Source organism: Protopterus annectens, chromosome 11.part0 (genome assembly GCF_019279795.1).
Source record: "Protopterus annectens isolate FY-2018-M chromosome 11.part0, PAN1.0, whole genome shotgun sequence".
NCBI classification, from domain to species: Eukaryota; Metazoa; Chordata; order Ceratodontiformes; family Protopteridae; genus Protopterus; species Protopterus annectens.
In genome coordinates, this window is record NC_056745.1 from 722,494,930 (window position 1) to 722,567,018 (window position 72,089).

A 72,089-nucleotide genomic window follows, 5' to 3' on the forward strand; every position below is an offset into this window, starting at 1 on the left:
TGATATCAGAGTATAGGCAAGGAGAAATGGATAGGGGAATCATAAGTGAAAGACCTACTCTTATGGAGGTTTTAGTTGAACTAGAACAGAAGCTGTTTTTAAAAAAGGGATAATTAATAGTGTACGTAAAATATTGCACGATAAGTAAAAGAATCAATCAGAGGAGGTAAGAAAAGAGTGTGAAGAGACACTGGAAAAGTAATTTACCACACAACAATGGGAAGACATATGTATGTCTCTAAAGTATGCAACAATGTCTAGAAGCTTTAAGATCTTTACTTGGAACTGGTTGCATAGGTCTTTTAATACCCCAAGCAGACTTAGATTTTTTCCTCAGGTAGATAGCAGATGTTTGCAATGTGATGGGGAAGAAAAAGATAACTGGGAAAATGTGTAATGAGTTCGCAGACTTCAAAAATTACTTTTCAGAGTGCTCTGTCAGAAATATTGGATGAGCAAATGTCTGTAACTCAGGATATGATTTTTTAAACAAGAAGCATCTTTGTTGACATCACTTATGACATAGGCAATTATGAGTGCTTGTAACTCTGAGACTCTTCTGGCTAAAGTTAAGGCTACAAGAAGCACTGTTTTCCAAGCACACATCTTTAAGATGGCTGAAGCTGCTGGTTCAAATGGAGCAGTAGTGAGTTTTTCCAGAATGAAATTCAAATCCCAAGGAGGAGAGGTGAGTTTTCTCAGTAGTCTAATGTGAAGGAATTCTTGGAGAAAGAGCTTTACCTCTAATCTAGATAGTAATGGTGGACTGAAAGGTAAGCAGGCTGAGATAGCTGACAAATGGACTTTCATTGAGGAGTATGAAAGTTCAGATTTTAGGAGCTCACACAAATAAGACAAGACTAGAGGCATATCCACCTGAAAGGGGTCTAGCTGTCTGTGAAGACACCAAGTGGAGAATCTTGGTGTCTTCACAGACAACTAGACCCCTTTCAGGTGGATACTTGTCTGGTTGTCTAGTTGTCTGTGAACACACCAAGTGGAGAACATTTTCCATTTGGATAAATAGGATCTCCTGGTAGTGGGTTTCTTGGCCTCCTGCAGGACAGATAGCACATCCTCTGAGTAAAGGTGTCTAAATGGGATCAAAGGTTTATCACCCACAGGGTTAGTCTGAGAGTTTGCAGGTGTGAGTGGATAAGAGGTCCCTTCTGTTGTGTGATGAGGTCTACCTTGTGAGGCAACTTGTAGTGATTGCCTTTGGCTGATGACAAAAGAAGAGGGAACCAGTGCTGCCTTGGCCAAAAGGGAGTCACTAGCAAGATTTTTGGCTTGTTCTACTGAATCTTCAGCAGGATTTCTGTATAAGAATGAAGGGGGGAATACATACAGAAATATCCCCTTCCAGGAAATTGTTAAGGCGTCTCCAAGCTTGTGGAGAGGGGGACATTGAGCAGAATAGCTGTAGTTGTCTGTTCTGAGGGAAGCCAAACAGATCTAGCTGTGGAATTTGTTGACCACACTAACATTTTCCCTTACTAGATGACATGGATGGAATCAGCTACAGGAAGAAAATACAGCAACCTTACCTATCAGAGAAAAAAGACAAAAATTCCCAAACGGGGTAGCTATCATTTCAGGAGTTACCTGTGCAGAGCAGAACAAGTGAGGTGACATTCGACTGGTAGCAGAGAAGTTCTGAGCTCTGTGCATGCTGACATCACATTTATGACCCACGGTTTATGGACCCTGTGTGTGATGTCCCATGCACCATACAGCAGCCAGGCTAAGCTTTTGTATATGAGCCGGATGTTTGGGTCACCTCAGGTGGAGAACCCCTCATGTTAGAATACTGCAACATGAAAATAGAAGGACATCACCTCATTCCAATGGAAGGATCAACTTATCACAGTTGACTCTTGTTCTCTAATCCTCCCAGATAAAATCCTCCAACTCTTTATTAATTGCTATCCACAATTTATCCTCTGATAAAAATATGCCTGATCTATTTATAAAACTGAAGGGACTATAAGCGCTTTAACTGCTTGTATCTTGCTACCCATATCCATAAAACAGACCTTCCAGTTTTTCACTTTTTGTATTACATTTTCTTTAGTCTATTCCCTCATATCCTTAGCTGCCATAACAAAATCTTTTTTAATCCATATTCATAAATATTTCATTTTATCATGTCCAATAAATATGGATATTGTTGAACCAATTTGTGTGTGGGTGCATAGTTTACAGCTACTGCCTTTGTTTTATTTTCATTCATTTTGTATCCTGAAAAGATTTGAAAGAATGTTCCACAACACTGAAATGTACTTTTCTGGTTTTATCAGGTACAAAATAATATCATCGGCATGTAAACCAAAATATAATCAAGTAGCAATGCATACTTCCAAAACCAAAAATAAAAGCAATTGTGCTAGAAAATTACCGAAAAAGAAAACTAAGTAAAATTATGTGTATAAACATTTAATGGCCACATGTTAAAATCCCAGTTCTTGAATATATTGATCTTTAATACTACTTTTTTTGCATAAAAAGGGGTGACAACTTCTAAAATGTAAATATGTGTTGCTGAAAGTGGGTTTTCTATATATATTTCTGACACAAATTCCTCATCCCCCAAGCTAATAGTTAGAAGATAGTTATTGGCTTTTTCATTAAATTATTGTGTAAATTAAAAAAAAGTTGTGGAAACCCACAATAAATCAATAAAACCACTTATTTTATCTGCTGGGCCATCCCATAAAATAAAAATATCATCTAAAAATTGTAAATACAACTTACAATATACATAAAGTTGTGTGGTAAAAACACATTTTAGTTCCCAGCTCTTCAATACTAAATTGGCATAAGTGGGTGCACATACAACCCACATTGCTACCATATAATTTGTCTATAGATCTCAACCTCAAAATGGATAAAATTGTCTAATACTAAATCCATGAAATCTGTAATAAAATTAACATCAGAATTTGTAAGAAAATCACAATCCCAAAAAACTTTCACAGAACAGTTTCAACCCCTCAAAGTTAGCTATACTACTGAATAAATCAACTATATGAGCAGTAAGAAAAATTAGGACTTCCAAGATGGCTGCACACTGAGTAACAGCTTAATTCTAGCTCTCCCACTGTGAAAAAAGAAACTCAGCAGAGAAGGCCAGTGGAGTTTTGTGTCTTGGGATAAATTTCACTAACTGGCTAGTAAGTGCACTGCCTGAATGCCAGGAAAAATGAAATACAGAGGACCTGAAGGGAAAATCACTGAATGGGAAAAGTACTGCAGCTGTTCAGCGAAAAGTACTACAAGCTCCCGACATGACTTCCAGTAACCTAGAAGAAAGCATAAGACATGCACACAGATCTGGTTAAAATAAATAAAACACTGATGGAGTACATCAATTCAAACAACAAAAGTCTGGAAAAATGGAAGAAACATTTAAAAGAGACTCCGATGAGGTGATACAACAGCAGACTGTTTTTGGATAATGATTACTGATTGTACACCAGGCAGAAGAGGAGTACATTTATTCCACTATTCAGGGAATGTTGAAAAGCAGGCATGAGATTCAAACTGCTGTACTTAGCTGTCTTAAAAATATTCTTCCCCGGAGGGACAAAATAAGAAGTTATGTACCTACCATAACGTTCCATGTTAGTTGTCTTCTCTCGCCTTCTTTCTTGCTTGATGGGTTCGGAGCCGATCCCTCGGCTCCGACTCGGCACTTGCTTTAGCTCGAGAACTCCTTTTACCAGCTCGAGGCAGCCCCATATCCCATGATGCAAGGCAGGAAGTACCCAGATCTCGTTTGTTGACAAAAGGGCAATAACACCAAGCATAAACAATACTTCCCAAAGGAAGAAGAAACTTACAGATGGAAAAAGGACCAGGTCTAAATGGTCTTTAGCATTATAGTTTCTTATACAAGGTCTGTCCAGGCCAGGGGGAAGGAGGGAGGGTCGCAAGAAAGAAGGCGAGAAGACAACTAACATGGAACGTTATGGTAGGTACATAACTTTAATGTTAAGTTGTCAATCTCGCCTTCTTTCTTGCTTGATGGGACCGTCCCTAGCACCTCTATCCTGGGTGGCTCAATGGAACAAACTCTTGAGGACTGTAGAGCCAAAACTGGCTCTGTCCCTGGAGGCCAAGTCCAATTTGTAATGGGAAACAAAGTGTGAGGAGTGGCCCAAGTGGCCGCTGCACAAATAGTGTCTAAAGGTAGTCTAGCTTGAAAGGCTGTAGAAGTAGCTAAACTCCTAGTTGAATGTGCTTTAGGTTTTGAGCACAGCTGTTTTCCCCTGATCGTATAAATTTCAGTGATGACCGAAGAAAGCCATCTGGACAAAGTCACTTTAGAAACAGGAAGGCCTTTTTATTATCCGCATAGGAAACAAAAAGTTGATCAGATTTCCTAAATTTTTTGTTCTGTCCAAATAATATCTAAGCTGACGGTGGACATCAAGATAATGTAGCTTTTGTTCAGCTCTATCTGAATAGTTAGGAAAAATACAGGAGATCAATGGATTGATTCAGATTGTTTTTTTGAAGCGACCTTAGGTAAAAATGATGGATTAGTTCTCAAAGATACTCTGTCTTTGTGAAAAATCAAATAAGGGGGTCGAACCGAAAGAGCATGAAGTTCAGACACCCTCCTGGCAGATGTAATAGCCACTAGGAATAAAGTTTTCCAAGAAAGATATTTCAGGGAACAAGAGACAGCTGGCTCGAAGGGGGGAAGAATCAAGGATGTCAGCACTAAATTTAGATCCCACTGAGGAGGAGGATTCCTGATTGGAGGCTTTAGTAGGAAAATTCCTTTCAAGAAGGCCCTGCAGAGCCTATGGGACATAATATTATGATCTGCTATCCCAACATGAAAATTAGAAATAGCAGCCAACTGAACTCTGACTGTGGAAGAAGAGGAGCCTGCATGAAAAATTTTTGCTAAGAAGTCCAAAACTGCCTGAACAGGGGCAGTAAAAGGATCAATATTTTGGGCCTTAGCCCAATAAGAGAAACGTTTCCATTTGCTCGTAAATCCTCCTGGTAGAGGATTTTAGTGAAGCTACTATGATATCTCTAACTGGGTTAGAGATCAAAGGAAGCCTGGCTAGGGAAGGAAGTGGAGCAACCATGCTGTGAGGTTGAGAGAAGGTATTGACCGGTGCAGCTGACCGGATTGGTGAATCAGTAGATCTGGCACTGGGTCCAGATGCCACGGCTGCACCAAAAGGTGGCGATGGAGGAACGGGAACCAAACTTGTCGAGGCCAGTAAGGGGCAATGAGAATCAATTTGGCTCTCAAAACGGTAGCTTTCTGGATCACCTGAGGGATCAGAGGAAATGGAGGGAAAGCATAAAGAAGTCCCTGGGGCCAATCCTGGGTCAGAGCGTCTCTGGGGATGGCCTGATAGAGGAAGAGGCTGAAGAAGTCTGGACATTTGCTGTTTTGGGGAGTAGCAAAAGATCGCAACATGGACGACCCCATTCCAGAAAAATCTCTTCCGCTATGGATTGCTTGAGAGACCACTCGTGAGGCATGAGAATAGCTCTGCTCAATCTGTCCGCTATAATGTTGGTTTTCCCAGGGATATGCGTTGCTACCAGAAACTGATGAGAGGAGATCGCCCATTGCCATAGTCTGAGCTTCTCGACACAAGGGGTAGGACTTGGTTCCGCCCTGTTTGTTGATATACCAAACTACAGACATGTTGTCTGTGTGGACTGCAATTGTCCCTACGGGAAGAAAGTCGTTGAGGGCTTGCAACGTTAAAAGCACTGCTCTCATCTCCAGGACATTTATGTGCAGATGGTACTCGAGCGGTTGCCACGCCCCATGAACCATCCCGCCCTGATAATCACCCCAGCACCCGATCAGGGAGGCATCCGTGGTGACAGTGGCTATCGGGGACGGCGGTACAAAGCACCTGCCTTGGTGAACCTGAGACGATGTGATCCACCAAGCAAGATGTTCTTTGCATGTTTGTGTCACCAGAATCTGATGACGCATTGGGAGTTGCTGGTATGACCACTGTGTGAACAGCATCCACTGAAGGAGGCGCATGTAGAATCGAGCCAGGCGAAGAAGAGTGATGGCCGCAGCCATAAGACCTAATACCTTTAGAACCATTCTGGCCTGTACCTTTTAGCTGGCCAGAATGATCCTGACATGAGTCTGAATGTCTGAAACTCTTTGTTCTGTAAGGGTAGCTGACATCCGAACAGTGTTTAAGTTTGCGCCTATGAAGGTAATAGACTGGCAGGGCGATAAGGATGACTTTTCGTAGTTGACTGAGATGCCCAAATGAGAACAAAGGTCTATTGTGTAATCCCTGGCTTGTATAAGCTGATGCCTGGTGGTGGCTGATAGGAGCCAGTCGTCGAGATACGGAAACACCTGGAATCCTTGACGTCTCAGGTGAGCCGTGACCACTGCCATGCATTTGGTGAACACTCTGGGGGCTGTAGTGAGACCAAAGGGCAGGGCTCTGAACTGGAAATGACTGGACCCCAGCCGAAAGCGGAGAAATCTCCTGGAGCGTCTGTGAATTTTGATGTGATAGTACGCATCCTGAAGATCTATTGAGCACATCCAGTTGTCCTTCTGTAAGAAGGGCAGAATTGACTGAAGAGTGACCATTCGAATCTTGTCTTCTTGACAGACTTGTTGAGTCTGCTGAGATCCAATATTGGTCTCCAGTCTCCCGTCTTTTGGGGACCAAAAGAACCTTGAGTAGATTCCGGGCTCTGAATGGTCTATTGTGACTGGCTGAATGGCTCTTTTTTGCAGTAGTTTTGCGATCTCTAACTCTGCAATGTCCCTTAGACCGGGTGGTACATCTGGAAGGGAACTTGAGGGGAAGGGACTTTCCTCGAAAGGAATTATGTAACCCTTGGATATGATCGACTGTACCCATCTGTCTTGAGTGAGGGAATGCCAGGCTTCTGGGTACAGTGATAATCTTCCCCCGACTGCCTCCAAGGAGGGACAGCCGGGCAACACCTCAGGGATGCTGAAAGGGCTTTTCAGGAAGAGACTCCCTGTTGCCCTGGTTCTTCGGACCCCCTCTGCCTCTAGAGCGGCGTCTGTTATTGTTACCCCCTCTGCCTCTAGGGGTAAACTGACCGCGTGAATCCGGCGTGACTCCTTGGGATTTACGGAACCACATCTTCCCACCCTTCTGTCCTTTGGGATAAGGCCTAGAAGGGGTGGAAAAACGGACTCCAACAGCAGAAAGAGTCTTGCCGTCCTGCTCACACCTGGTCAAGGTTTCCTTCACCTGAGGGCCAAACAAAGCTGACCCGTCAAAGGGAGAATTTGTGAAGGACGCCTTAAAGGGATCCGCAAAATCACATAGCCGCATCCAGGCTTGGCGTCTAAGAGCCACACCTGTGCCTGCGGCTCTACTCGCTCCATCAGCAGCATAAGATATTAGCCGCATGGAGGAGTTGGCAATGGAATTGAGGGTTCCTAGCTGCGAAGCAATCTTTTCTTGGGCCCCTGCAGCTGTAGGATCCTGAACTACTTCTCCCAGCTCCTTTAGGATATCTCTCTGGAGTCTGGTGAAGTGACAAAGATAATTCAGCGAACGCATAGCAAAGGTCGCTGAGGAAAACATCCGCTTGCATACCTATCCATGGTCCTAGAGTCCTTATTAGGAGGATGGACGGCACGGAAGGATCTGCAAGTTCCTTTTGGTGGCCGCAGCCACCACCATGGCATCAGCGGGGACACCCTTTGTAAGGAATTGTTTGTCACCCGGGGCAGTTATAAATTTAGAAGGCCGCCTAGGGACTGGCACTACAGAGTCAGGAGCTGTCCACGCCTTCGTGCTATAACCTGCATAAGGGGTCGAAGGCGGAGACACCCAGGAGGTGGAGGGCCGAGATCCAAAGCCTCCAGGTATACTGACTCATCCTCAGAGGGATTGTTGGAGGCCAGTTTCCCTCTGTTTCAGAAGTTCTAGGATGTCTGAGAAGGAGACATCCTCAGAGGGGATCTAGGGGATCCCTCTGACTCATCAAAGTCAGTATCCGCAGTGACAGACTCAGGGGAGTCTACATGCTTCCTCTTACAAGTCCTCTTCCTAGGAGGATCTCCCGAAACATCAGGAGAATCCTCGGAAGAGGGGAAATTCCCAATGGGGAAACCTGAGGCGGAGGATCTCTGGGTCCTGTAGCAAGAGAAGTGGCAGAGATGTCAACAGGTACAATAGAGGGAGGAGCTACGGGAAGAGACTGCTGACTGATACCAGTGGCCAGTACACTCTTCATCACCTCGAATGCTCCCTCCCAGGCAGGTCCGAGAGACCCGCCCAAGAGCTAGGAACTCCAGGGCCACCGAAGGGAAGTCTCGAGGCAGATGTCGGAGCCGAGCTCACCAAGGCCGAGGCTCCAAGGGGAAGAGCGGGTTCGGACAAGGGTCCGATGCCACTCACCCCTCGGAGGAGACCATGGAAGCCCGACCACCGAATCCCTCCAAGGAAGAGGAGATAAGAGTAGGGGCTGAAGGAACAGAAGGGGTATCCGTCCTCCAGCCGTAGCAGTAACCTTACCGAAGACTCCAACTCCAAACTCTGGGGTAGAGTTGAAGGAGGAACTGTAACGGGTGTGGACCAACAGTCGTCTGCTGAGACGGACTGTGTAGCATTTGGGCCAGTACCTGTGACTTGAGCAATCTACTGACCACTCTCTCTAGGTCATGGTCTGACAACCTGGATGACCTTGAAGATCGCCTCCGATGGCTCACTCCGATAGAAGCGGGGAGGCCGGAGCCGAAAGTATCGGCTCCAAGGAAGGAGACCTCGACCTCTTCCTGGAATGGGTCATCGGAGCCGATATTATTGATCCTGTCGGCACCGATTTCGGAGCCGGCAGAACGCTGATGTATCGGCTCCAGCCGGAGCCGATACAGCCACCAGAGTAACGGTGTGGGAGCCGGGGGGAGCCGACACCGATGCCTGTGCCACATGGGTGTCGGAGCCGGTCGGAGCCGACACCGATGCCGTGCACGCGGGTGTCGGAGCCGATCGAACCGACCCCACAGTGGTCAGCAGATTCGGCGCCGATAGCCATCGGCGCCGGCTTAGCAGATCCAGAATCGGCTCCAGCCGAGCCGATCTCGACTCTACGAGTCGGAGCTGAGGCCACAGGCTTAGAAACAGAAGCCTGGGTCTTGGCAGATTTTGTTGATTTTTGTGGGGCCGACTTAGCCGGAGAGCCCTCCGGCTTAAGAAGACCCCTTAGAATCAACTTATTCCTTCTCTCCTGCAGGACTCTCTGGCTGAAGGAGTGACAAATAGCACAGGAGTCCTGCAGGTGAAGAGGGCCTAAACAGTACAGGCAAGAAGTGTGACCGTCTGTCAGAGACATCTTCTGACAGCACGAGTCACACTTCTTAAAACCTGAAACCCTCTCTTTAGACATGGTGCCCAAAAAACACACACACACCAGTCCAATTAAATTAAATTGATCCCAAAAGGGGATATAGTAAATAAAACCAACACACACACCCTAACAGGGGGGGGGATGGGAAAGGGAAATTAACTGACTAAAAAAAATTTAAAAGAGACAGGGATTTCTGTCAGAAAATATAAGTTTAAAGTTAAACTATCAAATATAAAAGGTTTTTAAGTAAAAGGGGCTTAAAAGTCACAAAAGTGAATTACTTACCAGGAGCTGGTAAAGAGAAGACCTCCCAAGCGAAGCGGCAAACGAGATCTGGGTACTTCCTGCCTTGCATCATGGGATATGGGGCTGCCTCGAGCTGGTAAAAGGAGTTCTCGAGCTAAAGCAAGTGCCGAGTCGGAGCCGAGGGATCGGCTCCGAACCCATCAAGCAAGAATGAAGGCGAGATTGACAACTTAACATTCATTTTTTTGATGAACTACATACTAAGGAGGAAATACAAAACTTTGTCCAACAAAAGTATGTTCTGTGAAACAGACGGAGATTCTGATTCTTGTTCTTCTGGTAATTAAGACTACAGAGAGACCATGCCAGTGAAACTTTTGCCAATATTTCAATGGAAAATGCTGGTGAGAAGGAAGGGAGCACAAGAGTTGACTAGAAGAATCAAGAGTACTTTGGAAATGAAGCAGAGACAGGTTTGGGAGATGGAGATAAATATAAATAAGACCAGTAACTTGGAAATTGACAAATATGGGATTACAAAGCAATAATTATATTTGTAAAATATGACACAACAAGAAAATCTGGAAATATTGGACTTTTTTTGAATTTGTAGTACTTGTGGGGGGCTCAAAAGTATATGCCCTACTTCATGTCATTAATGTTTGGAAAAATACTTAGTGGAGGGAAAGAGGAGGAGAAAGTTAACTGTAAGTAAAACATTTTTTTCTTAATTGTACTATTTTTATAATGTGTACTATTCTTTGTATGCTAAAGCATTCTCAGTTGTTTTTAAGTCTAATGGGGATGCTATTGTAAACAGGTGCTCCTGTGTTTTTCTTTTTCTCCCTTCTTCTCTCTTTCTCCTTCTTCAGTTTTAAGAAATGTAGGCACTGCAATGTAAAAATAAAGTCTGGTTAAAAGAGCATGATAAAACAAAAATTAAAGTGCTTTTTATCATTCTTGCATGGGGGAATGACTGGATTAAGGTCCTTTGCTTGACCTAGTAACAAGTTTTAAAAGAAAGCAAGTAAATGAAAAAGAATACTGAATATTGTAAGGCTTTTTTCTAGCAAATAAATGCATGCTTAGTAGCAATTCTGTATCTGGTCCTCACGGATTCATGGGGACAATCTGATAAAGAGAAATTGTCTAGAAAAAAATAGAGAAATTGGCTAGGAGATAATGTTCTCTGAAAGCATTCAGGTATTTACACAGATGGCAGAGCTATAATGATAAGACAAAAAAAAAGACATAAAATAAGTGGCAAACATTGCAGAGGGCCAAATATATAACACCAACTGTATTACAATCACACCTTTTTTAAAAGTAATTTTTGTCTGAAAACAGTTGTTCAAAGTAACATCTCCCTTGTCAATAATACATTGACAATAATTGCACCTGCCACATTTAGTGGTCCCTATCTTGTGAACCTCTGCACCTTTTCCAAATACTTCCTTAACATTCCTGTTCAACTTGTGGATGAAAACAGGGGAACTCCCTCCATGTTGAAACGATTCCTCATCGTATGGAAAACAGAAAAAAAATTATGTAAAATAATTTATGAACACTTGTATGACATAAAAAGAGCCAATCACAAGAATGCGCTATTTATACACTCCTGTGTATGTGAAGGGTTCAAAAAAATAGTTTTTGATATTTTAGAAACAATTCCACTAGATACCAGAAGGGGAGCCTGGGAAAACAGTATTGCATACAAGGAACTCCTCTGGCAGCTTAGGTTAGGTGCTATGCAAAAGCCAGGTCTAAATGACCACATTTCCATCAACACTGTGTTAAAAATGAGGGCAGTCAAATTGTGAATGGCTTTGTGTTATAAGACCTTGTATGGGAGAAATACGCACACTCTTTTATGTGTATGTTTTTATGCATTATATGTACCTTGAATATGCAACTATGTTTTTATTACAAAATTTATTAACAAATATGCTTGATGAAAGAGTTAAAAATGTGACTGTGTTAGTTTATTAGTTAATTGGATAATTGATATAGCTCAGGAGTATAAGAAGGTGGTGATCTTACTATTTTGTCAGTTCTGAGGAAGTCCTGCAGTTGGAGGAAAGCACTCAACTTGTATTTTAATAAATGGATTGTATGCCATTCTTTGCCTGAACACCATGGAGTTTTTTTAATTACTTGTCTTCTGTCTACATGGATAGCACACCAGATTTGGTTCTTTTATATACAGGTCAGGCAAATTTTTATCAACCAGAGGAGAAGTTGTGGATAGCAATTAATAAAGAGCTGAAGGATTTTCTCTGGGAGGGGAAAACGACAAGAGTCAAGTGAAACAAGCTGATTATTCCAATAGAACAAGCTGAATTGGGGTTACCCAATTTAAGGTGGTATTTCAGAGCTACACAGTTAAGTTTCCTTTACACAACACAAGCAGAAACCTGTAATTCAAAATGGAAAGGAGTGATGACAAAACAGGGGGGAAATGCAAGAAATAAGGGGAGACTGGGAATTTGAATGCAGACCTTTAAGGAGAATAACAATAATCATACATAATATTATATTCATAAAGTAGCTGAAAGTATTCTAAGAACTAAGCCAACACAAGAATGGAGAAAGGAGATTCTCCCAATATGGATGACTGCAATTAGGGATACAGACAATAGGCAAGAGGTAGCTGTAATTCATTTGAGAAAACTGGCAGAGGATGCAAGGTATAGGGAGAAAATAACTTGAGAGGGAAAAGGATTAAAATGGGAAGATGCCAAGAATTTATTTTGACTGCAGTTTAGAGACTGTCTTCCCTATCAAGGATTGGTATCAGAAAGTATATGCAAAGAAAAGGGAATGGGGATCTTAAGTAAAATAGTACCAGTAGAGGTTTTAATAGAATCTAGAACATAAGCTGCTGCTAAAAATGAGGTAATTAATAAGGCATATAAAATATTTCATGATGACTATAGGAATCACTCAGAGGAGGTTACAAAGGATTGGGAAGAGAGATTTAATATGGAACCAAATATGGAACAAAATCTAAAAGATTTAGGATTTTTGCTTGCAAGTGTTTGCATAGGTATTTTTATACACTAATCAGACTTCAACAAATTTTTCCTCAGGTAGACAACAAATGTTGGAAGTGTGATGGGGTAAAAGAAGTAACTGGGAATGTATTTTCTGGGAGTGTAATGAGTTGGCAGACTTTAAAGATTCTCTGCAGGTTACTCTGTTGGAAATACTGGGTGAGAAATTTGGAGTAACTTGGAAAATGATTTTTCTGAGCTGTGATACAGAATAAGAATTGGCTAGACATAGTAAGGCCTTCCTGAGTCTAATTATAGTGGCTGCCAAAAAAAGCAATTACTAGAAAATGGAAATCAAACTCTTAACCATATATACTAGAAGTATTGAATATAATAACAGAGAAAAAACAACTGGAATTGGGATCTTTATGAAATGGTAGGAGCAAATTACATAGGAAAAATGTGAATTGTGGAACCAATACATACAGGGTGAGGTTAGAAAGAAGGCAGGACTTGAATAAGCTATGCAATGGTTGACTGACAATGACTGGGTAGATTATAAGTGATGTGTAATATCTGCAACTAGGATTATGTCAATATAGTTTGTGATGTAAAATGCTTGCAGCTGAGATTATGTCAGTATGGTTTGTTTTCATTTACATAAATATATGATTGCCAATGTCATACGTGATAATTTAATAAAGATGTTTCTTGTTTAAAAAATAGCAAGAAAAATTAGATTTTCTGTCCATAGTTCACATCTCAACCACCCTTAAAAGTTTCAAGAATCCTTTAAAATGTGTGAAGGTTTAGAAAAAAATGGTTTTAAATGTCTATAAATATATGTAAGCAAAGGATATGTTTTAGACCCTTGGGTTGCTACAATTGGCCTAAAAGGTGGAGCTTGGATATTTTTATGAACTTTAGGGATCCCAAAGATGGTTGGAATTCTAGGGGGTGCTAAATTCAGAAAGTCAATGGGGGATATATGTGTGTTCCCACTTATGACAATTTAGTATTGAAGAGCTAGGAACTAAAATATGTTTTTACCACAGAATTGTTTACATATTTTAAGCTGTATTTAAGATATTTAGATGACATTTTTGTTTTATGGGTTGACTGAATGGATAAAATAAGTTATTTTATTGACTTCTTAGGGGCTTCCACAACTTTATTTAAAAAATTCACACATCAATTTAGTAAAGAAGTCATCAATTATCTGGATACAATGATCAGTTTGGGGGACAAGGAATTTGTGTCAAATATACATAGAAAGCCCACTTTCAGAAACACATGTTTACATTTTAGCAGTTGTCACCCCTTTTCATGCAAAAAAGTATTATTAAATGGCAATTTATTACAGAAATTGGATTTTAACACATGGCTAGTAAACATTTATACACATCATTTTACTTAGTTTCATTTTTCCAGTATATCTGCAAATATAGCCAACTGTTCTTCATTACCATACCAATTATATCCTTGAATTTCTGAGTCCCTTATTTTCTTTGCCTATGGTTCTAAATATAGCACAAATAACAAAGGGGAAAGAGCACACACCTATCTGTTTACTCTGCTCAAATAGAACCATCAGAGAGGAACCCCCCCCTACACACTTTAATTTCCACCACTTATCCCTCATATATCCTAATTAACCCCATTATTTATCAGAAAATGCAAGTGCTTCCATTGCCCTACTCTTAAAATCCCAGATTACTCTGTCAAAGGTTTTCTCCGCATCAAGATTAATCAACAATAGTGGTACTTTCTTTCCTTCTGCTTCCCTCTGGATCATTATTTTTCTATTAATATTGACAAATGTTTGCTCCCTCCACAAAACCACATTGATCTATACCTATCAATTGTTGTTATCACCTTTGCCATTCACTTGGCCATTAAAGATGTAAACACTTTAGTGTTATGGTTTAGAATTGAACTTTGCTGATTTGAAGCTGGATCTGATGAGTCTTTACCACCCTTAGGTACTACAGCCACCACAGCTTTCTTACAAGATGTTGGTACTTCTTATCCTTTTAAAATATTGTTAAACAAAATCTTCCAGATCTTTATCACTTTCTTCCCTCCTAGCTTTCAAACTTCCATAGGAATACCATCTATTCCTGGAGACTTTCCTGTAGATTGGTTATACATCAGCATTTTTATCTCCTATCCTGTTAGTAATTGGGCCTTGTGTACCTCTAATGTTGTCATATTTTATTCTTCCATTAAATCTCCATTTCTACTTGTTCTTGCTTTCTGTATTTCTCCACTTTATTCAGATTTCCATAAAATTTCCAAAATATTTCTAATACTTCCACAGGATCACTGGTCATTTGCCTTGTTACAGGCTCCCTAAGCTTCATAACAACCCTTTCTACTTTCTGATGCCTGAGTCGTTGTGCTAAAAGCTTTTGTATTCTGGAATTATTATCAAAAAATAGTTGCTTAACAGCAATCTTTCTAAACTCATGCAAATTATCAAAGTAGTCCCTTATTTTTCCTTTAGCACTGCCCCGTTGTAACTACTCTTGTTTAATGAGATTCCCCCTAATCTGCAATATATTAACATTTGTCAATCCCTGTAAATAATTCTTGTTACTTCTTAACCATAGCTCTTTTTATTTTATTTCTACACTATTTTTAAACTCAACCTTAATTTTATCCCACTCCCTAGTTATATTTTCAGAAGAAATGTCTGTGTTCCCTCATGAATCCTAAATAATTTCCACTAGTCATTCATTCAGTTCTTCTCTGTTTATTTGTTAGGTGGGGAAGTGCCAGTGTCTCATTTTTATTTCATTATCCTGCATTTTTACTTTAGTTATTATTGGTGCATGATCTGAAATAGTACCTGAATATGTATCAAACCTTTCAATTAAATTTACATGTTCCTGTGAAATATAATTTCTGTCCAGCCTAGCCCAGTTTTTGTACCTTGAGGAATAATATTAAATTCTCTCATAGCTTCTACTACTGAATTCACATAATCCATACCAAATATTTTCATGTATAATTTTTCAAAACATAGCAAAACACTATTTTGTTTTATTTTCCACATCTAGGTCCCCCATATTCATCCTCATTGTTGAAAATCAAATTCCAGTCTCCACAAATAAATAATATTCCCTGCTGAAAGCTGACTATTTTCTCCCAGGATTTTTCTCAAGCTCCATTGCAGTAGTTTTAAGTAGAATATAAATACATGCCAGAGTAATCTTCCTCCCTTGCCAGTAGCCCCTTACTAGTACAAATTTACCATTATTATTTTTCCCCTTTTATGTCACTATTGGAGTTTGTCTAGCAATTAGTATAAGTACTGTCCTTTTCCTTTGTCCCAGATATTTCACTGAATAACCATCCTAAAATCCTTTCTTTATCAAATTCACATTATCAGTTATTTCCAAATATGTCTACTGTACCATAGCCATTTGCACTCTGAATTTTGTAATATACTTCACTACTCTTTCTTTTTTGTATATTCTTGTGAGGCCATTCACATTCAAATATAATATGGAAAGTGTTGCCATTACTAAAATAAGCTATTCCCACCTGTTACGTATAACAGCTTTTTAAAATGTCTAGTTTCAGCTTTTGTGTTACATGAATACACTAATGTTTGGCTGATCTTCTTTTACACAGTTGTTTCTTGTTATATCCATTTGAACCTATGTCACACCTTACAAGACCTTTTGTTTTAAAGAAAACACTCAAAAAAAAATCCTACCGCCCAGAACCTATTCACTTAATAGACACACACAACCATGTATATCTTCAAATAATAAAGTTTAACCTTCCTAACTGGAACAATTGTCCCAGATTGACAGCTACATTGACAGGCTTGAATTGACCTATAATGAAGGTTATCCATGCTAAGGCACATGTTACAGCCTGTGGTTCTATTTACACAGTGTTGTCTGTTTTGTCTTATCTTTATTCCTCTCCCAGATATAGAAAACAACCTGAATGCTTTCAGAAAATGTTATCTTTTAGCCACTGAAAGAAAAGAATATTTTGTTTTCATTGCCTTATCCTTTTGACTCCCTGGAAACATGAAACCATATATATAGTTGCCTTCAGTCACAAGCTTTCCATGTTGCACTGTGAACATTTGTTTGCTAAGGAAACTTTTCATTTCATTCTATGTCCTCCTACTTGCTTCTAATTAAAACTTGTTGGCAGATCAAGCTAAAGGCCTTAATTCAGTCATTCCCTATGCAAAAGTAAGAAAAAGTATATCAGTTTTAATTATATAATGCTCTTTTGTCCAGGCCTTCCTTGTCTTTTTACATTGTAGTGCCTACATTTCTTAAAATCGAACAAGAAGAAAGACAGAAGAAGGAAACAAATGGCACCTGCTTGCTTTAGTATCCCTATTACACACAAAAATAACTGAAAAAGCTTTACTTTATAACATACAGTATATGTTATGTTTTAAAAAAATATTGTTAAGAACAAAAACTGTTTTATTTACAGTACCTCTTTCCTTCCTCTTCTCTTCCCCTTAATGTTCTTCCAAGTATTAATGACATGAAGAAGGGCATATGCTTTGGAGTCCTCTACAAGTTTATCAAAGGCAAAACAGTCCAATATTTACAAGTTTTCTTATTCCACTGTATTTCACAAATGTAACTGATGCTTTCTAATCCCATATTTATTAATTAATTTCCATGTTGCTGGTTTTCTTCCTGTTGCTCTCCATCTTCCAACTCCAGTTTCTGGTTCCTCGCCAACACACTCCTGGATCTGCTAGTCACTTCCTGTGCTTTTTTCTGTCTCTCAATCATTTTCCTTTGGAACATTGGAAAGGGTTTCACTGGCATAGTCTCTATATGAGCTTTATTGTTAGAAGAATAAGAAGCAGAATCCCCATCTGTTTGATAGCTCAATTTTTGTTGGACAGATTTTTGTATTTCCTCCTTAGCATGTTCTGCATCAAAAAATTACTTTGACCCTCCATGAAAGATATTCTGGATATAGTTGGATACAGCAGCTTGAATCTCACACCTGCTTCTCTACATTCCCTGGTTGCTAGAATAAATGTTCTCCTCTTCTGCCTGGTGTACAGTGAGTAATCATTTTTCACAAACACTCTGCTGTCTCCAACTTTTAGTACTCTGCCCTTCTTCCACAGCTTTATCAGAATCAACTCTTTCTGCTGGTAGGATTGCATCTTTACTGTTAGAAGTCTTGGCTACTTTCTCATGGCCAGGTGTGGGGAGCATAGATATGATTTGCCTTTCAATTAACAGCCCCTGCTGGAGAATGCCATTCCAGTTGCTTATTTGTGCTTTCATAAAATTAATACAGTCTGTTCCTTCCGGTTTCTCTGGTACAACAGAAAATCTCAGGATATCCCTACATCCTCTATCCTCTAATTCTACCATTTTTTTAAACATGTCTTCTTGAGCAGTCTCTTACTCAGCCAGCCTCTGATTTTTGCACTTTTATTAGCTCATCTGAATATCTGTTTTAAGCTTCTTCCATTTTTACCAGCATTTTTTTATTTGAATTGATACACTCCTTCAGTGTTGTATTTATTTTATTCAGCTGTTAGCACATTTGACATATTTTTTCCTCTAGATTTTTTTGTGGTTAATTTTCTTTTACGTTCTCTAAACTTCTTCTTCACTGACATCCAGACAGCACATTTACTAGCCAGTAACTGAAGTTTACCCAAAAAGACAAATTCACTGGCTCTGTTTTCTGGGTTTCTGTTTTCACACTTGGAGAGTTGAAATTAACCTGTTACTCAATGTGCATCCATATTGGAAGTCTAAAGACATTATTTTTTGATCTGGGATGCAGGATCTGAATTGCCTAGACATAGTAAGGCCTTATTACGTTTAATTCTGGAGGCTGCCAGAAAAGCAGTTACTAGAAAATGGAAATCAAAGTCTAAACTAACTGTATTTGAAATATACTGAATATTATAAAAGAGATAAAAGAACTGAAAGATGGATCTTTTGAAAAGGGAAGGAGCAAATTACATAGAAATAAACAGAAATTGTGGGAAAATACATGCAGAATAATGTTCAGGGAGGGGTAAAGTTTATAAGAAAGAAGGAATTCAGCAATTTATGTAATGTTGGACTGATAATAATTTCAAAAAAGAAAATATACGTGATGTATAATGCATCTAAATGGAAATAAATGTTAGTATGGTATGATTTCTCTTCTGTTAATGTATGTTTGCCTATGCCTTAAGTGATATACAGCCGAGTGCGCCTCCAGGCATTTCTAAACTCACCTCTTACTGTCCCTCTAGGCGTCAAATATTGCTTGTTCATATTTGCTTTAATAATTACAAAACTATGCAACATAGAACGTGTCAGAACATTTTATCTTGAAGCTTACACAATGGCAAACACAATTATATTGCTATTTGACCTCTGTCAATCAGTATTTGTTAGAACTGTAAGGTGATAACTTCATTTTTTAAAGGCTCAAGTCACACTCACTGGGAGTTACAGGTACACACTGAAAAGAGCTGTACTAGGGGGAATAAGTTAATAAAGTTATTAAGTTGAAAAACAAAGTAATAATCATCATCATCTCAGGGCTGTCCTTAGAAATGGCATTGTTCACATGTAACCCCAAATGCAAGTATTTATGAAAATAATATTTAATTTATTAAACTAGGTAAGCAAATGAATTCTTGCAAATAATTTCCAGCCATATCCAAGGCCACAAGCCCAATGGTAAAGATTACATACAGGGATAATATAGAACAGCCACTAACCAACATGTTTTGGTATATGAGAAGAAACATAGGCACCGGAACCATAGAGCGAGGGGGAGGGAGCACCCCCCCACACTTTTACAACTGCAAGACCTGTAACGACACAGAGGATGCATGCATGCTAACATGCATTTAAACACAAAAGTGCATGGTTCCAATTCACATCATTGCTGCCAGAACACCCACAGTACGCTTACGGCTGCTGGTGCTCCGTTTAGTGTGTGTGTGTGTGTGTGTGTGTGTGTGTGTGTGTGTGTGTGTGTGTGTGTGTGTGTGTGTGTGTGTGTGTGTGTGTATTCCCTCTCTGCTGAACAGCAGGTCAAATGGTTTCCCATTTGCTGTAGTAGCACATTGTTTCATCACAGTTTTTGTCTAAAGTTGTTTGGACACTGGTGGCCCATTTGCCATATATTACAGCAGTCATTTGACTGCAATGTGAATCTTCAGAAAGTGAGTAACAGTGAAGTTGTAGAAATTTAAGATCAAATCCTGAGGGTACACAGCCAATTAAAAGCATGTGGATGTCATTCATAAAATGCATAAATATTAAATGCTATCCAGTAGAGATATGAAACTAGCCCATATGCAGGTCTTTTATTTTTGGCTGTTATGATTAGAGTTTGACTAGCAGCAAGTCTTAGAGGGCTAGTAGGGCTGAAAGAGTTGAAGTGGTAATGAACAGCTCTTGTATCGTGGAGAGAGTGATGTGGGGACCTTCTGTTACAGCATTGTCACCTGGCAGAACTTAGATGAACTGTGTCATGGATAGAATCATATTTCTTTATTGGACTTAAAGGGTACATAAATCCAGCATGGCACATGCACCATTATGTCTTGAAAGGATGGCCTGCATATTTATTTTATTTTATTTTATTTCACATTTGTTAACCGGGTTAGTCCAAATGAGTTTGCAAACAAACCTCTTTTCAGTGGAGACCTGAGGGGAAAAGCCTCTACAATCAATATTGTATGTATTGATGAGCTGATACAGTTGTGAGGAACCATAGCTTTAAGTAATAAAACAAAATAAATTAGTGTTACCAGATAACCTTACAGTTCAGAATGGGTCCACACTCCTAGTGCATTTGGAGCCTGTGGTGATTGGGCTGTGACAGGGTTGTAGCATGTAGGAGGGAGTGAAAGGGGAGTATCTAAGTACCACACTTGAGGGTATGAATGAAAATTACATTGACAGAAAAAAAGAATTAGCATAAATTTGCTGGTTTTAAATCACTGATATTTAATTTTAGATATGTTGCAATTGTCAAGCAATTATCTGTCTTTTCTTGATATGAGATATTGCACATATTTAAAACCACATTATTTAATTATATTTACACTGGTTCTGCAGTGACTAATTTTAATATGTATAGTTTTTAGAAATGTCACATTTTACATTGTTTTGTGTATTGACATGGTATCATGAAAAAGTTATGCTGTGAAATTGAGAGATTTAGCTGTGTCAAGTGGATGGTGGAGTGGTAGTGTTGTTGCCTTGATTCTTGGCTGGGGTGCCTCATGTGTAGAGTCTGTATGTCCTTTCTGTGTTTGTGTGGGTTTCCTCCCATGTTACAAAGACATGCATATGGAGGATTTCTCCCTGGGCCTCTGCTGAAAACTGGCTTTGTTCCAAGTCAGACGTTCCTGGTAAACAAATGTTAAATAAAAAAAATTTACAAGGAGCTGAGAGCTTCAGGGGAAGAGAAGTTTAATGCTGCTTATTCCAAGTCTGTTTGCTGGTAGCACAACAGGTAGTAGCCTTACTTTTGATGCATAAGGCTGTGGGTTCTACTCCCACCATATGCAGATGGACCGCTGATACTGTACTGTGTTGTACTTTACAGGGAGTGGATGCTGCAGTCCTGTAAATGCCCTCCTTTGGAGGAGTTACCTACTAACTATGAACCTGTCATCAGTTTGCCATCCATTCTTTATTGCAATATTACTAGCTTATCATTTTTAATACACCATAGGCATTTTATTCTTCAAAGGCAACAGACACTTTATTTGCAGATGAAACCAACAGGGAATTGGCTAAGCTTAAAATATCCTCCAATACACCGAACCCACAGACATTGCCAACATCCTAGCTGACAGGTTCAGCCCCACCAAAAGGGCTAATATCTATCCCAGCAGAGTGCTGCCTCCCTGACATCTCAGATGCTCAGGTAAGAGCTGCCCTCTCCAAAGCAAGAAACACAGCATCAATGGGACCAGACGGTGTCCCGGGCTGCGTCCTACATGAACTCCAAGAAGAGCTAAACCCAAACCTAAAACTACTGTTCAATCTCAGCCTTACTACAGGATATGTACCCAAAGAGTGGCGTACAGCAACAGTGGTCCCTCTCCACAAAGGTGGTGCCTCAACGCATCCTGGAAACTATCGCCCCATAAGTCTCACTAGCTTGGTCTGCAAAGCTATGGAAAGGATCATCATGGACCTTATAAATAAAGATATTGGGGACCTGCAGTCACTGGATCCTACCCAGTTCGGCTTTGTTAAGGGCAGATCCTGCCTCTTGAACCTGGTTGATTTCTTTGAAACAGTCACCAAGGCCATTGACAATGGGAAGGTGGTCCACACAGCCTACCTGGACCTCGCAAAAGCCTTTGATACAATACCCCACTCGGGCATTATAAATAAGCTCACCAGCTTAAATATAAACCCCTATGTCACTAGATGGGTTGCAAACAGGCTCAAGGACAGAACCCACATGGTTAGAATAGCTGGAGCCATGTCAGACTCCAAACCAGTTACAAGTGGCATCCCACAAGGCTCAGTCCTGGGACGGTACAGGCCAACATGGAAGGACTGTGGCTGACCATGACTGCAAACTCTCGAGCTGACACAAACACCCTCCAAATGGGCCTCATAGAAACATACAACTGGTGCCAGAGCCATGGCCTCAAGCTAAATGCCAAAAGTGTATAGTCATCCCTTTGGCAAAACAAAGAGCCACAAATTACCACTTAGGTGGTAATCCATTAAGTACAGAAGAAGTAATTAGGGACCTGGGGACCCAAGTTGATAGCAATCTCTCATTTGACAACCACGTGGCCAAAGTGGTTAGAAAAACATTTTATATAGCCCACCTAATCATGAAGGGATTCACATCTAGATCAGGGGAGGTCATCGTGCCTCTTTACTCATCCCTCATCAGGCCCATAATTGAGTACAATGCCCTTTTGGGATGTACCTTACCAGACACCTGCAGCAACTGGAAAGACCCCAAAAGTACCTCACCAAGAGGATCAAGGGGCTCAAACAGATGCAGTATGCTGCCTGGTTAAAGAAACTCCAGCTCTACTCAGTGGCATACCGCCTGCTCAGAGGCGATCTGTGCCTGGCGTATAAAGCCATGTCCAACCCAGAATTAATGGACATGCTGCACCTCAGAAAATCCAAATCCCATCAAGCGGGACTTGAACCTCAGCACTGAAATAAATAGGACATGCTGGAGGGACAGATTCATAACCCAGAGGCTCCCTTCACTCTGGAATAAAATCCCAGTCCAGGTTAGGCAGAGTCCCTCATTGACTCTCTTCAAGAGGAATCTTGATGAGTGGATGGGAGATCGTAGGTTTAGTATCACTTCTGTGTCACTGTTAGACAGAGGCACAGTATACTAACCTTGAAAAAGGGCATAGCAAAATTAATTTAATATGGGTGGCGAAAGGCATACACACTCTGGCTAGGCTTATAAATGCCCTAGGGCAGATAGCCTAGTATGAACCTATGGACCTAAACAGTGAAATATAAAGTTGTTTCCTAGCAGCAACATCTTCATTAGTTGGATATCCCTTTAATGTGGAATTATTTAGATGACTTACTTCTGCAGAGATTTTGTATATTTACTGATATTTCTGGATTGTAATGAGAGAAGTTTGAGTAGCCTTTTATGGTTGAAATTTTCCAAAATGAGTAGTTTTGTTATTATCAGTTCATACATTTTGTTTCATTGCTTACTAGAAGACTGTTCTAAACTACAAATTTAAAACACATGCTAACAACTGGTGCTGTATTATACAAGGAATATAATTTAAAGCAATCAGAAAGGTGAATCAAAGAATGCATAGATGTATGCATGGCCCTAAAATTGTGTTTGAAAACAGCCTAGAGGAAAGTGTGAAAGGCTCAGAATCATGGGCAAATTTTAAGCTTTACTCTTGTTACCAAAGCAATGGATGAAGGTAAAACAGTTCACACCACATTACCTTGACCTGGCCAAGCCTTTTGGCACAATCCCCTATTCAGGTGTAGTACAAAAGATGAATGATGTAGGACAATTGCATCACTAGCTGGATTGCCAACTTGCTCAGAGGATGCAGGAGATCAAAATAGGGGAAGAGACCAGTCACGAATGGAGTCCCCCAGGGTTCGGTGCTGAGACTTTTTCTGTTTGGTATATACATCTCAGAAGTAAAAGAAAATACCAAAGGGCTTTGGCTGACTAAGTTTGAGATGACTGCAAGCTAGGAGCAGTTATTGAATCCCCAAATGACTTAACCATCATGCAGGAAGGTTTGTCCCAAATAACTGGTGTCAAAATCATGACAATGCCCTCTAAGAACTGACCCAATTGTTTGGCATTTGGGAACTTGTGTGTACAGTGACCTAACTTTTGACCAACAAAGCCTTTCTATATTGCACAACTTATAAACAAATTGATTGTGACTAGCTCTAGAGATGTTGTTGTCCCCCTTTACAAAGCTCTCATTAGGCCAATCATTTTGTATAATGCCCATTTTGGCATGGATTTGTCCATCCCCATGCAACAACTGGAATACCTTCAGAGATACCTTACTAAAAGAATACAAGTCCTAAACAACAGGTCTTGCATGGACCACCTCAAAGATTTATTACTATACTCAGTATCCTACAGAGTGCTTAGAGGTGACATGTCTGGCATACAAGGCATCCTCTGACCTAATACAGATGGACCTACTCAACATCAGCAAGTCAAATGGCTGAATGTTGTGGAGAGATGGATATATATCACAGAGACTACCACTGTTCCAGAACAGACTATCCATAAAAATAAAACAAAGCTCATCCATCCATATTCAAATGGAAATTGGATCTAAGGATGGGTAACAGAAAATGAACTCCAGGATTGCCCCTCATGCCACTAATGGATAGAGTCAGTTCCTAAATGCTGCATCCCTTACATGGGCTCCCTCAGATTATCGATGGTATGATCGCAGTTATTCTCACTAGGGCTAATATACAATTATCAGCCATGGGATAGGTAAGACCAATCAGAAAATGTTAATTCAAGCACCAAAAGGGAATTGGCTAAGCTTAAAATATCCTCCAAGTGAACCTATGTTGTGGTAGTAAATGTGTGTGAAGCACTCGAAACGAACCCAAAACCAGTAAGAGTAGTGCCTCCAGCCAAAAACACCTCGTCAAGTTGTTTAAAAGACTTTTTTATTGTTCACACAAAAACACCATAAACGTCACTTCTTCTATTACGTTTTCGTCCTGTCAGGACTTCATCAGACAATATTCTGTTTCAAACAACCCTGTTTAAGTACTTTCACATACCAATTTAATTAAAATGAACCAATGAAAACACTTCCTACAATTTCAAAATCATCAAATCATGTTGAATATATTCATTCATGAATATTAATTAATTCAAAGTTGTATAAAGTGCTTTAGTGCTTATGAAATACATTGCCTACCTCAAAACTCCTTTTAAATACATTATTAATACATTTTATTCTCATAAATTATTTAAAATAGTTAAAAAACTTAGTTAAAAACCTTATTGTCCATATTTTTATAAATTGTTAAAAATGTTTCATTTGAATCTATACCAGGGAATCCATCCTTTTTCCCATCATTAGTGTTTAATTAAATATGTTTTGAATATGTGGTAGTAAATAGTTATAAAAATATGCCCTTTTTAGATCACTAAGTGCCCTTCTCACCCTCCCCCCCCCCAGTCTTCAACATCTTCTGGAACCTATGGGAAGAAATCAGAAAGCCTTAAGGAAACCAGCATGAATGTAGGAAGAACATGTGAAACACGCATTTTTTTCTTCCAACTTTCTATAATACAATTCCGTTGAAAATCTCACATGATTGCAGCCCAACCTTTTCTATTTTTATGTTTCTGTTTGTCAACCCCCTATTTTTATGTGACTTGAAACTATGGTATACCTGCAGAACATTTATGAATCATACTGTTTCTGTTGCTTATTTTTCTCTGTAAGCCACGTGGAATAATTTTTCTTTCAGACTCTGGCTCTTCCACTCTCACACACACACACACACACACACACACACACACACACACACACACACACACACACCTTGGGTTTGATTTCATAAGGTTTGTGGAATCCAACAGAGCACACTGAGTTTTGCATAAGAATTGCTGCTCACCAGGTAATATGTAATATGCCCAACTCTTTGAAGTATACTTCAGCACAAAGCAGACATAACAAGCGATATCAGCGCACCCACAATCAGTCATGTCAAATCTCTACTCCAGGAAAATTAATTCATAAAACAAGACATATATGTACTTTACCAGTGCCAAAGCACCTCTTCTACAGTGGCGCCCTAGGCGGCCGCCTAGTTGACCTATGCCTAAGGCCGGCTATGACCAGTGCACATCTACAGAAAGTATACAAGCTCAATGGAACTTTTAAATTATAAGTGGAAAATACTAAAGGAAGATAAATGTGCATCAGTCATTATATCCAAAAAGTGACAAATATCAGGAAGCAATTCTGGGTATTGTCATAATTCATAGGCAGACATATAAAAATACATAAATACACCTATCACTAATTGTGGAATCTGATGTAATATGGAAAATTTCTAACAAAAAATTAATTAAGTAAGGCAAAGGGCAATCAAGACCACTTCATCACGGCTAACATTAGCTAACAATTTGGAATGGGAAATATGTGGTGAACACAGGTAATGCACACACCCAAGAAAATAGAGTGATAGAAAAGCAGATGTGGAGCGAGGGTGAAAAAGAGGGACACACAAGAGGTGTGATGAAATACGAAGGTCAGAGGTAGAGGCAAAGGGGCATGGGCATTATTTATTTATGTATTTACTTACTTACTTACTTACTTACTTACTGATTTTTGTGGGAAAAGGCCCCATTTTTTGTTTTTGGTGAATAGAAGGAATGGAAAATAAACAGGAAATAGAGGACTGGAAAAGAGCAGGCATAAACATATAACAAATATAATAAGACATGGCAGACCAAGGTTGAAAATACACAAAAAGGAGAGGTAAGGCACACAGGCAGCACACATACAGAATATACAACACTGGTGAAGGAAAATTGACAAACAGGGTAGGGATGCATACCAACCATGGTGCAACACAAAAATACATATGTATCAATGCAGAAATAATTACTGAGATGCTGCATACTGTATGACTGTCATATCAGAATGAGTATGACTGATGGTAGGTGTGTATTGGAGAATTCCAGTACACGATGGATATTGAATACAATCATCCGCTAGGCTGTCACCAGTGCAAGTGTTAGCCAAGCAACAGCAAAGATGAGCAAATGTAGGGAAGGAAATGCAGGAGCAGACAAATGGAGGGCAGACTTGTGCCTCCAACCCTGCATGTAAAAGGCAGGCAATCAAGCACACTGCCAAACAGCAGTACCGCAGCAAAATATTAATGAGGGTGTGTAATAAACAAATAAGTATACACACCAAAAACACAGGAGAAATGGGATCCATTTGCCAAAGACATATGTCATGTCAGAGGCAAGAGAGATGGGTTGTAAGGTATACAACATATATGTACAATATGCAATACCTTAACATAATCCAAATAAAAACAAGGATCATCACACGTAGCCACACCAATGATATGGAATATGAAGTAAATGGTGATACATATACAATTAATGACTGTTAAGGAATACAATCTTGTGAATAGGCAGGAAGCATATAAATCCCTGGGTAATTCAGAAAAAAAGTACAACATAAACATTGATCGAATCTATGCAATTGCCACCACCTTGTGTGCATGTGCCTTGCATGTGTATGATACACAACATGGTGGCACAAGGTAATATTTTACCAGTACACCCACATTGCAATGATGATACTCTACATGAAGATAAATATGCACATTACACATGCCATGTTTATATGAAACGTGTAGGCCAAAGCTGTAAGGCAGAAGGGAGATGGACAGCACAGACCCACATCAGTGAAGAAATGATAGCAAGAGAAAGTAGCTAGAGAATAAAGCAGGACAACCCTAGATAAGGAGGTACAGTGCACATGCATGTGTCCACAACACAAGATGGACTGCAGCATCTAATACATTAGCATAGTGCATTGGTGATGGCTATAAACATGTCTAGTACATTTAATCCCCCTTTACACCCGTACATTTTACTATTTGAAATAATGTGCGAAATGTACTTTAGGGCTTTTATTAACCGTCAACACAAGTCTGAATTAAGGACCAACTTGAACAAGAACGAAAGAGAAGCTCTAAGCAACTTTAGACTTTTACCAGTCCGCCTAATGAAACCTGACAAACAGGGTGGACTGGTCATTATGCACAAAATGGACTATAAGGAAAGAATGGGGAAGATACTTGAAAGTAACGCATATATTAAAGTGAGCCTGAACGAACTGAACATAGCATACAACCGTATCAGAATGTTCCTGAATGATATGTTCATTTACTCACTCATCGACCTTGACATGTTTAACTATTTGTCAGTACTATCACCTAGACTATCTGTACTTTTTGGAATACCTGAAATCCACAAGAATCAAGGAGATCCACCTATGCGCCCCTTAGTGGACGCTCAACAATCAATCACCTGTTCTTGTGCTAAAGTGATAGATGACATTCTGAAGACATTTGTGGCCCTGGAACCTCAGATTTGCAAAGAATCTTGGACATTTTTGACGAGTATTAACTCTTTAGCTTATAATGAGCACTTTTGTTTTTTAACAGTGGATGTTTGCAATCTATACACGGTGATCCCACAAACCTTGGGAACAGAATGGGTTATTGACCATATGAGATTTAAAGGGACAGAACATTCAGAACTGAGATTGGTGGAGGAATTGCTAGGTATAACACTGTCCAATAACTATATTACCTTTGAAAAATAATTTTTCAGACAGCAGATTGGTGTAGCTATGGGCTCCCCTTGTGGAGCTAGTTTCGCCAATTTAGTCATGGCCAAATGGGAAAAAGATACCATTTTTGATAACCCTTTTTAGACAGCATTTTTATGACTATTAAAGGGGGTGTTGAACTAGCTGCTGAAATTCTGGAGCAGTTTAATAGGTCCACCACCTTTCTCAGGTTTACTAGTAACTTCCACATAGATTCTATGAGCTTCTTGGATGTTGAACTATCTAAAGATAGAACCCAGAAAAAATATCTAGCAAGGATTTTCCGAAAGAGTACTTACTCTAACTCATTCTTACATTACACTAGTTTTCACCCGCTGCACCAGAAGTGTAGTGAAGGGCCAACTGATACAAGCAGCCAGGATGACTACGGAGGATGACCACTTCTTTGAGGAATGTGAACTCTTGAAATCCATGTTCCTCAAGAGGGGGTACCCCATTGAGTTGATTGCTGACCTTATAAGGGAGGTGAGTAGTAAAAAGGCCTATGGCTACTTCAGACCCATCCTCTCCCAAGCATGGACAGCAGCTCACACTTTGGAAACCAACGTCTCAGTAGAGATAGAATTGAGTAACCCCGTAGTTAGGAACAGTATTGGACCACAAAGGGAGCAAAATTATTTGAGATTTGTGACTACATTCTCTTTAGATTATGAAGCCCTGATCACAATACTGGGCAAAAACTGGCAGTTGTTACTGTCTGATAGGGATATACAAGGAAAGTTGGGAGACAAACTGCTGGTCACCTGGAAAAAAGGAAGGAACCTAAAAAAACTTACTGAAAGTAGTAACAGCACTTTTAGAGGCACCCCAGGGACATTTAAATGTGAGCCATGTAACCAGGGTCGACACATTGCTACAGGGTCAAAATTCGTTATTAGGGAGCGAGACTATTTCCTGAAGAACAAATTTAACTGTAGACTCCAAAGCCTTAGTCTATGTAGCATTATGTCATTGCTGCCCTAGTTTTTATGTAGGCAAGACTGATCGTAAGTTTGAGAGGATTTACGAACATGTTTATTACATTAACAAAAGGAAAATGAAGAGTCCTCTAGCTAGACACTACATTGTAAACCCTAACCACAGTTTCAAATTTAAGGCCATCGACTCAATTGAGATGAATAGTAGAACTTATGTTGGAGAAATTGGAACTTTTGTGGCAGCTTAGACTCAATGCATGCACTGGGCTTGAATGAAATGACTTCTATTCTATGTGTGGTAAAACTAAAGAGCCTTAAGAGATAGTAGCTGCACACACATTATTTTTGTTGGATGGTTAAATAATAGATGCTCATTAGCCCTAGGGAGGTTACAATTGCTAAGTTACACCCACCTTTTATAGGTTAAAAGAAACATTACACAACACAGTTTTTTATGAAAAGATTACTACTTCCATGGGTCCCTGAACATTAGTTATAAGTAAAGTGAACTAACTACGATTTTAATTAATTTACTATATGTTCCGTTATAAGACAACAGAACTTTGTTTTTTTATAAAACTAAGGCACTCATTTTACCTAATGCCTTAACAAAAAACAAACTGTTTGACTTCAGTATTTTAGGATTACACCTTTAAATTATGTGACTGTGCTTAATTGGCTTAATTGTATTAACAAGTATGAGTCACTAGGATAGTACTTAAACTTGTTTTTTCTTTCTGAGCACTACTGTCTGAAGAAGTTAGGAGAAGTGTTTCCTAACGAAAAGCACTTTACACTTTGTGACTTGGATTCTGTGCAGCCAGATCGTTTTTAACTTTTTATAACTTTTTATAACTTTTTATTGCTTGGCAGTTACACCAGACTACTGACTGCTGTAAGCTTGTTTTACTCAGCTATTAAACCTTGTTGGACTTTGCAGTGCACGCTCATCTTGTCTTGTGCCTATTAGTTTTTGGACGTTTTTAGTATACATTATGACATATCTCAGAAACACATGACAGCAATATGGGATGTCTGCACAATTGTGCCTAGACTGTAAATATTTGAATATGGAATACACCGTGGTGGCAATATTACAAAAGTGGATAACACAGACAATACTTAAGGTCCTGAGGGACCACCCTGATGAGGGCAAACATCACAAAAGCTCTCTGTAGCAATCTCCAGGCAGGATGTGCACATGGCTCATGCCATGTCCTGAAAGAAGTTACCCATCAGGTCCCTCATCTGTGTCTGGAAGATATCTGTCTCTACATCCCAGAACTGATCCCAAAAATCATCTACCTGGCATGGTGGTGGACATCCTCTACAATGAGCTGCATGAACAATGGCATGTGCAGGTCCCATGGGTCATCATCTTGGTCCTTGGAGTCCAACTCAGCTGGAAGGGGTCTGGCATGTTGTTGTTGTCCTATTTTGCGAGCCAACACAGGTCTCAAGTTCTATTAAATTTCATTACAGGAAAAAAAGTTTATACATATATGATAGGTATTAACCTAAAATTGATGAATAAATAAAACTTCATACAAATCTACTCAGTCTACATGTTGTAACTATTAAGTATAGGATGTTCCAGTACTGTATTACCTTATACATCTCTAACATTGTATGTGACATAAGGCATAAATCCAGTTCATACTAATTTACAAAATGGTATGTAATGAGACAGGACATGTGAAATGTTTGCTCAAGTTATATCACAGTACAGCACATTCATTTTGACTCCGTAATGGTCAACAGATCTGGCCCATAAAGTTTATTTAAAAGTTGTATAACAAAAGACACAAAGGTGTAATAATAACAAGGGTACTCTCATGATTATGCAACATTCTAAATGTCTTAATATTCATATCTTGATTTAATGAATAGAAGGCCAGGTATGGGCCAGTGTACACATCATACATTGTCATTATGTTACTCTGGTACATTACATGACATGCAATGCTTAGTTATTACTTGTACATTTATTGACATATCAACCTTCCGTATGCATGCAAAATATATTATGCAGGGCACACAGACATATATATCAGTAAATCTCAAGACAAGTATGCCATGCCACTATGGCATGCAACACTGATTTGGAGATTCATTCCAAAAGACTTGGTCTAGTGTGAGTTAACTTTGACAGATAGATTCAACATACAACTGTCACCTATGCTTGCACTACAGTTCAGAACCCTACCTGCCTATCTCATTGATCTCGGCCTGTGGCCACATGAATTGATGGGAGTCAAAAACTTACATCTATGAATACACAGGCAAGCATAACACAAACAGGTGTGCCAATCTAAGATGACATTGTGTATGCATACAGATATACCTTACCATGTGACAAAGACCTATAAATGTGCACAGTTATTGTATGCTGAACTTATTGTGTTTTTATGTCATAATAAATCTGTGTACACATGTATATGATGTATGATACCTCAATATTGCAATCTTCCTGTCTTTACATATGCATGAATATTTATTTATTTAGCTATTTATTTATTTATTTATTTATTTGACATTTGTTGACTGGGAAAGTCCAACTGAGCTTGTGCCCTTTTTCAACTGAGGCCCAAGGAGAAAAGCTCCACAGTACAAAATACAATAAGAAATTTCACAGTACAGATTAAATTACACAATACAAATTAAACAAATGATATATTCACAGTACAAGTTATATAAGTAACAAGAAAGTAACTAGTAAGTAATTAATTTGCCATTTGGTTGTGTGAGTAAAATTATAATACATACAAGAAAAGGGGAACTAAAATAAAGGTTAATAAAAATAAGGTCAAATAGGTGAGCATAGCTGTACAAAAAAGGGGGACAGTTTGTCAGATGAGGCAATTCAAGTATGAGGTGAATAATAGGAAGGTGGGAGACATTAGAGTGAAGAATTCTGTACAGTGCCTAATACAGGTCGAGGGAGGTTGTAGTAGCAGTAAGTTTTATGAGTCAGGCTGTGAGGGGAAATGAGAGAAGGGGGTGAAGTAAAGAGAGTCTGTTAACTAGGGGTGAGAAATTAGTAGGGTAATAAAGAGAAGTAGTTGATAGTCAAAGCTGAGAACATGAAGTGAGAAATGGGTAGAGAATTAATGTTGTGGAGGAAGAGGTGGGAAGGAGAAGGGGGGAGAGGAATAAAGAAAGAAGGAGGAGGGTTTCAAGTGGGATGATTGCAGAGACATCACCAAGTGCTATTTAGGTAATTTCTAAGAGATGTTTTGAAGTGTTGAGAATGGTTAATATTTCTGAGGGCCAAAGGAAGCTTGTTCCATGAAATAGACGGAAGGTAGCTGTAGAGGTTCTGTCCTAAAGACTGTTTAGGTTTATGAATCTGTAGGAGGGGTCTATATTACGTAATCGAAGAGACCCTTCTTTGAATATGTAATAATCAACACCAAAAGACCGAAATCCGAAAACCGTGAACGGCCACGTCCGCAAATTTTTTCCTAGGGAAAAAAATTCAGTTGGCCGTTCCCAGGGTTTACCCTTTTCCTCAATGTAGAGCGATCACAGAGTTGGTATATTTAGTTAGGGGGGGTGAAACCCCCCAGTTAAATTAAATTTGAAGTGTGTGTGTTGTGTTTACGGCCCCGCAAATTTTTCCCCTAGGAAAAAAATTTGCGGACGTGGCCATTTGTGGTTTTGAGATTTCGGTATTTTGGTGTCTATTATTACGTATTCAAAGAAGTGTCTCTTCAATTACGTAATATAGGAGATATTGTTCTGAGCTTCTGAGGGAGCGAGATGGGTTATAAAGGGAGACAATGGAGGAAATTTGGGGGCAGGCGGAGGACTTGTGTAAGATGCAGTGGATGATAAGAAGTTGAGAATAAAGAGTTGGTTGGGAAACTCTAAAAAGCGGAGTATAAGGAGTGCAAGATAGTGTTGGGATTTAGGTGGTAGGTTGGCTGCAAATCAGGTAACTTTGTTGTATGTGGTTTCAAGTTTGGATAAAAGAGAGGACTGTAAGTTATTTAGGATTTGAGAACAGTAGAAGAGATTAGGGAGCAGATAAGCCTTGGCAAATGAGATTCTGGAGTTGGGAGTCTTTTTGTTTCTATATAGTAGGCCAGGTTTTTGATGAGTTTTCTTTATACTGTGGTGTATGTGAAGATTGAATTTAAGTTGGTCATCAATAATTACTCCAAGGAGCTTTGTGTGGGTGTTTGGGAGAGATAGTAGTGCTATTCAGGGAGGAGATGGTGAAAGAGGATTTGAGATAATGGAGGAATTTGAGTAGAAAAAGGAGGAGTTTTGTCTTCTTTGGATTTAGGATGAGTTGGTTGCTAGTAAGCCAGCTTTCAGTGAGTTTAAAGGAGGTTTGTGTAAGGGAGAGCAGGTCAGAGAGGTTGTCAGCAGTGGTGGTGATGATAGTGGAGTCATCTGCGTACTGTATGAGGGTTGACTGCGGGCAGGATGTGTGGACTTGATTAGTAAAAATGTTGAAAAGAAGGGGGCCAGGAATTGAGCCTTGTGGAACTCCCATTTTTATTGGGATGAAGGGAGAAAGAGTAGAGAGCCATTTAACAGCTTCCTGCCTGTTAGTGAGATAGCTAGAAAACCAAGAGATGGTAGTTGGGAAGAGGTTGAATTGAGAAAGTTTGGAGAGATCTAAGAAAAGGCAGGACACTAGTTTATTATTGTCTCTGGCTAGAGAAATAGAGTTAGTAAATGAGATGAAAGCAGTTGTGGTACTGTGGTGGGGTGGAAACCATGCTGGGTAAGGGTGATAAAGTTTTCTTGAGTGAGATAAGACATGAGTTGCTTATGTACACAGTGCTCAAGAATTTTGGAGAGGGGAGAGAGTATGGCAATAGGGCAATAGTTTGAAAGTTCTACTGAAGTTCCACCTTTGTAAATTGATACGGTGTGGAATTTCTTTCAGAGAGTAGGGACAATAGATTCACTGATTGAATGGTTAATAAGTATAGAGACTGGGAAAGCTATGGAATTAACAGCAGCTTTTAGAAAGAGAGATGGCAAATTGTCTGCAGATGGGGAACAAAGTTTGAGGAGATGACTTTTAATGTAGCTGGTAGGTATGGGTTGTAGTGACAGAGGGCATTTATATGGTTCGGGGGGTGGCTGGAGGCGAGGGATTTTTTGGATTGGATGTAGGCATACGTTTGCTGATGGTATCTATGAAATAGGTAGTAAAAATGGAGGCAGTTTCCAGGGGTGAATTGTTTGGACAGAGGCAATTTAATATATACATATGTGTACATAGGCTTATAAATACAGATTGATAGCTCTATATGTGTAGGGGTATATCTGATTGTCATTTTGTATTGACATGTACATACATGTGAAGTAGTTTGTATATATTACATGACAAGAAAAGTACAAGTGCTGCCATGTTCCTCGCATAGGCTGCTATACACATTTAACATCACATTGCGTGTAATATATACAAAAAAAGAAGTTATGTACTCACCATAATGTTCCATCTGAGTAGTTAGACTTCATTCTTCTGCACATATGGGTATTCAGATCCGATTCGGATCCAAGCCAGCAAAACTTTTACAAGCATCAGCTCCGAGCTCCAAGCTCCTCCCCTACCTATAATACATCACTTCCTCCTGACTAACCCCAGATCGAGTTTGCTGTCACTAACTAGCCATGTAACCTACAATCCAAACAGTATAAGACCTGAACAGTGAGGGCGATGGAGGGAGGGAAGGTGCAGAAGAATGAAGTCTAACTACTCAGATGGAACGTTATGGGGAGTACATAACTTCTTTATCTGAAGTAGTTAACTTCATTCTTTCTGCACATATGGGACAGAGTCCCCAGCTACTAGTATTCCTGGGAGGCCCTTATGGAAGGATATTTCTGAGCACTGCAGAGCCAAAGGATGCTCTCCCTCTAGAAATCAAATCTAATTTATAATGAGAGATAAATGTATGCAAATTGGCCCACGTGGCTGCTGCACATATATCATCTAAAGGTACTTTTGACCAGAAAGCTGCAGAAGTGGCCATTGATCTAGTGGAATGAGCCTTCAATAAGCCAGGAGGAGATAAGCCTTTGTCCTTGTATACTTGTGCAATACAAAGAGTGACCCACCTTGCTAAGGACACTTTCAAAACTGCTTTGCCCAAACATGGTTTTGAAAACGAGACAAACAGTTGATCCGACTTTCGGTAGGGTTTAGTCCTATGAAGGTAAAAATGAAGCTGTCTATGGACGTCCAATAAATGGAGTCTATATTCGCCTTTATTTTGGAAATTTGGGAAGAAGACTGGCAAATTTATAGATTGGTTAATATTGGCTGCTAAGTACACCTTGGGAAGGAAGGAGGGGTTTGTACGCAGCAAAACCCTGTCCTTGTGAAAAATCAAATAGGGTGGCATGGAGGATAAGGCCTGTAACTCTGAAACCCTTTTAGCTGAGGTGATGGCAACCAGGAATGCCGTCTTCCAAGACAAGAATTTCATAGGGGCTGAACTGGTAGGTTCGAAAGGCAGAGAGGTAAATGCTTGAAGGACTAAAGTCAAATCCCAGGGAGGAACTGTCTCTTTAACTGGAGGTTGCAAGAGAAAGGTGCCCTTCAGGAATGATTTACACAATTTAGCAGAGGCCAAAGCAACCTTATTTTCACCTACATGGAAATTAGAGATGGCAGCCAGTTGAACCTTGATGGTGGAAGAACTTGCGCCCGATTGAAAGAGACCAGCCAAAAAATCTAAAACAGCTGGAATGGAGGCTGTAAAAGGGTTCTGATTGCGCTGAGAGGCCCAAATGGAAAAATATCTCCACTTGCTACTGTAGAGTTTCCTAGTGGAGGCTTTGAGAGATGCTACCAGAATTTCTTAACAGGGGATGAAACTCCGGGAGTCCTGATGATCATGGGAACTGGAGCAGCCACGCCGTCAGCTTGAGACTGTCCAGGTTGGGCAGGGGCAAGCCCGACGGATGAGCAAGTAGATCCGGGCATGGATCTAGAGTCCATGGAGGAGCCAAAAGGTGAGACCATAGGAAGGGAAACCACACTTGGTGAGGCCAGAAGGGAGCTATGAGAATGAATCTGCACTGCAACTGGCAAGCTTTCTGAAGGAACTTCGGTATCAGAGGTAGCGGAGGATAAGCATAAAGTAACCTGGGAGGCCAAGCATGGACTAGAGCATCCCTTGGGACATCCCCTGGAGGGGGGATCAGAGCAAAGAAGTTGCTGCACTTCGTGTTGGAAGGAGACACGAAGAGGTCGCAGCAATGTTGACCCCATACGAGGAAGATTCTCTTCGCCACCGATGGATTTAGAGACCACTCATAAGGCAGAAGGATTGCCCAGCTTAGACTGTCCACTAAAATGTTGGAGCATCCCGGGATATGCGTTGCTATCAGAAACCGGTTGGTGGATATGGCCCACTCCCAAACTCTCATGGCCTCGCAACAAAGAGGGTTGGATCGGGTCCCTCCCTGCTTGTTGATATGCCAGACTACTGACATGTTGTCTGATTGAATGGCCACTTTCCCTGGAGGTAGGACAGGATGGAAGACTTTCAACGCTAAAAGCACTGCCCTCATCTCCAGGACATTGATGTGTAGCTTGGTCTCTAGTAGGACCACATGCCCACTGGAGTGACATTCTGCATGTCCAGTTGATTCGGGGTCTAGCCAGGACCATTGAACTGCTAGATCTTCCACTATAAATCCACAAAAAATGTGCAAGAGGGAGAATGGAAATGGAGGCTGCCATCGAATCCAAAGCCCTGAAAACATCGCCTGCTGTGACTACAGAGTGAGATTTTCTATCCTTTCCAGGGTGAGAAAGATCTTTGACTGAATAGTATCCAACTGTCCCCCGAGGAAGTCTATGACCTGAACTGGAACCAGGTGGTGGATGCAGTGAAGAGCCAGTCTAGGTGAATACCTGAATGCACTGAACTGTGGTGAGACTAGCTGAAAGCGCAGAAACCTCTTGGAGCTTCTGTGGACCTTGATATGATAGTAAGCGTCCTTGAGGTCTAACGAGCACATCAAGTCGCATTCTCTTAGAAATGGTAGAATGGACTGTAGAGTGACCATCTGGACAGGTTGATAAAAGAACCTTGAGTAGATTCCTTTTGTAACAGTTTCGAAACCTGTAAAGCTGCGGCCTCCCTGTGATTGGGTGGAACATCTGGGAGGCGTGCTGGAGTTATGGGAGATGATATGAAAGGGACAGAATAGCCTCTGGATATGATGTTAACACCCAGTCGTCTGTAATAATGGACTCCCATGCCGCTGGATGTAAGGAGAATCTTCCCCCGACTTTCTCCAGTGCACAGCAGTCAGGCAACCCCTCAGGGTTGCTGTGCAGGCCTGTCAGAAAAGGGTTCCCTAGACCCAAAGTTTCTAGGACCCCCTCTGCCTCTGGGACGGCATCGGTCTTGTCCCCCTCTGCCTCTGGGGGATGAATAGTCCTGAGTGTCCCAGAAAGACTGTGATTTCTGGAACTACATCTTCTTTTGCCCCTTTTCGTTCCTGGAATAGGATCTCTGGGGGTTAGAGAAATGGATTCCGACAGCAGACAAAGTCTTTCCATCCTTCTCACTCTGGGTGAGCGTGTCGCATACTGTCTTCCCAAAGAGGGATGATCCATCGAAAGGGGCATTAATAAAAGACACCTTAAAGGGGTCCACAAATTGACACAGTCTGATCCAGGCGTGTCGCCTCAAGGCAATGCCTGTACCAGCAGCTCTAGCGGTTCCCTCCGTAACATGGGAGAGGAGATGCATAGATGTATTTGTCACTGATTTCAGTGTAGTCATCTTCGCAGCAAAGGACTGCTTGTCCTGCTGAGACACAGACTCCGGGGGTGACTCAGTTAGTTCCGTTATAAGATCACGCTGCAGTGGGGTAACATGTGCCAGGTAATTCAGCACACGGATAGAAAAGTCGCTGACGAGTACATTCGCTTCCCGAAACAATCCATCGACCTGGACTCCTTGTCTGGTGGATGGACCGAGGAACTCTCCTTTGCCAGTTCCTTCTTTGTGGCAGCTACAAACACAAAAGCATCCACCGGGGCTCCATTGGACCATGCCTGCCTATCTGACTGCGGGGAAAGAATTTTGTCCGGTCTTTTGGGTATAGGCTCCACGATGTCAGGAGCCTTCCATGCCCTAGTGGTGATGAGGTCCACCAAAGGGTCGGCTGGTGGGGAAACCCAGGAAGTAGATGGGCCCATGCCAAAGGCCTCCAGAAACACGGACTCATCCGTAGAGGGTTTGGGGGCTGACCAACCTCCTCTTTGGTGGAGGATCTCCATAATGTCTCCGAAGGAGACATCCTCGGGAGGTGATCTGGGGGAACCCTCTCCTTCATCTAAGTCCAAATCAGTGGTAATGGACTCAGGGGAGTCCAAGTGCCTCCTTTTACACTTGTGTTTATGAGGTTCCTCTCCAGTGGGACTTTCTGCAGAGGACTCGTAAGCCTCCGGGGGTTCCCTGAGGGGAACAACCTGGGGTTGCTTTGGCACGGGCTGTCCCTGAGACAGGGTGAGGGGAGCAGAATCCGAAAACAGGGAGGTCTGGGTAGGATCCGAGTAGGTGATCTGTTGTCTCAACCCCTGGGATAGAACCCTTTCCACTGTCCCGAATGCCGATGGAGAGCCCACCTCAGTAACCCATAAGGATGAGGCTCTCCCCGGGTCTGTAGCAGGGATCCGAGTTGAAGGCAGGGTAGTCTGGGCACCAAAGATAGGATCCGAAAGAGAATGACCCCGACCCGACTCCCTGACCATGGCCCCAAGAGTCTCCTGGATCCGAAATTGGATCTGAGGAACTCAAGGTGACAGCCAGCATCGAGGAAACGAGAACTGTCAGTGCCGAACCAACAGCTTCAAAGGGCCTCAAATCCGAGTACCCCGAAGCATCGGGTCGGATTGGGGAAGAAGAGATTGGGTGAAATAGAGTTGTAGAAGGACCCTCTTCGATGGGAGAGGGACCTGGTAAGACCCCCATCTGAATCTGATTCTGGATGAACCTCCTCATCAGCCTGTCCATGTCAAGGTCGGAGACACTCCGAGTCGACCTTGAAGAAGAAGCGACCGAAACGGGTCTTGGCTGGATCTGAGGGGAGTGCCTTGACTCTGAGGGCTCCATCGGCTCTGGTGAGAAACAGGGAGAGAGGAGCCAAGGAGAATGGGACCTGGAGACTTTAGAAGAGGGGCTGGAGAAAGACCCCCTGTTGGGGGATCTTTTTCTGGGCCTGTCCCTCTCTTTGTGGTGCTTCTCCCTCTCTCTCTCTCTTGTCCCTACCTTTCTGGGACAAAACTGAGGCTGCAGGATGAGTGGGAGGTTGAATCCCTGCCTGCAAGAAGTCACTGGCTGGAGAGGAGACCGAGGCAGACTCTAGGGCAGAAGATGGCAGCAGACCCTTGACCACGAACTTAGCCTGATGGTCTTTCAAGGGCCTGGGGTTAAAACCTGCACAAATGTCACAGGAGGCTGACAAATGGGAGACCCCTAAACAAAGAACACACAGAGTGTGGCCATCGGTTGGTGAGAGCTTGTGACCACACTCTGTGCATTTTTTAAAAAGAACTTTAGGCTGTTCAGCCATAAGGGCTGCATAGTAACTAAACCCTAAGGCCCACACACACACACACACACACACACACACACACACACACACACACACACACACACACACACACACACACACACACACACACACACAAAACAAGAGATGAGGCCTACACAGGAACTAAAACTACCAACAACTACACAGAAAAAAACTTTTTTTTTTTTTAAAACATGACGACCACGCATGGGGGGGAGGAAAGGGAGAACAGGTACACACACACCAACTGTACTGAAAAGAGAAAAACAAGAGAAACCTTACCACCTTCGTTTAGAGCTCAGAGACCACGATGCTAACTCTAAGAGTGGCAAACGAGATCTGAAGTTAGTCAGGAGGAAGTGATGTATTATAGGTAGGGGAGGAGCTTGGAACTTGGAGCTGATGCTTGTAAAAGTTTTGCCGGCTCGGATCCGAATCGGATCCGAATACCCATATGTACAAAAAGAATGAAGTTAACTACTTCAGATTGTATTTTGCAGCTTGAACTTGTGATATCCATAATATATATGACTAACAAAGAGGAACAAAAGCACTACCATTTATAACACATATGCAAGTCAAGTCTGGCCAATGATGTATGTAATGTCTACAGTGGGATTCAGACAACAAAACTATGCAGTCATGACTGCATATCATCACATTGTTTACAGCAGTACCCCCACAAATATAACAGTTGAGATTTCCAACTATCATAATTTGGAAGAAAACATTTGTCTGCACTTGACACACATAAATAGCCACTAAAGGAATTACTGTTCAAGTGCAGGATTTAAACCTACACATTTAATTTAGGTAGGAGGGCAGACAATGAAAAGAAGGAATGGATTGTAACACAATGATGTGTAATTTAAACTGTAGAGGTAACATATGTATGTATTACCCATAATTTAAACATACATCATTATTAACAGAAGTATGATGTTTCTAGAAACTTTACCACATAATAGAGATATGAGTAGTCATCCTCGGCCTAAGTTCTATGCGCTTCAACGCACCATAGCCATGCTAGATGTATAAAATCTCTAATGTATAACTTACCAGTCAAGTATAAATCTCCCATATGTGTTGTTCAGTAGGAAATGCATAATTGATAAGATATCATCCAAAATAGAAGACACTGACATGTGAACCCCAACCCACACATCGGCCAAGAAAAATTACATTGACCTAGTACTTAACCATTTGAGCTAATGGACATCACACTTCCTTTGATGTTGCAAAACTCTATGGAATAATGATGGAGTATGCATTTAACAGCCTTATAAATCTATCATTTGTCAGCACACTAAGTTTAACTACCATAGTTTGCAAAAAAAGAAAAAAACATTGTAATGTAATTTTAGAAAATAACTAGCCATTAAAGGCATTAATTCACAACTATGAGATTCAGATCCACTCATCTCCACATACAGTCCTACCCTTACATCCATGAAATAATATAAGGATTACAGATCCACACTTCTTGTACTTGTAATGTGTTTACAAGACTCACACACATTTCACCATGATGATGATGTTGTTTTATTTTTTTTTTAAAAAACTATAAAAAGCTAAATGGGATTATAAAAAAAGATAATTATGAATTTTATAATCAGCTTACAGAAAGTTAGAACTAGGGGAGCCCAACCCTACAAGAGGGCAACCTCTCACAAGAGTCCTCAGGATCAGTCCTGTCCTGTCTTTACTTTTCTTTTGACATTTAGTTTAAAGTCATATTACTGGGCCTCTGGCTGACTAAATTTGCAGATGATTGCAAATTATTAGGAGCAGTCACAGAAACCCCCACAAGACACAAATGTACTCCAGGAGACAAAAACAACACAGACGTGTCAAAAATGTCAGCTGTGAAAAATGCAAAATAATAAAGAAATGCATAATAATAATTCTCTTTGGGAAGTCATCCACCAACACAATTCATCATTGACAACACAAACTTACGAAGAACAGACAGTAATCCAGCCTTCTAGCCTTTGCAAGAAATCATTCTCAGTAATGATTCTACTATGTGCAACCTATATGCTAGGTCCAGCAAAGGTATCCAGGTTATCCCCTTCTATTTTCCATCGTCCCTTTGGTCAGTACTCTAATTGTACATCCAAACAGTTGGAAGAAAGAAGTTCATCACTAAGTAAAAGAATACAGGGCATAAGTAACATGTCTTATGCAGACTGCTGCAAAGCAATACACCATGTTTTGTGTCTCCTACAGGCTAGTCAGGGAGGGAGGTCTATGCCTGGCACTGTCAGACCCCACCCTGATGGGCCTCATAAGAATTCCTGAAAACAGACAGCACCCTGATTACCACCTCTAAAGACTTCAGATGCCTTCAGATATACATCCCACCTGCTGGAGAGACACAGGTACAGATCCCCCCATCTATATGGAAGCTGAACAGGCTCCCCATCCATATGGGATGGCAGAGCCCCCAAACCCAATTCAAGTGTATTCATCTGAGCTTTTGACACAGGAAATTCATCTCTGGTTTGACACCTATATCTCTAACAGACACAGGCAATCTATAAACAATTCATATCCCAGGTTCCCTTTTCTGTAATAGGTCCAAGAAAGTCCCTGCTATGCTTCTTAACAAGAGTACAAGAACTTGTCAGAGATAGTGGATAGATGGCTAGGCTTAAAATGGACTTGTGAGTTTTTAGCATATGTCTTTAGAGAACCTATGAGTTGTGGCACATGTATTTAGCCCTTACTTGTTGCAATATCCACTTACATGGGTTCAGATCTAAATGAGTTGATAGAAGTGCTGATGTTATTAGGCTATACGGATTATCTATTCAGACATGTTTTTAATGTTTATTCACATTATCTGTATATAACAGTGGCATACATGACATGGATTGTTTTGTACAGCTATGCACTGTAAATTGAGAAGCAAGCCATTCATTTGACATATGCTTTTAACATTGTCGTGTCAATATATGAGCACCTATATAACCTCTAATATGTGCATATAACCCTGTCTTCCAGATTTCAAACAGAAATAGGAAAGACAATTTCTCACACAGAAAAAAATTATTAATATCAAGGCACTGCTCCAGCATGGTTGCAACTTTCTTAGATGGATGGACAATACTGTGTGGAGGAATCAAGTGTGGACAGATCTAAACCACTCATAGCCACAATGACCTGGTAAGTTCATAACATCATTAGCATTGTAGTTATATAGTTGCCCCAGATTTCATTACTATGCTGCATCATTTGATTTATGTTAATATATTCAATATGTGTCATCTGTCTCTTTTTATAGCACATCCACAACCTGCCTCCCCCAGTAGCCCATCCACTGATCCTGAGGGAGTATGTGTTGTGCCTAAATGTGATAATATGGTCAATGGCACATAGACCACTACACTGGGTTCATTACCAACCCCATAAGGGGATAGCCATGTGATTCATGTCATAGTCTCCAATAGCTAGAATAATATAGCTGGCCATTCTGATGATGTGGGGACATGATGATGACTGTGACTCACTGTCCCATGTAGAGTTTGGTAATGATGGTGACTCTTCTCCATGACAGATTGATACTGCCCATCTGACTACATGTGGGAGTGTAGCTGACATGCATGGACATGTGTCAGAGGGTGTCCACTTACTATTCCAGGCACATGAATGTTCATAGCAGCATCATGGCTCAAACTTCCATGCACTTGCCCATGCCACCAATTGTGAAGCACACCAGCTGCGTGTGTTACATAAAGATCTGGAGCGCAGACACGGAGAGGTCATGGTAGCATTGGCTATACAGCATGATAGTATATTACCCAGGCACTGCTGAAAGCCTTGTTATGGCAGTGCTAGAGGAGTGCCATAGTATGAACCAGGTGTAACTGTAGTAAGCAGATTACCTCCAGTAACGAGAGACAGACCCCCCCCCCATCATCAGACTAACACATGGCCCTCAGACATCAATGTCTGTGTTGCAATGTACATGCACATCTGCTGTTGCTCACTTAACTGGGAGACCAGCAGTCATTTCCAGACTGTTACACTGCAGTACTGCTCCTACCCACGCTGTGTCCCAAAAATTCTAGTGCCACCACATCCATCTCCTCGATACAACAGCATGGGCCGTGTGTTTCCAGATGTGGCATGGACAGCCAGGACCAGGATGTTTGCTGTCAGAGTGGGAGCCCTATATTGCATTAAAGTAATACTGAAAGTTGATGCAGTGTGTGTCCTGTTATGACATTCTGACCCTATGGCAATGATGACCACTGTGCTAACCACTGACTAATCTGTAGGAGTTTTTTCAAATGTTTGATGCCGCAGGGTTTTTCTGATCATTTATCTGATTTAGATGATTAGCTTCAAGTTGTGATATGTATTACTTATTTGTCATTGGTATATGTTAGTACAGATATTGGCGATGTGACTTTATGCTTCTATGTTTACATCTCATGCTAGTTGACATATAGCACATATTTACATAGTTAACAGCATGTTATCTTTGTCATCCAGCATTCATTGCTACATTACACATTTCACTGTTTTCTGCCATTCCTGAATGCACAGGTATGCTTCTGTATGCATATCTGTGTTACATATGGCATTGTAATATGGTACTTGCACATGCCTCACTTTCAACACTCACTGCACTTCTGTGGCCCTGTTTCCATTTTCTATCCTCATGCTAACATGAAGTTCCCATATCTTATTGATTCTACATACATACATACATTTACCTGTGTTGCTGCATACCAAACGTTGATTCATGTTCCATGTATGTTGAGTGCAGTCACTGCCATTGATGCTGTGCAGGTTTGAACATATTTTTACCTCTAACTGAGTCATGTTGTAGCAGCAACCTGTCCATCGAAGAGTTGACTTCTCTGTGACATTCTATGTCAGGCATGGGATGTGAAGATTGTTTCTCTTTATTTGCTTTTTTTGATGGCCATTAGGATGTTTATAATTACTCATGCTGCTGCTGTATGCTGTTTACTGTGTTGTAACACAGTGTTACACAACACACAATGCTATGTATGATACATCAATGTTAGTGCACAGCCCCCACGTTTTGGTTATGTTTGTGCTGATACATACCCATACACTGCATGGGTTTGATTTCTTGTAATATTGGCTATTTTATGACTACCTTCCCATGCTAGTTATCTGTATGATGATATCCTTCCCGTCCAGTGACAGATTCTGTTGTGAACACCTCCTGTGTCCCACACATTTGCCAGTGTGGTCCTCTTTGGGGATGTACCTTGCAGTGAGACTTCCTGCATTTATGTTTTCCTCTGTATACATCCAGATGTGTTCTTTGCTGAGTGTTGTGTATATTCTTACTAGTATATCTTATGCTTCTGTTATGTATGATGTTCAATGTGGACAAGTAATGGTTTCTTTCCATTAGTCGTGCTTTGTGCTGCTGTTTTGGGGCAACATGTGAGCATCACTATCTTAGTACATTTAAACATGTGGCTTGTCATGACTCAAAGGTACATGTCAGATGTTGCTTGAGCTAGGAGACATGGCCACATCCTCTGTCAACCATGCTTACTTATTCTCATCCCTGTGTTCTCCTGATCATCCTGTGACAATTCTGATATGTCATTATCAGACATCTGGGGTTCTTGTGGTAGGTCACCCACACCTGCAACTAGAAAGCTATTATGTTTTGCTGTTATCATATTGTGTAGTATGGCATACAGCTATCTGTGAGGCCTTTTCTGGTGTGCATTATAGTGTATCCCTGGATGTGTCCAGACATGTGAATTATGCTTTCAGCATGCCAAACACAAACACAAATTGGTGTTTTATACTGCTGTGTGTGCTCTGTTGTATATATCCTTGACAGGGGTTGATGGGGCTTTATATGGTATCATTAGCCAAGACTCCAGTGGATAACCACAGTCACCTGTTTCTAGTAAGGAGATAACATACTAAGTCCTCATGCTTAATGCTGACAGCTCTAGATTCTACTTACATCATAGCTGTGGCTCTGCACTTACTAAGTAGTAGTCCCTCAGAAATTTCACCATGTTAGAAAGCACCCCTTAGACCACTTTCCCTCCATGTTGCAGTATCATGCACACAAGCAGGGTGTGTTGCCATAATATTAGTAATGAGGCCAGCTGCTGAACACACCACCTGACAAATGAGCAATGGCCACCCCTTTTTATTGATATACTGTTCAGTATTAGGTACAGCTGTGGGTTTAATTGGGACATGGGTGCAGTCTATTGCACCAAGGACATGGATACAGTTGGCTATGCTATAGAACTGTTTAATAGCAGTTCTGTGCACCATGAATGCTGTTGGGATGTGGATATATTCATCCACCTTAGTGCACGTTGCTGCTAGGAAATGTGAGAGGATGCAACTGGCAGCTGTCTGGGACACTCCTACTGCATCTCTCATATGCTGCTGAAATGTTCCAGAGTCAGAGTACCTAGACTCAGGAACACTTTTGTTTCAGTTGATACTGGGTTACTGGGTTATTCCACAGACTGCGAGAATACATGTGGGGTACACATGTCCTACATACAGCCTGCACCAGCTCTCTGTCTAATCTGTATCTGTTATTTCCTTGTCAGAGAGCTGGCTTAACTCTAGCCTGGATCAGGAACCCTAGCTGGCTGCCTTCTGAGACACATTTGAAGATTGTCTTCTAGTACTGCATGCAGTTCCCCAACCTGCTGTAGTGTATTAAATGCTGGTTGTATTTTTTTAAGTACGGCTTTGGATTCCACAGGATTGCCTAAGAATATGAGGAATATAAAGCATAAGTGGCCTCTGTCGAGTGCTTTCTGAAAGTTATTGATGAATTACTTTGTTGACTTTAAGTTGTATTGGGTGCCCCCATTGTGTTTTGGAATCTGGCAGGTGTGTGCAGAGTCCATAATTATCCTACACTGAATAGATAATTAATTGGTCTTGTTTTACCATGTATTATGGAATTGTGTCTACCACTGATGCAGTGACATCTTTCTTCAGCGAATGGCAGTGTCTACAGCTTTCTTTTGGAATCCAGCCCTTTGTGTTTCTTTTCTTTGGGATTATTCTGCTCTTATCTGCACTGCAGCAACTATTTCTCTGCCATACATTGAACTGGTAACATTCTGCCACAAGTCTTGGTGATCAGGCATTTTTTCTCTTCATAGAATGTGTTCCCTTTTTTGTTAGTAATTTGTTTTTATACTATCTGAAACCAACTATTCCTCAGTTATTTTTTATAATTATATACACTCATATATTCATTAACACTCATACAAACCACATTTATTTATTTATTTATTTATGTATGTATGTATGTATGTTAATTTATTTATTTACACTTTGTTGACCAGGTTAGCTGCAATAGAACAGCCACATCTTTTCAGAGGATACCCAAGGTAGTAGTCATACAGAGAAGTGGAAATTTGGCCAGGATACCAGGAAAATGGATACAGATGTATTGGACAACTTAGAGAAGGAAGAAGAACCAAATGAAGGGCAAGAGGAAAGCTGGAGTGCTATGATGGACCGAGTGTTGTAGGAGCAGTCAGATAATGAAGCTGGTAATGTGGTAGGGAAGAAGACTACAGAGGCTTGTTCAGCCAGAGTAATCAATTTTAACAGTATCCATCTGAAATAGAGTACTGTGTTCGACATAAATGAATTAAAGAACAAATATATGCAAGTGTTTAAGTCAAGGAACAAGAAGCAGTGTATAATGTGAAGAGATGTGTTTGTCAGGAGCAGATGGGAAGCAATTACTGAAAAAAGACCAGCAATAAGAATAAGAAGCACAACCAGTACTGCTATTGACATATATAATATTATAGATGATGTGACATCCCCACTCTGGGCCAGTACTCCAGGAGCATGAATCCTCACCACTGACACTGGAGAGGGATGTTCACTTGGAAAAAGATAGATGCACACAGTATTTCCAGATGCAGCTCTTTGCATCAAGCACAATTTCCCTTAAGATCACACAGGGAACACACTCAGTCCAGGGTCTGTTTTTTTTCTCTCTCTCTCTATCTCTCCAGGTCCCCAGTAAGACTCCCCAATTGGCATAGCTCTACAATTGAGTCCTCAGCCAAGTTTCCAAGTCAAGTCCTCTACCACTCTCTCTGTGAAACCAGTGCTTTGTGTCCCTGTTCCAAGCATCAGGCACATACACTCTTGGAGATTTGATTTGTGCACACACACACACACACACACACACACACACACACACACACACCCCTGGGAAAGGCTGGCACATGTTTACTAGCTATTCCCCCTTCTGCCCAGACTATAAGGTAATTACTGCCACTAGATACTCTAAAGCCAGCAACTCTAAGGTTCTTACAAGGGTACCTAATTATACTGAGTAAAATTAATATTAATACAAATGATAGTGTTTGACCAATGCAGTAAGGCGTTCAGAAGTCACCACAGTGTCACCAAATATATATAAGTCTTCTCAAAGTGTAACATATTCTCTAAAAGACCAGCCACAATGAAACGTTTAATTATATTTAATAACAAATAATAAAAGAACATGAAAATATTAAATATCTATTTACAATAAACACCAGATTTTCAATCACAGTAAATAGTAAAATAACACAGATGAATAGATTCATACAGATAAAGAAAAACAGTACTTAACTAATCTCACTATATTTTCCTGACTGATCTAAACCAGTACTATTCCCTGGTCTGTTATTAAAGCAAGAAAAGATGAAGTAGATGAGTGATTATCTTTTGTCAGGATCCAATAACAGACTGCTCTGAGGCTTCAGTCTCACCTAGTATTAAACATAATTTTTAGTGATGGATTACAGAATGACATCACATACATCTGGTCATCTGATGTCTGGATCGGATGCTACCCCCTTAGCTAGAAGCTGCCTGGATTTAGCATATACATGTCAATAATACTCACACGTAGAGCTTGCGAAGATCTGTTGCAGCTTCTGGAAGTCATAAAACAATTTCAAACCACCACCCTTCCAGATTAGCAATTAGTTCACCCCAAAGACAATACAGAAAGCTTCCTAGTACAGACTTTTTGTCTCTGGTTGCATTTAGAACTGTAAGATACCATCTTTATGACCTAATTTAAGTAATTTAATTTCTTACTATTTTTCAAAGTTAGCTGGACTGAGATTAACCTCTTTTCTTCCAGTATTCTCTGTTAAAACATATACATTTAATCAGTTACAATACAGTCAGGACCCACTGTTGGTACATTTTTTAACACATGCAACTTTACAAATATGAACAAATGAACAGTCTGGTGCAGAAAATAAAGTGAATGATACCTCGGCTCGGACTATAAAATGTTTAATAACACACAAATAGATTCACATAACAGGTTAAGCGCTTTCATCTGGCTAGCAGACTTCATCAGAACATGGTTAATTGTTACTGCACTCATTAAATACCAAAATTTGGCGCCAAAAACTGTATAAAAATTTAAAAAACAAAGCGATTTAAAGAGCATGTTACACAAATACATAAATAAAAATAGTTAAAAATAGTTAAAATACACAATTATACTAAAAACATCTGCATAAATATCTTATGTTGCTTAACAACAATATTGATTCTATGAACCTATAAAATAATGTATATATCACTTCTAAAATGTCAATATATATCTCATCTATTGAAAAACTATTGGGACATAATTAAATATGGTTTTATACTAATGGAATCATTGATACCTGGATATCTAATGGCATCAACATATATCTGCCACCTACTCTCTTTCATTGCCAATAATGCTTTAATATTTCCACCATACGGTGAAAACCCCACAGTATCAATGATAACAAATTTAAAATAATGTGTTTCTCCATTGTGTAATATGTGCCGATATAAGGCATTCTTGTTGTCCTTGGTTCTAATGCTGTATTGATGTTCATAGATGCGTCGTTTAAACTGTCTCTCAGTCTTACCTATGTAGAATGCATTGCATTCTACACAGGTAGCCAAATAAACCACAAACTTGGTGTTGCAGTTACCACTTCTACTATATAAATATGTTTTATTAACATTATCCAACTTATATCCTTTGACCTCATTGATGAATTTGCATTGATTACACGCTCCACATTTTTTAGTACATGTGGTTCCTCTTTTCTTATTAATGCTATTAGATTCCATTAACTTCTTAATATTAAAACCTGTCTTATATACAATATTGGGATGTATACCTAATATCTGTGTTATGTCATCATCACTTATAACCTGATTCCATCATTCTCTGATGAAGGTTTCAATATTATGTACTATTGGTGAATACATTAACACACAAACCCTACGACTATGTTCATCTTCAGGGCTTTTAGTTTGTGTTGTAATCACACTACCTAAATTCTCTAATAGGGGCACATACTTTTTACCCCATTCACTAATAACATACTTAACTATGTCATTCAAAAGAATTTCTGGGTACCCCCTGATAGCGAACATAGATTTTATAAAATCCATTTCTTTTAACATAATTTCTGTGGTAGATGACATACGGGCAGCATAAAATATTTATGCAGATGTTTTAGTATAATTGTGTATTTTAACTATTTTTAACTATTTTTATTTATGTATTTGTGTAAAATGCTCTTTAAATCTCTTTGTTTTTTAAATTTTTATACAGTTTTTGGCGCCAAATTTTGGTATTTAATGAGTGCAGTAACAATTAACCATGTTCTGATGAAGTCTGCTAGCCAGGTGAAAGCGTTTAACCTGTTATGTGAATCAATTTGTGTGTTATTAAACGTTTTATAGTCCAAGCCGAGGTATCATTCGCTTTATTCCCTGCACCAGACTGTTCATTTGTTCATTTACTTTGTTGCCTGTGTAGTGGAACTTTACAAATATATTTTTTCAAGATAAGCATCTGTACAAATCAGTTTGATATACAAATGACATATAATTATTTACAAAATCCCAGCTAGCTGTGCTGACATATGTTACACATCCACTGCCCTACTTCTCCTGGCACAGCTGGCAATACCTCACATCATCAGAGATGATATTATATTACCATTAGGATTTACTTTAAAAACATCAGAGTTTTGATGTACTTGGAGTTATAAGACTTTTGTGAAATAGCACTTGAGACCTTTTCAGGTGCAGAAATGTTTAAGGGAGAAATAGAAACGAAGAAATAACATATCCCATTAGAAAGACTTTGGGCCAGATTCAATAAAGCCTACAATAAGTGTACACTGTTCTGAGTGAACAGACAACACAGACATAACACACACCTTCTTCCTCCTAATTTTAGTTTTCCTACTAATATTCCTGCAGCTTTAAATACTGACAGGGATTCATAAAGGTTAGCAGAAAGTATAGACTACATGTACACTTAGAATAATCTTTCTGAGTGACTAGAAAGCACAAAAAATGTGATACGAATTTTAATGAATACATACTGTAAGCTTTATTGAATCTGGCACTTTATTTTTCAGAACTTTGCTTGCAGTTAAAAAGAAAATTAATTGTGCAATTCAGAACTTTAGAAATGGTGGTATTTGAACATATTTTCCTGACAATATGTGATAAAATGCATAACATAAAGAAAATGTACAATAACAGCAGAGTTACACTGGATATGCATGATGGAAAATTACCTCATATTTCAGATAATATAATGGTGGATGGAAGAGTAATGGAGGCCATCTGAAGACTTGCTTCTACTGTGGGGAGGAAAAACATTTGAATCAGTAATGTGCAAAAAGAAGACATGGGCAATATGGGAAGCAAGACTATACTGCAAGAAACTATGGATCATTATGCAGGAAATTTTATAAGTATGGTAATTTTTGGTTTGAATTTTCAGTTTTGGAAAAGCAAAGAGCAACTGATAAAGTAACTGAGAGGGAAAAGACAATATGCAGAAAACGATATTCAGGAAATAGATGAAATAGCCAGTGTAAGTTAGAAAGAAAGTGGAATAAATATGACACAAGGCAAAAAAAAGAGCAAGTGGAGGGATTCATGGTAGAAGAAATTCAGACAAACAGAAAATAAGTATGATGGGTTGGAAGAAGAAGATGGTGATTCAGAAACAAGGGAAGTAGAAAAGCAGAAAAGGTTAAATTTATTTGGTAGATGGTGAGAAGGAGAAAGAGAAAAAGAATAGAAGGGAAAAATGCAAAAAAGGAAAATCAATGATTACAAACATGTTGAAAAGAAAAAACTCTGAAGAATTAAAAATTATATGTGATAGAAAACATGTCAATAGTAATGACCATGGGCATTAACCAAACAGTAAGTAAAGAAAAAGGAAAAATAATGCAATATGCAATAGGTACAGATGATAAAAGAAGTGGTACAATGTGGAAATTTGACAACAGAAAAAAGTACAGAGTTGGTGTACAAAAGGGGATTTTTTAAATAGTGACAGATTATGTTATGTTATGTATTCAGGTAACATGAAGGAAGTGGCAAGTGGAGTAGAAGGAGTAGATTTTTCAGATCATAGAGCAATATGGGCCAGGTTAAGTGATACTGCAGAAATCATAAAAGAAGGAAATTGAATAAAATTATTAACAAGGGTTAATAAAGTAAAGAAATAAAGGAGGAAGGTAGCAGAATATGGAAATAAAACATGTAAATTAGTGTATTTTATGAATATTGGACAAAATGGTGGGTAGCGTTTAAAGAGAAATATATTTTTTTTGCAGAATTGGGAAGGGTAAAAAAGAGGTAAATTGAATTGGGAAAGATGGTGAAAGAGTTTGAAAAAGTAATGGAAGAAGGAAGTTAAGACAAACAGAAAAGAAATTATATGAGAAAAATTAAGAAAAAATTAAGACAATGTTGTTTAGACAGAAATATTTTTAAAGAGAAAGAAGGAAGAAGCTTCACCATTTTAAGGAAAGGAGGTTAAAAGAGAGGAAGGTAAGATGGATGTAATGGTACCTGCAACTGGGGTTGTAAAATGTACAGGACAAATTTTTGGAGCTAGCAGCAAAACTGTTAAAGCTTTAAGAAATAATAAGTTGAAAGGTGAAAGTAGAAAGTAAAGCAAATTGTGGAAAGATCAAAATGTACGTTAGAAGAATGAATTAAATTGGAAGAGGTTATAAAAGAAGGGAAGGAAGAATCAGCACCATGCTTGGATGGGTTAAGTTGTAGTTATTATAACAGGATGAGTGTAAGGGAAAAAGCAGTATTTCTGAAAATACTGAGTGAATGGTTAAAGGAAGTAGTAGAAGATGAAAATATATGTGCTGTGGTGATTAAATTTATATAGAAGAAATATGCCAAAAATATTAAGAACTGGAGGCCAATAACACTTGGGAATCTTGATTATAATTTTTTTCTGATGATAATGCAAAAAAAAAAGGGAAAATGTTTTGGAAGAAGTGATGGGGAAGGAGTGTATGGAGTAAAGGAGAAAAGTGAAATAAATGTAGTAATAAAGAAGTAATGAGTTCTGTTTTAAGGGAAAATAGGTTTGTTACATACCGCATAGCGAAAGCATTTGATTCAGTAAGTCATGAGGAAATGTGGAATATTCTTGGGGATTATGTGGTTAAGAAAATAAGAAAAGTATTAAAGAAGTGTTATGAGATGTCTCTGGTAAAGGTTAAGGTAAATGATAGGTTAGGAAAGAAAGAAAGTAAACACTGAAAAGGAATAACTAAGGGATGTCCAATGAACATTTTTTATTTGTGCCAGTAATGAATGCAATACTACAAACATACATTGGTGAAATGAGAAAAGCAAGATGGGAAATGGAAAAAATGTGTAATCAAACCAATTTGTCTTTTGTATGCAGATGATTTAGTTATTGTAGCAAATTAATAGTATGGATGAGAGAGGGTACAAGGATGGAAAGGGAATTAAGCTGTAGTAATGTTTAAAAGGTCAAAAGGAAAAGGGTTTGGTGAAATAAAGAAGATAAATGGAATACATTTTACTAAAATGAAATAAACTTACTATGGCTCAGGTTTGGCAAAAGTAAGAAAATAGAACAATGGAGAGAAATTCTCGATGAAATAAAGAAGTTAGTTGGGAGAAAACATTCTATATATCCTTTAGAAAGAAGATATATATATATATATATATATATATATATATATATATATATATATATATATATATATATATAAAGAGAGAGGAAGGGCGGTGGGATATTTGGGGAGTGTATATGCTTCCTGGAAAAATGTAAAGTTAATTGCTACAGATTTTTTCCAATTTAATTTGAGGATCAAGACTCAATCCATTTAAATGGGAAATTGTATAGAGGGAGGTTTGAATTTAAACATCTAGTTGTATTAGTTGGAGTCTATATACCTTTTTGGTGTGTTAAAATATGAAAGAGAAGGAAAGGAGTGTGACAGGTAAAATACTGGATGTGAAATATAGACAGAAAAACCTGAAAAGGGAAAGAAAAGAAGATGATGGAAAAAAAAGAATATCAGTATACAATGAATTTATGGAAATTATGCATGATGAAGTTAAAATAAATAGAATGCAATTGTACAACATTTAAGGGAAAAATATTATGCAATATATACATGGAAAGATCATAAGGATGAGGTAAAAAAGCAATGACAATAGAAGGTTAAGATATGAACATTTTTATGAGGCTAGAATTTTTTTGTGGAAATTATTAGATAAGTTGCCCATAAAAAATTATGTGAAATATAACATGATGGAAGAGGGAATATGTAAATATTGAAATAAAGAATAAATGACAAAGTATTATTTTTCAGACTAAAAAAAATTAGGGTTTTTGTAAAACATTTCAAATTGAGCATAAATGGGGAAGGTTTTCAAAATATGAACATGGGCATAATACTGTATGCAAAATATGCAAAAGAAATATACACCAACACACCAGCACTCCTCACACTATGGTGAATAGATAGTTAATAAATAGCACAATTCCTTACTAAGTAAACATATCTTTATTATGCCATAACAGCATACTGGTTTCAGCTTAATTAGCTTTCATCGGTGCTTCAATACCAACAAACAATGTTACAAGACTTAAATACATACCTCTTGCAAATGATTGGTCTCTTACAAATTCTCATTAAGTCCAGGAAGGAACAAGGCTCCCAGCCTAATAATCCAACCTTTCTCTTTATTATTTAACATATTGTGTCAGCCTTCTTTGTTGTCCCTGATTAACACAAGCTTATCAATAATAACAAAATAAAACATTGCAGTCTTGGGCTGTAAAGTATGTTTATATAAAGAAGAAAAATTGAGCACTGGTTTAGACAAAGAGTACAATTTGGGGTTTGTTACTACCTACGATGGTCAGTCTGGTGTTGTGAGAAGAGTAATGGATAGGTAATGGAACAATTTTTCTAAAGTATCAGACTTGAAACATATTTCTGATGAACCTTTAACACACATTTACCGTAGGGGGAACACATTAAAGAATTTCTTAGAAAGAGGTTCTAACAAAGCTAAATATGAAATGTCCACTAGGGAAAAGAAAGGGCTATATAAATGTGGTAGGTGTAACTATTGTGCCCACCTTAAGACTGGTGATTCCTACTATTTGGAAGCTAGAAAAAGGAATATATTGTTAAATACCTATGTCAATTGTAATACAAAGGGGATTATATATTTGGCTACCTGTAAGGAATGTGAATCCTTTTATGTGGGCAAATGTGAGAGAAAATTAAAACAAAGAATTTACATGTAAAACACCAGGATTTCAGTTTTTTGTACTCGAAGTAGTTCCAATGGATCCCAGGGGTGGTATGTGGGAGACATTGGACGAGCACAGAGAATTATACTGGCAGCTAATAATGGGAGCTAATAGACCTCCTGGTCTTAATGATATGATTTCATTAGCGCCAGTATTGAAACTAAGATCTGCCAAACTGTAAATGCCCTTCACTTATATATTTTTACCATTTTTACAAATCTTAGAATCAATTCTAAAGAGTAATAAACTGATAGGAATTTAAATCCTGTGTTAGTTAGATAGAAGTATTAGTTAAATTTATTTTTTCATCAATATTTTTTAGACACATGGGGGAGCCAAAGACCACTTTCTCACTCTGTACATTAGGCTAGTATCACTAGTTGAACTCAGTTTTTAAATGGTTTTAGTCAATAAATTTTGATACTGAAATGACAGAATATTTATTTGGAAGAGTTATTTAATATTTGAATACAAATGTATTTAAGAAACTAGCATTTTATTTATATATTTTCATATATATTTTTTAGATGAGAGAGAAGTATATTTGCTACGAGCTGATTACATCTTTTTTTCTATTGGATGATTGATTTAATGAAGTTGTATATAATGGGGATGTGTGGGATGTTTTAACTATCTGAAGAAGTTGAAGACGAAAACGTTTTGTATGTGTTTTGCGTTAATGTGTTGTTTCCTTATTAAATGAAGTGAGTGCATCCAACTTGGTTCATGGTGGTGCTTTTTTGGTTTACTGGTTTTACTAGCACCATTTATCCATTCTTCGGTGATGTTTATATAAAGCATTGTATCCTCTGGCACATCTAATATCACTAACATGTTCAGAAATCCTGAGTTTCAATGAATGTGAAGTCTGTCGAACATAAAATGCTGAAAAACTGCATGTGGTCAAATATATGACCTTGTCTGTATCACAATTCCCAAAAATATTAATTTGAAACACTTTTGATCCATTAGAAGATGAAAAGCATACAGCCTTAGGAACATATTTACAAAAACTGCAATGACCACAGAGATGGCAACCCTTCACTACTGTGCCCCTTAAAGTCAACTTCCCCAAAGATTTTTTAGCTAAATCACCTTTCTTATAGTGCTTAATCCATTCACCCAAAGTCTTGCCTCTTCTAAAAGAAAAAAGACATCTGCCAGGTAATAAGCTTTTTAAAATGATCATCCATCAGTAGAATGTACCAGTACTTTTGAACCAGATCCATAAAAAAAAAACTAGTATTACAACCAAAATTCATGGTAAGCCTAGGGGTTCCAATCAAATATTATCTTGGTTGGTATTGTAATAATTGCTCCATACCAGCTTTCTTTATTGAATCACAGACATTCGGTATATTGGATTGCTTAAATCCACTGTCACAAAACCTTCTCACCATGTCCTGCATTTTTGTATTATATACCAATTCAGAAGAGCATATTCTTTTTAATCTCATAAATAGAGATTTTGGTATATTTCTTATAACATGTGGGGAGTGACAACTACTCACTTCCAGAAGAGTATTTACCTGGGGAAGCTTCTGAAAGATATGACTACCCAAAGTCCCATCTTCCTCAGTAGTAACTAAGACATTCAGGAATGCAATCTGTCTGGGATCATGATGTATACTGAATTGGATACTCCATTTATTATCATTAAGGTATTCCACAAACTCCAACAAATATGTAACATCAGACTCCAGACCAACCAAAAATCATCCAAATAAAGTTTCCAGATGTCCATAGATAATAAATATTATGAGTCTCATCATAAATGATCTGTTCTTCAATAAAACCCATAAAGAGGTCAGCATAAATGGGTGCAAATGATCCAACCATAGCTGTGCCCTTGAGTTGTAAATAACATTTTTCTCTGAAATAAAACACATTTTTTGTTAAGACATGTTCAGCCAAACATAATAACAATGTGTTAAAACCCAGGCTATATATTAAGGCCCTATTTAGCCAATATTCTAAGACAAACAAGCCCGCCCAGTGAGGAATGTTAGTATAGAGAGCTTTCACATCCAATGTGCACAATAACCAACCATGATCCAACTACATATGTTCAATAATGTTCAAAAATTCAGTAGTATCCTGAATCCTAGATTGTACCATTTTCAACAAAGGTTTCAAGCAATACGCAAATAATTCAGATAATAGATCTGTCAAAGACCCCTTACCAGAAACAATGGGCCTACCAGGTGGGCAATTTGAATTCTTGTGAATCTTAGGTAACAGATACAGATATTGTCTCATAGGATCCTGTACTCTCTACTGACATAATACCCTACTCTACTGCTAACCTCAAAAAATGTCAAATTCCATCTTAAATGTTAAAGTGGGATCCAGGTACATTCTTTGATAATATCAATGGTCTGATAACTGTTTTGAGGCTTCTGCATAGTACAAGGTCCAGTCCCATACAGCTATAGTACCCCCTTTATCCACCTTATTAATTACTGCTTGTTTATTAGAAGCCAAATCTTTCATAGCCTGGCATTCCACCTTAGTTATTTTCCTAATACTAGAATGAGTGTGAGGTATTAACTGGAAATTTTCTCGATTTGTTAAACATCTGTGCTTGTTTGTTTGTTTGTTTGTTTGTTTGTTTGTTTGTTTGTTTATTTGTTTTGATTTCCTGCCAAGGAATGTATCATATAACTGATTCTTTGCAGTATCTGTGTATCTGAGCACATGTTCCAGACCATCTCAGTTTATCAAAAGTCATTTTCCATTTTCAGTGAGAGTAAAGTGTTTATGGTCATTTGCTGAATGGGGTTACCTGGACTACGGCTTGGAGTAAGCACCTCATTGGTTCTTTCAAGCTTTTTTTTTAAAGTTGTTTCAGGTTTCAACTTTCTGTTACTTAAAAAGTTACCTTGTGAGTATTTCTGCCATTTCACACAGAGCTAATCGGAGGAAGGGCATTAAGCAAAACTCTGATCTGTGGTATATAAGTATACTGTTTTTTGCTTATTTTTACTAGTTATTTATAGCACTTTTAGTGTCTGCTGCATACTTTTTACTGTATTTTATAGCTATAAACTAATCTGCACAGTGGTATTAAAATGTTCTGCCTCACAGGGCCTGATAAATAAGGTTTTTACTGTCACACTGTTTCTAAATCTTTTCTAGCTAGTTTCACTGTGTGTGAGATATTAACTGGAAATTTTCTCCATTTGTTAAACATCTGTTTGTGTTTGTTCATTCTGATTTCCTGCCAAGGAGTGTATCATATCACCGATTTGTTTATCTTAGACACTTTGGCTTCCTTGAACTTTTGTTTTTGGCTTTTAGACTTTTTCTAAGTACAAGGGAACATGGTTTTACTGCTCTGCTAGCCATGGATGTACAACCTGGAACTTCTGGTATGAATTCTCGTAATGTAGTGTCAACTAAACTTCAGAGTTTTTTTATCAGTTAATGAGAATCCTCTGATGTCTATGCTAAAAGATCAATATAATACTTCAGCTGCTTCCAATATGAACTCTGATAATAACGATATCAGTAACTTGATGGCAAATGTTCGTGACTTAAAGTATAAAGCAGAGTCCTTTAAAAAATTACAATGGCAGAGACTCAGCTTTAATGTGTATCTAGATATTGGCATAGTCCCAAGGGGGTTAAGAATTCTGACTATGCCGATGTATGGAAATAAGTATCCTGAGCTTTTTGGCAAATGGCAGCAGCTTAATATTAAATTAAGCACTGATTATATGCGCTTGATGAATGCCTCTTTTTTGCCCATTGAAAATGAACTTGCAGCTGAACTTGAGAACATGGAAGATATGAATTTGATTGCTGTTGCCTTCCCCTCTGTGTCTATTGAGTATGCTAACATGCTTGTACATTTAAAATCTTTCGAAAAGAAGTTAATTAGCACTAAAAAGCACATAATTATGTGTGATATAAATGACTTTAAACTCAATCATGTTTTTCACTGGCCTAAGGAAAATAAAAGAGCTGCAACAAATGCATTTAGCCCAGCTGATTGGCTTAATCAGACTGTACCAACTAAGAATGGATCTGTAAGTAACCCAGGAACATGGCATGAACTAACCAATAATGCACAACAAGCCAATCAAGCAAAATGCAGTGAGTCCGTTGAGGATTTCAATACTTTTGTTGGTAATACTGTTGACGAAAGTTAATGCAACAAGAAACTGTTAATATCAATAAACTAATCTGCACAGTGGTATTAAAATGTTCTGCCTCACAGGGCCTGTAAATAAGGTCTAGGGCAGACTGGTAGTATTGGAATTTGTCCCGTTTTATTAGCTTTTTGACTCTATTGCGTAGTTCTAGGACTTTCTGTCTAGCTACGGGAGTTTTGGTTTTGCGCCAGTGCTCCCAGGCTTTATCCCTGTTTTTCATTTCTGACTTAGTGGTTTTCTGTAGCCATGGGGAGGGTTGTGCTTTAGTTCTGGAAAATCTTATGGGGGCATGGTAATTAAGGATGTTCAGGAAGGTAGTATTAAAAGATTCAACTGCATCATCTAGACTGAGGTACTTTAGAGCATGCCAGTTACATTCTTTGAGGGATGAGATGAATGTGAATGGGTTAAAGTTTATTTTTTAACGTATTTGACGATAGATGACAGGTTTAGCTTGGTACAGGTATTTTTTGAGTAGGAATGTTGGGGAGTGATCACTGATGCTATCTGATAAGCAGCCTGTTATATATGACTGGGGGTTCTTACTGACTAGTATCCAATCCAGGGTAGAGTGCTTGCTGGAGTTTTTATTTATCCTTGTTGGTGACTGGACTAGTTGGGTGAAGCCATGAAGGTGCACATGATGGGTTGGATTGTTGCCAGAACAGGATTGCCAATCAATATTGAAATCACCTAAGATGATAGTTTCTTGGGGGAGATGGTGGGTAGACCAGCTGAGGAGGTTTTCTAGTGGAGGGATGTTTTGGCAAGGTGGGAAGTAGCATCCAATTATGTTGATGGTTTTGTTTTGGTTAATTTTGAGGTTGGTATATATTATTTCTTCATTGCCTATTTGTGGAGCTGATGATTTTAAGATCTGGATGTTTAGATGTTGTTTAAATATTATAGCTACACCACCTCCTTTTTGGTTTAGCCGGTCTACTCTTAGTATGCCGTAACCTGTAGGGAGTATTTGCTCACTGGTAATGTGAGGTTTTAGCCAGGTTTCTGTCAGGACGACTATATCTGGGGAGTATAAGTCTATGGTGGCATGGAGTTCATGGACTTTGTTGGATATACTTCTAATATTTAGGCTTAGTAGAAGGAAGTCACTTGGCTTTCTATTGGCTGTAATATGGGAGAAGTTGTGATTTCTAGTCTGATTATGAGTATTAGTTAAATTTATTTTTTCATCAATATTTTTTTAGACACATGGGGGAGCCAATGACCACTTTCTCACTCTGTACATTAGGCTAGTATCACTAGTTGAACTCAGTTTTTAAATGGTTTTAGTCAATAAATTTTGATACTAAAATGACAGAATATTTATTTGGAAGAGTTATTTAATATTTGAATACAAATGTATTTAAGAAACTAGCATTTTATTTATATATTTTCATATATATTTTTTAGATGAGAGAGAAGTATATTTGTTACGAGCTGATTACATCTTTTTTTCTATTGGATGATTGATTTAATGAAGTTGTATATAATGGGGATGTGTGGGATGTTTTAACTATCTGAAGAAGTTGAAGACGAAAACGTTTTGTATGTGTTTTGCATTAATGTGTTGTTTCCTTATTAAATTAAGTGAGTGCATCCAACTTGGTTCATGGTGGTGCTTTTTTGGTTTACTGGTTTTACTAGCACCATTTATCCATTCTTTGGTGATGTTTATATAAAGCATTGGATCTGGCACATCTAATGTCACTAACATGTTCAGAAATCCTGAGTTTCAATGAATGTGAAGTTTGTCGAACATAAAATGCTGAACAACTGCATGTGGCCAAATATATGGAGATGATTTATTTATTTATTTATTTTATTTTATTTATGTTCATAAACGAACTTCATACAGTTATCCCTCAAGTCACCTGCATACAATACGCAGCTGACTCCACCCTTATTTGCTCAGACATCTCTCTCCCCGCTTTACAAGTAATAACCCAACACTGCTTTGCTACAGTAGAAAAATGGCTCTCAGAGAGGAATCTCATCCTAAACCCAAAAAAAACTAAGTTACTACTATTCTTTCCTACCTCAGCCCCTCCTCCAGTGCAACTCTCTCTACATTCTAACAACAGTACCTTCTTCGTTCAATCTAATAATGGTACCATTATTGAGCCCGATACCAATACTAAACTACTAGGGGTCACCATTGACAATAAACTTAGATTTGACTTGCACATCAGTCAGACCATTAAGGCTGTAAATAAGAAACTTGGATCCTTGTATAGAATTAAGAACTTTCTAACCCCCAACGCCAAACTAACGATTGCCCGTACGCATCTCCTCTCCACACTACTGTATGCCTCTCCAGTATTTTCTTTCCTCAACAAATCTGATATCAATAAACTCTCGGTGACTTATAATCACATTGCCAGATTTATAACAGGACTTCCTTATAGAACTCATCATTGCATTAACCTAAAAACACTCGACTGGTTAGAACTACCCAAGCTTCTCAAACTGAACCAACTCTCTGAAGCGTTCAAAATCATTAAGGAGCCTGATAAAACACCCTCATTCAACAAACTACTGACCCCTTACTCCAACCTAAGTAGTCTTCGCTCCTCTAACAGACTTTTGGTACAAACCATCAAATCTAATAATATGGGAGGTGATGCTCTCTTTGCCAACTCTATAGGAAAGATTTGGAACTCCCTCCCAAATAATTTCCGTCTTACTACCTCCCTTTCTCAATTCAAAAAAAATCTTACTCAATTCTTTAAAGCACAATGGCTATGTTCATGCGTAAATCCAGACTAGTTTCTTCTTGATCTACAAACTTATCCTACCACACTTGAACAAACATGGGTTTCTTCATTTTGGCTTTAAACTATTCATTATTTAACTGACCATTAATCCCACTTGTTTTTTCATCAGTAATTTTGCTTCTTTATGATCCCTTTGAATCATACAATGGCTGTGATGTTGTATCTGATTATAGTAACACTATTGTTGCTTGAATTGTATCTTTGTATATTTGAGTTGGATCTTAACGACTAGTTGCTAACTATCTTTAATCTAAGGAAAGCATTATTAATGTGAATTAGTATCTGTCTCTCCTTCTCATGCTTGTATTTGTAAACCTACTTGTATTTTGTTTTTCTCTGTGGAGCTTTTCTCCCCGGGCCTCCGCTGAAAAAGGACATGTATCCAGTCGGACTATCCCGGTCAACAAATGTAAAATAAAATAAATAAATAAATAAATATGACCTTGTCTGTATCACAATTCCCAAAAATATTAATTTGAAACACTTTTGATCCATTAGAAGATGAAAAGCATACAGCCTTAGGAACATATTTACAAAAACTGCAATGACCACAGGGATGGCAACCTTTCACTACTGTGCCCCTTAAAGTCAACTGCCCCAAAGATTTTTTAGCTAAATCACCTTTCTTATAGTGATTAATCCATTCACCCAAAGTCTTGCCTCTTCTAAAAGAAAAAAAGACATCTGCCAGGTAATAAGCTTTTTAAAATGATCATCCATCAGTAGAATGTACCAGTACTTTTGAACCAGATCCATAAAAAAAAAACTAGTATTACAACCAAAATTCATGGTAAGCCTAGGGGTTCCAATCAAATATTTTCTTGGTTGGTATTGTAATAATTGCTCCATACCAGCTTTCTTTATTGAATCACAGACATTCTGTATATTGGATTGCTTAAATCCACTGTCACAAAACCTTCTCACCATGTCCTGCATTTTTGTATTATATACCAATTCAGAAGAGCATATTCTTTTTAATCTCATAAATAGAGATTTTGGTATATTTCTTATAACATGTGGGGAGTGACAACTACTCACTTCCAGAAGAGTATTTACCTGGGGAAGCTTCTGAAAGATATGACTACCCAAAGTCCCATCTTCCTCAGTAGTAACTAAGACATTCAGGAATGCAATCTGTCTGGGGTCATGATGTATACTGAATTGGATACTCCATTTATTATCATTAAGGTATTCCACAAACTCCAATAAATATGTAACATCAGACTCCAGACCAATCAAAAATCATCCAAATAACGTTTCCAGATGTCCATAGATAATAAATATTATGAGACTCATCATAAATGATCTGTTCTTCAATAAAACCCATAAAGAGGTCAGCATAAATGGGTGCAAATGACCCAACCATAGCTGTGCCCTTGAGTTGTAAATAACATTTTTCTCTGAAATAAAACACATTTTTTGTTAAAACATGTTCAGCCAAACATAATAACAATGTGTTAAAACCCAGGCTATATATTAAGGCCCTATTCAGCCAATATTCTAAGACAAACAAGCCCACCCAGTGAGGAATGTTAGTATAGAGAGCTTTCACATCCAATGTGCACAATAACCAACCATGATCCAACTACATATGTTCAATAATGTTCAAATATTCAGTAGTATCCTGAATCCTAGATTGTACCATTTTCAACAAAGGTTTCAAGTAATAAGCAAATAATTCAGATAATAGATCTGTCAAAGACCCCTTACCAGAAACAATGGGCCTACCAGGTGGGCAATTTGAATTCTTGTGAATCTTAGGTAAAAGATACAGATATTGTCTCATAGGATCCTGTACTCTCAACTGACATAATACCCTCCTCTACTGCTAATCTCAAAAAATGTCAATTTCCATCTTAAATGTTGAAGTGGGATCCAGGTACATTCTTTGATAATATCAATGGTCTAATAACTGTTTTGGGGCTTCTGCATAGTACAAGGTCCAGTCCCATACAGCTATAGTACCCCCTTTATCCACCTTATTAATTACTGCTTGTTTATTAGAAGCCAAATCGTTCATAAACTGGCATTCCACCTTAGTTATTTTCCTAATACTAGAATGAGTGTGAGGTATTAACTGGACATTTTCTCCATTTGTTAAACATCTGTGCTTGTTTGTTTGTTTGTTTGTTTGTTTGTTTTGATTTCCTGCCAAGAAATGTATCATATAACTGATTGTTTGCAGTAGCTGTGTGTCTGAGCACATGTTCCAGACCATCTCAGTTTATCAAAAGCCATTTTCCATTTTCAGTGAGAGTAAAGTGTTTATGGTCATTCGCTGAATGGGGTTACCTGGACTACGGCTAGGAGTAAGCACCTCATTGGTTCTTTCAAGCTTTTTTTTTTTAAAGTTGTTTCAGGTTTCAACTTTCTGTTACTTAAGAAGTTACCTTGTGAGTATTTCTGCCATTTCACACAGAGCTAATCGGAGGAAGGGCACTGAGCAAAACTCTGATCTGTGGGTATATAAGTATACTGTTTTTTGCTTATTTTTACTAGTTATTTATAGCACTTTTAGTGTCTGCTGCATACTTTTTACTGTATTTTATAGCTATAAACTAATCTGCACAGTGGTATTAAAATGTTCTGCCTCACAGGGCCTGATAAATAAGGTTTTTACTGTCACACTGTTTCTAAATCTTTTCTAGCTAGTTTCACTGTGTGTGAGGTATTAACTGGAAATTTTCTCCATCTGTTAAACATCTGTTTGTGTTTGTTCATTCTGATTTCCTGCCAAGGAGTGTATCATATAACCGATTTGTTTATCTTAGACACTTTGGCTTCCTTGAACTTTTGTTTTTGGCTTTTAGACTTTTTCTAAGTACAAGGGAACATGGTTTTACTGCTCTGCTAGCCATGGATGTACAACCTGGAACTTCTGGTATGAATTCTCGTAATGTAGTGTCAACTAAACTTCAGAGTTTTTTTATCAGTTAATGAGAATCCTCTGATGTCTATGCTAAAAGATCAATATAATACTTCAGCTGCTTCCAATATGAACTCTGATAATAACAATATCAGTAACTTGATGGCAAATGTTCGTGACTTATAGTATAAAGCAGAGTCCTTTAAAAAATTACAATGGCAGAGACTCAGCTTTAATGTGTATCTAGATATTGGCATAGTCCCAAGGGGGTTAAGAATTCTGACTATGCCGATGTATGGAAATAAGTATCCTGAGCTTTTAGGCAAATGGCAGCAGCTTAATCTTAAATTAAGCACTGATTATATGCGCTTGATGAATGACTCTTTTTTGCCCATTGAAAATGAACTTGCAGCTGAACTTGAGAACATGGAAGATATGAATTTGATTGCCGTTGCCTTTCCCTCTGTGTCTATTGAGTATGCTAACATGCTTGTACATTTAAAATCTTTCGGAAAGAAGTTAATTAGCACTAAAAAGCACATAATTATGTGTGATATAAATGACTTTAAACTCAATCATGTTTTTCACTGGCCTAAGGAAAATAAAAGAGCTGCAACAAATGCATTTAGCCCAGCTGATTGGCTTAATCAGACTGTACCAACTAAGAATGGATCTGTAAGTAACCCAGGAACATGGCATGAACTAACCAATAATGCACAACAAGCCGATCAAGCAAAATGCAGTGAGTCCATTGAGGATTTCAATACTTTTGTTGGTAATACTGTTGACGAAAGTTAATGCAACAAGAAACTGTTAATATCAATGGAAACAGCAATGCTGCTAATTTTTAGGTGCGGGGAGGTTTCAAATACAACTGCCCATTCAGGTGATGATGAAAGCCAGAGGGAGGAGTCAGAGTTGAGGCAGGAATGGACTCTACAATGCAGACAGCAGGATAACATTGTTACAAAAAGAACGCCAGAATGTGTATTCAGGACTGGTGATACGGATCAAGCAGTTCAAGAGAGGGCTGAATGGACAATAGTTAATTTATCTAACTATGAATTATCTAATGAGGAAATCTGTGTCCTTGAAAAAGGTATGTCATATATACCGTCTTGTGAGGGTGACTTCAGCAATATTTTAACTGAGCTAAGATTGTTTACACATATCGACTTAAAACTTTTATTTAATAAATCTAATGACACTATGAATTTAAATTTTAAAAGATCTAGTGTGTTTATGCCTGTCTGTACCCCCTGTGGTGAAAGCTTTCACTGAAATGTGTGAACATGATATATATGAAATGTTCTTTACAAAGTCTAGTCAGAATTTGTTTGTTTGTGTCTTTCGGCTTTTCCCGGGTAGGGGTCACCACAGCGGAACTCCGGTCCGCTAATGATTGGTAGTTGATTTTTACGTGTTGAGTTACCAGCCCTGATGCACAACCTTCAATGAAGGTACGCCCATTCACGCATGTCTCCATGCAGAAGATGCTCTAGCTGAGAATCGAACCAGACAGCATCTTACTGTGAGGCGACAACACTACCGCAGCACCACCACCGCTGGTCAAAGTCTAGTCAGAATACGTTTTTTAATTTAGAGTGTGAAGAAAGGAATGCATTAAAGAAACTTATTAACAATAATGCAATGATTATAAAACAAGCAGATAAGGGGGGTAAAGTCATTATTATGGATGTAGAATTCTACAATGAACTTATGTATGAATTGTTAAATGATGCTATGACTTTTAAACAGATTAATAGGAACAAAGTGACTAGTTTAATTTTTAGCGTTGAAAGTTTTTTTATACGAGCTGCTTATGGATGGTGGCATTTTACCAGAGATGTATAACTTTTTGTATTTATCACATCCTATAATACCCATCATAGATGGTTTGCTGAAATTGCATAAAAACATTGTTAGACCACCTATGAGACCGATCGTTTCTGGAAGTCAATGGGTTACTACTCCTGTATCTAAATATTTAGAACAGCAATTAAGTCCATTGCTTAAATTTAGTCGAAGTGTGGTTAAGGATGTGAATGATTTTTTGCTGTCTTTAAGAGAGTGGTCAGTTAAGAATGATGATACTTGTTTTATTTTAGTTACGATGGACATAAAGTCACTATTCACCATTATATTGAATGAGTATGGTATACAGTCTATAAGAGAGTTTTTACTGTTACATATTAATTATACTGCTCGTAAGGTTGAAATGTTATGCTCTATGATAGAAATTGTATTGCACAATAGTGTGTTTATGTTTAATGATACACTGTTTCATCAGCAAATGGGGGTTGCTATTGGAACCCCAGTTGCAAATACCTATGCTAACCTTGTATTACCTAGGTGGTAAGAGCAGCATATATCTAATAATGAGTCACAAGATCATTATAGGAATGGAAATGTTTTATTGTTTAAAAGATTTGTGGATGATGTTTTTATGCTTTGGGGATGAACTGTATTAGCCCTTAATGATTTTGTTGCTGAATTACAAAATAAAACAGAATTTTTGATATTTGATGTTAAGCATTCAGAGGCAGTGGTTAATTTTTTAGACATATGCATTATATATAAAGAGAGGAAGTTTGAAACAATAATTCATAGGAAAGAAGTGCAAGCTACTTGATATGTACACTCTAGAAGCATGCACCCTAAACATGTTTGCCAGAATGTACTAAAGGGGAAATTCCTTAAAGCTAGCAGGCTAAATACTGATGATAAAGATTTTATTACTGAATTAAGTTTTATGATTGATGATTTTAAGATGCGGGGGTATAATGAAATGATACAAAAGGAGAAAAGAAATGTGATGAATGAACGTGGAACAAAAGGTAACCATATTTACATGGTCCTTTAAATAAAGATAGTAGTGTCCATAATAGTAAGGAACGTAATTTACGATATATAACTAAATATAATAGACATACTAGTATGGTTAGGAGAATTATTAAGAAAAATTGGGACAATTTTGCAGTCTAGCAGCAATATCGTTGATATCGTGTGGGTCCAACCAAGCTTTACTTATAGGAGAGAGAGAAATCTGAAACAAATGCTTTGCTATACGGATATGGCAAGAAAAATGAATATTAATATAAAGACAAAAGGCACTGTACCTTGCCATAACTGTGTTTTTTGCAATGAAATTAACACTGACCTAATTTTTATACACCCCATTACAAAGGCTGTTTATTTTTAAAACCTATGCCACATGCTTTATGGATAATGTTATATACCTTGCTAACTGTGAAATCTGTGACAATTTCTATATAGGGAAAACTAATCAAAAACTTAAAGAGTGTATTAGGTCTCATCTCTCTGATATACATAGATGTATTAATGAGAATGCCCTATATAAACATATAGCTCAGAAAGGCTCTAATCATAAATTCAAGTTTAGGGTGCTACAAAAGATTTTCCCTGATGGTAGAGGGGGAAATTTAGTTGAGAAAATAAAATTAATAGAATATAAATGAATAAATTACTTTAAGGCTGATGGCCCACCAGGACTAAATGCACAACATAACATAAAACCTGTTTTGAAAGTTAAACATAACTATGTTTAATATGTTTTGGTATAAATATTTATTTAAATGACTATACCTTTAAATGGTTCATGTATTTACATAATTGATTGTTAACTACCTCTGCGTCATTGGCTAGTTGATGCAAAGGATAGTATTGAAATGTTTTTATGGCATTTTACTTTTGTTAAGCATTGAAAAAGAGTTTATCTCGAAAGCTTTGCTTGTGATTTTGCCTACAATAAACTGTGTTGTGGTGAATCGGTGTGTCTCCAGATTTTATTGGCAGTTTGGATAATTCCTTATCTTGGACACTTTGGCTTCCTTGAACTTTTGTTTTTGGCTTTTGGAATGACATGATTGACAGACCTCAATGCTTTGCCAGAGATGGCCTGCATCTGTCATCCCTGGGCTTCCGGATAACAGCCAAGGCTCTTGCCACCCCTATAGTGCCTTTTTTAGGTGGTGTTCCAAAGACCAAATTACCACCATAACAACTACAAACAAATGCAATCTGAGGGTTATGCTGCTCAACACTAGAAGTCTAAATCTCAAAATGTGCTCACTTGAGGCACTCCTTAAAATGGAGAACACTGACATTTGTGCCTTAACAGAGAGCTGGTTCAAGGCAGTAGAAATCACCCCTGCACTATCAGGCTATAACTCATTCCACACTTTTCGGTCCCAGAACTTGGACCAAAGCTCCAAAGGTGGTGTTGTTTCCATATTCATAAAGGATGGGCACACCTCCAGATTAGTAGCCCAACATAACTCATCTGAGATACTTCAGGTGCAGCTAACATTGGGTAAGACAGCAATTCAGGTCGTAGCTTGCTATAGGTCCCCAACCATGTCCCAAGACTCACACTCCATGTACCTAAGCACCCTGGAGAATTATCAGGGTCCAAACTAACACTCTCATACTGGGAGACTTCAACTATAACTCCATTAACTGGGAAAACTACTCATATACCAATACACTTGCCTAGCTTTTCCTGGAATTCATTAATTCCAATGCCCTGGACCAGCTCATTCTTATCCCCACTAGAGGTAGCAACATCCTTGACCTGGTCATTGTTAACATGGCCGACCATTGCTCTACACCAATAGTCAACTCCTCCCTGGTTAGATCTGACCTCAAACTAATCACCTTAAATCCACATCCCTCCCACCCTACCCCCGCAAAGGTAAATACCATGAAAAACTTCTCCAAAGCTAACTTTGGGCTCCTAAAAACAGAGGTGGCTAACTTCACGGCATCCATGCAAATGGAGATCAGTTGCATGACTGCTGAATCATTCACCAATGCACTGTACGAACACATATACAAATGCATGGATCTCGCCATACCCAACAGAATCAAGACGCTCTCCTCCAATAAAAGGAAGCCAATCTGGTGGTCCCCTGCCATAAACAAACTCTACAACAGAAGGAGGAAACTAATGCGGAATAAGGTGAAGTCCCAAGACTGAAAAAACTCCCTTATCAGCCTCAACAAAAAGTTGAGATCCCTCATCAAATCCTCTAATGCTAGCTATGAAGACAGAATTGCAACAGATAGTAAAGAAAACCACAAGGCCTTCTATAGTTATGTAAAGAATCTCCACGGCAATACTCAGATTTGCTCTGAGCTACTGCATAATGGTACCTCCTATACCGAGCCAACAGACATTGCCAATATACTGGCCGACAGATTCAGTGCCAACTTTACCCCTCGCTCCCCCTCAAGGGACCAGTCATAATGCCAGTAGATTGCCAGGCACCCAGTATTACTGTTGCACAGGTTAAAACAGCACTGTCCAAGGCCAAGAATACAGCTTATATGAGACCTGACAATATCCCTGGCTGTGTTCTACATGAACTACAGAGTGAACTGGCTGTGTGCCCTGTTCAAACACAGACTCACCTCAGGCTTTGTCCCTACCAAATGGCATACTGCTACAGTCATCCCTCTCCACAAAGGAGGAACGACTACAGACTCTGGGAACTATTGCCCCATTAGCCTGACAAGTCTGATATGCAAAGCTATGGGACGAATTATCATGGACCTCATAAACAAGCATATAGGGAATCTCCAAACTCTGGATCCCATACAGTTTGGTTTTGTGAAGGGTAGATAATGCTTGCTCAACTTGGTCAACTTCTTTGAGTCAGTCACCAGAGCTGTAGATGAAGGCAAGGTGGTTCATACAGCCTACCTTGATCTGGCCAAGGCCTTTGATGCCATTCCCTACTCAGGAATCATAGAAAAACTCACTAAGCTAGGCATCAACCCCTATATCACTAGGTGGGCTGCAAACTATCTCAGAGGTAGAACCAACAGTGTGAAATTAGCTGACTCCAAGTCAGACTGCTGACCAGTCACGAGTGGAGTCCCACATGGTCCGGTCCTGGGTCCTCTCCTGTTTGATATCTACTTCTCTGAAGTTCAGGCCAACACGAAGGGACTCTGGCTGGCAAAGTTTGCAGATGATTGCAAGTTGGGAGCTATTATTAACTCCATGAGTGATGCTGACATCCTACAAAAAGGCCTCACTGAGACCAACGATTGGTGTCAGAACCATGGCCTTAAGCTCAATGCCAAAAAAACTGTCATCATCCTCTTTGGGAAAAACCCAGTTCCCATGAATTACCACATCGATAATAGTTCACTGAAAACAGAAGGCATTATAAGAGATCTGGAAACACAGGTTGACAGCAACCTCTCTTTTGACCACCACACTGCCACTGTGGTCAGAAAGCCCTTCCATGTGGTGCATCTCATAACTAAGGGTTTTGCATCCAGGAAGAAAGAGGTCATTGTCTCCCTCTACTCTTCCCTCATTAGGCCAGTCATTGAGTACAATGCCCCATTTGGCATGTACCTCACTAAACACCTGCAACAACTGGAGAGGCCACAAAAGTACCTCACAAAGAGGATCCTAGGCCTTAAACATTTGTCCTATATGGAAAGACCCAAAAAACTCCAGCTATTCTCTGTCTAATATCGCCTACTTAGAGGTGATCTTTGCTTGACTTACAAAGCCATGTCTGAACCAGCTCTGTTAGAAATGCTACATCTAAAGAAATCCCAATCCCTCCTCACCACACACTCCAGAGACCTCAACCTCATTACCACCTTCAACAG